The sequence below is a fragment of the Camellia sinensis genome, chromosome 1 (assembly GCF_055761805.1).
Source record: "Camellia sinensis isolate YWXY chromosome 1, ASM5576180v1, whole genome shotgun sequence".
Lineage (NCBI taxonomy): Eukaryota > Viridiplantae > Streptophyta > Magnoliopsida > Ericales > Theaceae > Camellia > Camellia sinensis.
Genome location: NC_138961.1, coordinates 107,310,030 through 107,382,118, shown reverse-complemented (window position 1 = coordinate 107,382,118; position 72,089 = coordinate 107,310,030). Strand labels below are relative to the sequence as shown.

The 72,089-nt window shown below is 39.6% G+C and overlaps 2 protein-coding genes across 2 annotated transcripts; one reads left to right on the top strand and one right to left on the bottom strand.

The window, feature by feature from the left end:
- Positions 1 to 33,972: 33,972 nt before the first annotated feature.
- On the top strand, positions 33,973 to 34,710 carry LOC114297878 (uncharacterized). The gene is made up of 2 exons (XM_082909551.1): positions 33,973 to 34,320; positions 34,363 to 34,710. The coding sequence occupies exons 1-2, from the start codon at positions 33,973 to 33,975 to the stop codon at positions 34,708 to 34,710; spliced, it is 696 nt and encodes a 231-aa protein (XP_082765677.1).
- Positions 34,711 to 35,366: 656 nt separating this feature from the next.
- Positions 35,367 to 43,790, bottom strand: LOC145813674 (uncharacterized). Its single transcript, XM_082909479.1, has 6 exons — positions 43,677 to 43,790; positions 36,410 to 36,628; positions 36,188 to 36,316; positions 35,864 to 36,082; positions 35,645 to 35,766; positions 35,367 to 35,556 (listed from the first exon to the last, which is right to left on the bottom strand). The coding sequence occupies exons 1-6, from the start codon at positions 43,788 to 43,790 to the stop codon at positions 35,367 to 35,369; spliced, it is 993 nt and encodes a 330-aa protein (XP_082765605.1).
- Positions 43,791 to 72,089: the final 28,299 nt, after the last annotated feature.

Genomic DNA, 72,089 nt, shown 5'->3' with positions numbered 1-72,089 from the left:
GAGAGGGTCATCCCCTCTCCTTATTGTCTTGAATGCCAGTATAAATGACTTATATTGGTAGCATGTTTGCGTGGCTTGTTTTAGCTTCATTTCAGTATGTATTAGGCTTTGTTTTGCCATGATATAACACTATTTTGACTTGGTTTGGACATACCATGTATGCTTCATGTACTTGCCTTGCAATCCTTTCATTTGCCTTAATATGCATCATGCTTTAAGCTATGTTTCTAGCATGATTTTGGCTCGACTCCATGAAGCTTTTAGCCTTGTTGTAACACGTTTAAGCTCTGATTTGAGTTGTTTTGACCATATATGCCATGCTTTGTATAGCCATAAGGCATTCTAGCTTGTTAGCCTTAAGCGTCCAAGTCACTAGCATGCTTTACTTGGACCATTTCAATGATTTGGCATCATTTGTTATACTATTTCAGTCCATGTTTCATGCTCAAACACTTGCACTTGTCACTCTTGTACTGCTTTAAAGAGTTGATGTTTTATGCCTCATGAGTGGGTCATTGTGTGTGCCATCATGTTTAGGTCTTTGGGATGCCATCTAAGTGGGTTTTTGGTCTTGTTTTACCATGCCATAACTCTGTTTTTCATTGCTTAAGTCATGCCATGTTTGGTTTTGATAGGTGTAGTGCAACACCTCTTTTGTAGCCTTGCATGCCTCATGCTTTCGGCCCTTTGTTCTAGCTTATTTTGGCTTTGGTCTTTGCATGTTTTAGGCTCATTTTGGCATGATCTAGGACTGTTTAGGATTATACCTGTCATTTGCTTCAGATTTTGCATAGCCTTGGTTTGAGCCCCTTGGCTAGTTTCAAGCTTTAAGCCTTTTTGCATGACTTGCTTGCTTAGTTTGGCTGGTTTGGCACCTTTCCTAACATGATTTCAGAGCTTACAATGTATGTCACATGTCCATATTTGTCCCCTTTTAAGTGTTCTTGAAAGTTGCTCTCCTATGCTTAGGTGATAGGCAATTGGCATGCATGTTTGTATGTACCTTTGTCTTCATTTCCATAGCATTTTGGCCACTGATTTTGGGCATGGCTAAGGCATGCCCACCTTTAGTTTAAGTCCATTTACCATGTTGTTCAAAGTTTCTACTTTACATCATGCTTTCATGCTTGTTGCATGCTTGTCATATTGCATGTTGTCACATGCTTGCTAATTGACATGTTGTTGCATGCTCATCCATCTTGCATACTTGTTAAGATTACATGTTGTCACATGCTTGTTGCTGGTATTGTTGTCACATACCTATGCCATGCATCTTTACATGTTTAGGTTGTATGCCTATTGCATATTAGATGCATTGCATGATCTTGTTGCATGTTGTTGCATGCTTGGGTTGTTTGCATGCTTGCTTGCATGCTTAGGTTGCATTGCATTGTGTGTGCATTGCCTTGCCTCTTGATCAAGCATGATAGAGATTGGGGCCCCCTTATGTGTTCTTTTGTGCATTTCATTTGATATTGAATTTCACACTTGGCTCCTTTGGCCATCATGCATTGAAATGCGTGATTGGTGGTCCGAGGGTCGAGAACTACACACCTTTGAGTTTTAAACATGATAAAGGATGTAGTTGTGCAGACATTGTCTTGTAAATGTATTGCCATGCTCTGTTTGTCCTTTGCTGCAGCAACAGGAGCTTTTCACAGGAAGAAATGGTCGATCGACCATATTCAGTGCCGATCAGCAACAGACACTTGGCAGAGAGCCTTATATTTGGTCGATGACCTCCTATCTTGGTCGATGGCATCATCTCTTGGTCGATGACCTCCCACAGTGTACACAAAATGGTTCAGAAGTGTCACAGAAGTTGGCACAATTTTCAGAGGTACAAAGCAGTGCAAACAGAGGCAACATGAAGCATGGCGATGGATTTCCGAGCGAAGCCGTCTGAGCATGCATTCATCCCTCGTCTTGAGGCCATTTTAGTGTTTTAATAACTTAGAATAGGCATTTATTTCGATTTGGTTGTGTAATTAATTAATTAGCTTGCTAGTTAGTTAATTAGATGATTTGTATTATTCTTTTGGTCCCTTCGTCGAGAGGGCGCAATTATATAATAAGCGTGCGTGCGTGTGTGCATGTCTTCCAACTCCCATTTCTTTTTCCCTTTTACTTACCTACTTTCAGTGGTTAGTTCTAAGGCATATTTCAATTAGCATCCTTATGCTATGCATATTTGCACCATTCATCAGTATTGCATGTACCGAGCTCGGCTCATCATACTAACTACATTGTATTTTAATTCCAAGTTGAATACATGTATCGAATTGTCGCATCTCATATGCCATTTTAGATTAGCCGAGCCTATTCTAGTTGCACTTTGCATGCGATGCATTAGCCATTTTAACATGAACTAGGATCATGCATGATTTCTAACTAGTTTCTTGTTTTGGCTCGGAGTGCGCTGTGAGTGTTTACGCTTTAGCATCTTGCATGTGTGTGAGTGTTAACATGACAGCATGTTTGCCATGAGGCTAATTGCTTATGTGATATAACTGCCGAAATGCCTGTGGGTGAAGGTTGGATTACTTGAATTGGGACAATTCATTGAAACCCGCATTTTATCCTACTCGCGAGTAGCAAACTTCAAACCATTTTCAAACAAATAAAAATGCAATGCTTTGTTCCAAATTAGGCGATCTAGTCTATACTTGTGTGTTGTGCGCATCACATAGTAAATTCTAGCTAATAGCCGGAATAAGAACGCATATGTTTTCAAAAACAAGTTATCATGCTTAGTACAGGCCGATCTTTGATCGGGCGAGCGGGGGTGCTCATTGCATGACCTTCCCCAATCGTACCCAAGTTCCCGAGTTGAGGCAACTTTGGTGATGACGGACACGTGGCCTTAGGCACGAGTCAGGGTTTCCTAAATTCCCCTAAAATAAAATATTTAGGTGGCGACTTTGTATCTGGCAAAGCAATCCATGTTTGACACTTCTTTCTTAAAAATCAGTTTTCCAAAACGATTTGCTGGATTTGGACTCTTTGGTGATTTATCAGTCTTGCATTTCACTTTGCGAGATCAGATTAAGAACCGTGACATTGAGTCCGAACTGTAGCATGAAGCCCAAGGGCGCGTCTACAACCAGTTTGCCACTCCACTGGGAGATCAAGTTCACCATTGACTTAGTGCCTGGAACGGTGCCAATTTCCATGGCGCCGTATAGATTTGTACCCGCGGAATTGCATGAGTTGAAGATTCAACCCCAAGAGCTTTTAGACAATGGCTTTATTCGCCCTAGCACGTCGCCTTGGGGAGTGTCGGCTCTCTCTATGAAGAAGAAGGATGGGTCGTTGCGGTTGTGTATTGATTACCGTAAGTTGAATCGGGTTACCGTCAAGAACAAGTATCCTTTACCCAGAATAGATGATTTGTTTGACCAACTTAGATGGTCTTATTGTTTTTCGAAGATAGATTTGAGGTCGTGGTACCATCAGTTGAGAGTCCGGGAAGAGGACATTCTGAAAACGGAATTTCGTACGCGTTATGGCCACTATGAGTTCCTTGTAATGCTATTTGGGTTGGCTAATGCACCGGCTTCCTTTATGGACTTGATGAACCAAATTTTTAGAGAATACTTGGATCATTTTGTGGTCATCTTTGTGGATGATATCTTAATTTACTCAACCTTCGAGGAGGAACACGAGGCTCACTTGAAGGTAGTACTTGACTTGCTTAGAGAGCACCAGTTGTATGCCAAATTTGAGAAATACGAGTTTTGGCTCACCAAGGTGAAGTTTTTGGGCCATGTAGTGTCAAGAGAGGGGGTAACTGTAGACTCTTCAAAAATAGACGCTGTTCAAGATTGGGAACAACCCAAAAATGTTTTTGAGATCTGGAGTTTCTTGGGATTGGTGGGGTACTATCGGCGTTTTGTGAGGGACTTCTCTAGACTAGCCCCTTTGACTAGATTGACTAGAAAGGGGGTTAAGTGTGTAGAGAGCGAGGCTTGTGAAAAGTCATTCCAAGAGCTTAAAACTAGGCTGTCTACCGCACCAGTGTTGATAATTCCAAAAAAAGGTTTGGGTTACACCGTCTATTGTGACGCGTCTCGGGATGGGCTTGGTTGTGTTTTGATGTAAGGGGGAAAAGTTGTAGCTTATGGTTCACGGCAATTGAAAATTCATGCGAAGAATTACCCTACCCACAACTTGGAATTAGCAGCAGTGGTGTTTGCCTTGAAAATTTGGAGGCATTATTTGTATGGCGAGAAGGTTGAGGTTTTCTCCGATCATAAGAGTCTAAAGTAATTTTCCCCCCCAAAAAGACGTGAATTTATGCCAACGGAAGTGGATGGAATTTTTGGAGGATTATGACTTTGAGTTACACTATCATCAGGGAAAGGCCAATGTAGTGGCCGACACCTTAAGTCGGAAATCCATGAGTGGGTTGGCAAGTGTAGCCATTCGGGAATGAGTTATGTTGGGTGACATCGGCAAGTTTGAATTACACTTGAGTGAGTCCGAAGATGGTGCGACTTTGTTTACTTTGAGTGCTCAACCTACCCTGATTAGTAAAGTGATAGAGGCACAACAAGGAAACCGTGAAGTAGAGTTGATTCGTGATAGAATCTCCAACGGGAAGGAAGATAAAGGTTTGAACATCGACTCGAATCAGAGTGTATGTTGCCTAGACCATTCGTTTGTACCTGAATCTTGTAGAGGGGAAATGCTTCGGGAGTTCCATCACTCACGCCTTGCGGTACATCCAGGAGGCACCAAAATGTATCGTGATCTTAGCTGCTAGTTTTGGTGGAGGGGTATGAAACGAGATGTCACATCCTTCGTGTCAACGTGCCTTACTTGTCAACAAGTGAAGGCCAAACACCAAAAACCAGTAGGTTTGTTATAGCCCTTACCGATAGCCAAGTGGAACTGGGAGCATGTTACCATGGATTTCGTAGTTGGACTTCCTAGAACACAACAGATAATGATGCCGTTTGGGTGATTGTTGATAGGTTGACTAAGTCTATGCATTTCATCCCGATGCGTACCGGCGACTCAGTTGAGCTCTTGGCAAAGTTGTACGTTAGAGAGATAGTTCGACTTCGTGGAGTTCTTGTGACCATTGTATCGGATAGGGATCCTCGCTTTACCGCCCGATTGTGGAAAAGCCTTCAAGAGTCATTGGGGACTAAGTTGACCTTTAGCACCGCTTACCACCCTCAAACTGATGGACAGTCGGAGCGTACTATTCAGATTTTGGAGGACATGCTTAGAGCTTGTGTCCTTGATTTCAAGGGGTCTTGGGAGAGGCACTTACTGTTGATTGAGTTTGCCTATAACAATAGTTACCAAGCTAGCATCGAGATGGCGTCATTTGAGGCCTTGTATGGCCGACCTTATAGATTGCTGGTTTGTTGGGCCGAGGTGGGGGGATGCACCATTGTTGGGAACGGAAATCATTAAAGAGACAACCGAAAAAGTGGCTCTCATTCGGAAGAGATTAGCTATGGCCCAAAGTCGAGAGAAAAGTTATGCCGATAAGAGAAGACAACCTTTGTCTTTTGAAGTGGGTGATCATGTATTCCTTAAGATCTCACCTAGGCGGGGTTTAATGAGGTTCGGTAAGAGTGGAAAGTTATCTCCAAGATTTATTAGGCCTTTCGAGATATTGGAGAGAATTGGGGAAGTGGCATACCGGTTAGCTTTACCGTCACAACTTTTGGGGGTTCACAATGTGTTTCATGTGTCCATGCTTAGAAAGTACGAACCCGACCCTTCTCATGTGCTAGATTGGGTTGATTTGGAGGTAGATGAGGATGCCTCTTACGAAGAGCAACCGGTTCAAATATTAGATACCTGAGAGTAAGTGCTATGGGGCAAAACCATACCGTTAGTAAAGGTGTTGTGGAGACACCACGGGGTTGAAGAAGCAACGTGGGAAATGGAGGCAGAAGTCCACTCCAAGTATCTAGATTTATTTGAAAATGCTAAGTTGCTTTTTTTGATTTGTAATGTTCCCTAGTGTTGAAGGGAAAAAGTGTTAAATTGTTAATCGCATGTTGTTTTCTGTATTGTTAATCTAAGCATGAGATTGTGAATGAATGATATTTTGTTGAAAATGCTTCATTTCAAATGTCTATTATAAGCAATTGTCGTTTTGATGAAATGATAATGATGATGAGAATGGTAAATGTTGGTTGAATATCGATGTTGCTATTTGAAATTTTGATAGTGTAGTTATAATTGCTAGAACCCTTTAGTTTGGTTGGTTTGTTTAAATTTCAGGAATGAAATTTCTTATGGTGGGGAGGTTGTGATGACCGGTTTCATTATACATCGCTTCACTTATTGTCTTCTTTGCATTTGTCGTGTTCGAAAGCTTTTTCTCTATTATCGGTCTTTGTTTGTTCCGGTGTTAAATTTCCCTTGGTTCCGGAGAGTGCGGGGTCAGGTCCGCAGTGCCTAGAATTGAGCTGAGAAAATTCTGGGCTGAGAGACTAGGGCTGCACGTTGTGGATAGGGCTGCACGTGCAGGGAAGTGGGTCTCATTTAGCATGCACATTGCCTAAAAGGCAAGTGCGGAGTGAGGAGCGGGGAGGAGCCACCGCGCGTGCGGAGATGAGGGCTGCACTTGCGGGAAGACGCTCCGCACGTGCGGGAATAGGCACCACACGTGCGGGCTTCTGGGCAACCTGAAATTTTCTGTTTTTCTTTCTTTTGGGGCTGAGTGTATCTTATTTTTTCCTATATCTCTCGCTAAAAACACATTGCTCTCCCTTCTCTCTACATTTCACACCAAAAACACTACAAGATATTTGATTCCTCCAAATCTATACACATTTTGACCCAAGTTCCTTCATCAAAGTTGGGGAGCAAAGCAAGAACTACATTGTGTGCGATGGAGATTGAGTTTTGGCACCTTTTGATTCTAGGGTTTCATCTCTTTTCCCTCCAAGAACTTGAGTTAGGGACTTCTTGAGTTATATATATATATATATATATATATGTTTTGCAAGTATTGATGTGGGTTTTGGGTTTGCTTTGGGGATATTATGAGGGTTTGATTTTGGCTCAAGAATGTAGGGTTTTCAACAATGGCTTTACCTCTTTCTTTTCTTGCCATACTAGAGAACTTGACTATATTATGGAAATGAGGACTTTTTTCAAAAGATTTCTTGTGAAAAAATGAACAAATTTTTGGTTTTGGGCAAAAACCTAGAAACTTGAGACTTTGTGAAAGATGTTGGAAATATGTTGGTATTTTGACATCATCATGTTTAAATAAAAGAATGATTGAAAAATTTCTTGCTTTTATTTGGCAAAGGGTAAATTCTTTTTGGAATATGACAATTGGGGATTTTGGGAGGTTATTGCCCACAATGTAATGTAGTTATAAAATGACTAAATTGTTGAGAATTGTACAAGATGAGGAAATGTTGCTACTTGTTGATAAATTTAATTGAACATGTAGTTATTTTGTGAAACAACATTGAAGAGAGGAAAATGGGAAATGTGATTGTTATGGTATTATTGTTGAGATACTTGAAAATGGAGAAATGTTATGAGGCCTTGATAATTGTTGCATTACATACTCATTCAATTGATTTTCATACATTTTGAATTGAGTTTGGAAACGTTTACATTGAGAAAAGTATATATTGAAATGAGAGCTATGGAAATGTTTATGGGGTAAATACGTTGGTAAGTCCGGATAGGAGGTGTAGATAAAATTGATAAGTTGTCCTGAGTGTCCGGGGTGAAAGACCAAAAACACACGCGGGGGAGGAACCACTTCCCTTCCGGTTAGCAACCGGTAAAGTGGGGTTTTTGGTAGTGCTAGTTGAGCCTACTTGTAGACACCAACATAGGGATTACCTGAGTCGTATTTACCGCCCCTATTGAATAAAATTGTAAGTTTCAGAATTGTTGAGATTTCAAACTGTTGTTGAACATGGTGACTTTTAAAAAGGACACGTAAATGAATTTCTCTTTAAATTGGTGAAGACGCGCCCGAACGTCCCCGGAGGGAATCCCCCTGCTTTGTTCATTGGGCTCACTACAGTTTACGACTCAATGTCATGGTCCTGTACTTAATCTCGCAGAGTGCAATGCAAGTCTGATGAATCATCAAAGAGTCCAAATCCGACAAATCGTTTTGAAAACAGATTTTTAGAAAGAAGTGTCAAACATGGACTGCTTTGCCAGATACAGAGTCGCTATCTAAATATTTTATTTTGGGAGGAATTTAGGAAACCCTGACTCGTTGCCTAAGGCCACGTGTCCATTATCACCAAAGTTGCCTCGGCTCGGGAACTTGGGTACGATTGGGGAAGGTCACTTCGTGAGCACCCCCGCTCGCCCGATCAAAGATTTACTAACCATGATATCGAGTTTTGAAAACATATGTGCTCTTATTCCGGTTTATTAGCCTAGAATTACTATGTGATGCGTACAGCATACAAGTATAGACTGGGTCGCCTGAATTGGAACAAAAATCTCATGTTTGTTTTTGAAAGTGATTTGCTACTCGCAAGTAGGCTAAAATGCGGATTTTTCCACCCTCAAGTGGGCTTAGAAAACATGATTTTGCCACTCTCAAGTGGGCTTAAAACTCGCATTCAATGCATTGTTCCAATTCAAATAACCCAATCTTCACCCATAGGCATTCAGGCAGCTATATCACATAAGCAGTTAGCTCCATGGTAAGCATGCTATCATGGCAGTCACTCACACACATGCGAGGATGCTAAGTATAAACACTTACCGAGTACTCCAAGCCAAAGAAAGAAGCTAATTAGAAATCATGCATGAATCCTAACTATGCTGAAATGCCTAATGCAACACATGCAAAAATGCAACTAGAATAGGCTCGGCTATTCTAAAATGGCATATGAAATGCAACAATTGATCATGTATTCAACTCGGAATTGAAATACAATGTAGTTAGCATGATGCGCCGAGCCTGGTGTATGCAAGACAGATGAATGAATACAAAAATGCAAAGCATAAGGATGCTAATTGAAACATGCCCTAAACTAACCATCATAAGCTGGTAAATAAAAGGGGAAAGACGTGGGGTTGGAAGACATACATCACACACACGCACACTTATTACAACATTGCCCTCTCGCAGAGGGTCCGAATAAATATTACACAACCAAATAAATAATTAACTACTCTAGCTAATTAAATATTACAAAATCCTAATTAATTAACAAATTAACTAAGAAACGAAATAAACTAGCATGCAAATCCATGGACCGCCTCAGCTCTGTTCCGAATGATGAAAGATGCATGCATGCTCGAGTTGCATTGTCAGGAAATTCCTCGCGATGCCCCGATTTGCCTCGGTTTGCAATTGATCCGGGAATATTGTACAAAGCTCTAGAAGGTTTCTGGTTTTTGGTTTGCTGCAACAGAGAGCAAGAAAGGGGCATGGCAAAGAATTTTCAACACATGTGCGCACGACCACTCTCCCCGTCGTTACACAAGATGTAGGGAGTATAGTCCTCGATCCTCGTGCCATCAATCACGCATCTCGATGCATGATGGCTGAGGAGTCGAATTGCACGACTCAATGTGAAATGAATACATATATATACACAAAAGGCCTAAACTCCATCATGGGTAATCCGGAGTGTCGGCGACCGAAAATTGAGACACGTTTCGTCACTTTGAGTACGAAACGCCCCTTGTTTCCCGTGTTTGGACTAACCCTACTCCAAACACAATGCAATGAGATGGCATACACAATGTGACTAACGTGCAACCCTAAATGCAATGCAACCTAATCATGCTAGCATGCGAGAGATGATATGCAGACATGCAACCTAGCATACGCAATGCTATGGACTAAAATGGCATACATAATGCACATGAGCTATATGGCATACGCAATGCACACATACGAAGATGGACATACACAAAGGCATAATCAAAGCATACACAATGCGATGGTCAAACATGCAACAACATGAACCAAATGGCATACACAATGCAAGGTGGACTTAAACCAATATGAGTGGACCTCAGCCACACTCAAATCAGTGGCCATTCATGGTGAAATTAAAGGCAAGAACACTCATGCAAATATGCCCAATGCAAGGGACCGATCCTAAAGCACCAAATGCAACTTTATCAAAGCATGGCAAAGGAAGAAATATGGCATACAACACACATTTTCCAGCTCTGAAACATGATGCACCATGGTCCCGAATCATGCAAATATGTCACCCAATGCATGCTAGATGGCCCGAATACCGAAACTAGTGAAGCAGATTACACTAGAGGTACACAAAGCAATGCACAAATGACAAAACTGACCCCAAATAGACCCTAGGAAGGTCCAAGAGAGTGGGAAAATGGCCTAAAATGATGGCTCAACATGCATAGAAATGAAGCTCACGCAATGGTCCGAAAACGAGGCATTTATGCACAACTCTCAAACGCATTTAAAGGGTGGAAAACATGGATATATGGCATACATATAAGCTCTGAAATATGGTATACAATGGCCCCAAAACATGAAAACACCTCAGTATATGCATGCGATGGACCTCAAAACTCAAAGTTAAGTATGGATATTGAACTACAGGCATGCAAAACAAGCATCATTCGACCATGAGACCTACAAACAAAGCTAAGGCAGTCCAAAACATGCACAAAATCAGTTTAAGGCAAGGTCAAAATATGCTAGGAAAGGCGGCCAAAACATCATGCAAAACAAGCTAGTGAACCATGACTTACACTACAACTATATGAAGCATGTGAAGGACTACCAAACCAGCCAAAAATAAAAACATGGCATGCCAAAATATGACCAAAAACCCACTAGAACTCAGTCAACACATGCTAGAATGAGGTGCTCATTTGAAAGGCTATGCAAGGGATTACTCTACACATGCAAGATAGACATCAAAAATGGAAAAACCACCTCTGGGCAGAGGTTATGAGGGCCCTAAAACTCATCAAAAAGGGCCTGAAAGGGGGCTAGGAAGCATTCAAGCGAAGGCTCTTTTGAAAGGCTATGAAGAGGGTTACTCTACACATGCAAGATGGACACTTTACATGGCAAAACCACCTCTGGAAAGAGGTCATACAGGCCATAAAACTCACAAATAATAGCCTGAAACATGGCTTGAAAACATGCAAATAGGGGCTCCTTTGTTAGGCCAAGAAAGCTAGTAAACAAGACAAGGGGTGAGAGAGTCACCCCTCTCTGATTTTGGGGCTCAAAACAGCATGTTAGCCACTGAAAATCCACTGGATTTTAGTGGCTAGAAGGCCAAACAAAGCTCACTTCAAAGGCCTAGATGCATGGCTCAAAACAAGATGAAAACAAGCATGCAAGGGGGTAGATGACCCCCAATAGAGAAATGACCTTAAACAAACTCTAAGAGGAGCTCAAAATAATTTTTTTTTCAGTTTATAATGAAGCCAAAAAGTGCTTGTAAATAGAGCGAAGATATGGAGCAAAATAATGTCAAAAAGAAGGAAAGAAGTGTTACCCTTGTAGAGAAGACCTCCAGCAGCTTCTGGACCAAAATAGCAAACCTTCAACCTCTGAAAACCAGCTCCAAGGTGCTTAGAGTGATGGTGGAGGTGTTAGGATAGGAGGTGGTGTGTAAGGGAGGGCAAGAACTTCACCATTTGAAGCTAAAATGGAGAGAAACAAAGGGAGGTATGGTGTATATGCTCAGCCAACTTCAGAACCCTTGCAAAGGAAGGGAGGCCCTTCCTTTATAGAGAAGAGAGGTCAAAGCTTCTCTTGGAAGCTTAAAACCAAGATTAAACATCCTCCATACACGTGTATGGAGAATGCAGCAAATGCCTCCCAGTTGGCACAGCTGGAACACACTCACTGAGACAAATCTGCAGAGAGCTGGCTGACCAGTTCAAGTGGTCGGCCGACCACTTGCCCTGGTCGGCTGACCAGGTCAAAAGGTTCAAGATGGTCGGCCACCCCATATGATGAAACCCCAGAAGTTAGATTTCCAATGGTGCCAGCCTTGCATTAAAATTCCAACTGTGCAAAAAGTTATGCTTGTTTTGGTAAAGTCGCGCAGATTCGGTCCAACCGGATTGATGCCCTACTTCAACCAACCATATCTCCCACGTCCGGACTTGGCTTTAGGAGATTCTTGAGTGTAAAATGAAGCTCCGGAAGTCTTCTTTCCAACGATGGTGGCCTCATAGCTAAAATCCAAGTGTATAGACAGATAGGCATGATTTAGCGAGGACCGCTCGGCTCTCTCTCTCTTAGCGATTCGTGTCCATTTCTCCTCCAACTAGGTTTTTTCCCTCTTCTTTTCTTTTCTTTTCTTCAACTCCAAACCCCTAAACAAGGTGTTTTGAAAGATTTTTCAAAGATTTCGTCTCTCTTTCATTCATTTCCACTTTGTCCTTGCTCGGTTTACCAGAAAGCGCGACATTTAACAAAATGCGAGTGTCGGAACATCGTAGAACTTTATTTTCAAAACATTTTGAAAGAGAGGGTTTCAAGTCTAAAATCTTTTGATCAAGATTGTTTTGGTCCAAAAAGGGGTTTGAAGTTGAGATTTGACTCTCTCCTTGCCGAAGAAACAGAACCTTTCCCCTGCACAACTTTCATCACCAAGCAAGCCATTAGCGACGCCCAAGTCTTAAGGGCGGTCAAAAATGGGATGTCTACAGTTGCCCCTCTTTGACAGAACTCGGAAGTCAAGAAGTGACGGGAGTGAATGTCAAAGCCCAGAGACGACCCATTTTTGACAAGGCCGAAGACTTGGACAAATAAACAAAATATAGATAAATAAATGGTTACGCCCGCAGGCTGCCTACGTATCCCTTTGCAAGGAATCAAACCAGCGTAGTTCAGGGCAAGATGCAAAAAGATATGCAGGAAGATTTTGATAATTGTACTTATACGCTATGCGAAGTTGGTTTGAAAATTGGACTTATACGCTTTCGCAAAGCCGGTTTGATAATTGGACTTATACGCTACGTGAAGCCGGTTTGATAATTGGACTTATATGCTAAGCGAAGCCGGTTTGAAAATTCAGGATTTATGCAATGCAATGTAATGAAACAATGCAAATGATATATAATGCATTCGGGATATTCAAACCATAAACAGTACAAAACCACACAAATATCATGAAGAGGATGGAGATGCAAAATCAAACTCCATCTACCATAGAAAAGGTGCCGAAACCCTCAAACTACAATCCCCTCAGTGGAATAGGCGCGTACACATGCAGGACTATGTGTGTGTAGACGGAACACAAGATACAAGTAATTGGGTGGCATGATATAAGTGAGGAATGATTTGCTGAGGAAAGATCGTGATCCTAAATGTTGGATGCAACACACTACACTACAATGTAATGAATGCAATGGATAAGGCGCGCGGCCAAACCGTATCTTGCCTAGACAAGGCATGGACACAAATAAACCATGTCTAACACGGAAATGGTGCCGTCACCCTCAAACCACAATTCCATCAGTGGAATAGGTGCGTACACAAAATCTCATAACCATGCTTCAACGTGAAAAGTATGGGCACATGCCAAACCAAGCTTAATATGGAAAGGCGTGAGCGACAGAATGGAGGTGATCCAACGGATATGCAGTAAATGCGTGCAATATATGCTATATACAATGCAATGTACATACTAGAATGCAGTGGATGCAATGAATGGAGTGAAAAAGGCATGCGGCCAAACCATACCTTGCCTAGAAAAGGCATGGACACAAACAAACCACGTCTAGCACAGAAATGGTGCCGTCACCCTCAAACCACAATTCCCTCAGTGGAATAGGCGCGTACACATAATCACATAACCATGCTTTGACGTGAAAAGTATGGGTACATGCCAGACCAGGCTTAACATGGAAAGGATGCATGTGATGGATGCTATATGCAATGCAATAAACATAATGTGATGCAATAGATAGGAAGTGAAGGTACCTTACAGGGGCAATTGGCAATGACCTACCTCGGCAATGTCTTACCTCATGCTGATGTGGGAATCTTCCCCTTCTTTTCGGTTGAACCACAGGTACTACTTTTCTCCCTGACTGTGGTCGCAGCTTTCCCTATTCTCCAACAGGGTGGCAGACTAGGTTGGTTCAGTATCCAGAATTGAGGTGCATACACATGCTATCTCAATCTATGGGGCTGCCATACAGATTTCAAGCCGAGGATATACCTCTGGGTATTTAAACCAGACTTTAGTCTCGGAAATCCCGAACCTTTTCGTTCTAGGGAAGAGCCATTTGAACTCTAGTTTCCATCGTCTCAGTTGGTCTCCTAGGAACTCACCGCGAACACAGGCAGGTGGCTATACCAGACCACCGGAAGTCGTTCGGGCACGACAAACACCAAAGGAATTGCACCTTTAGAGGATTTAAGGTCTCCTAGACTAGGTGAGTGCACAAGATAGAGTGATGAAGATACAGGATTTAAGGTCCCCTAGACCAGAGGATTTAAGGTCTCCCAGACCAGCGAAAGGTATACAAGACAATGCCAATGAAGATGCACTAACAAGTGCAAGGGAGGTGCGCAAAACAATGCGATGCACAAAATAGCACGATGAAATGTATACACAATGCAAGTAATGGTCACAGCACAAAACAGCGCGATGCGCAAAACAGCGCGAGTGCACAAGACAGTGCGATGCGCAAGAAAGCTCGAGTGTAAACTGCACAAAATAGTGCGATGCATAGTGAATGTATAAAACAGTGCCAAGAAGATGGGTGCGCAAGACAGCGTGATAAAATGCATGAACAATGCAAGTAAGGTGCATAACAATGCGAGAAAGATGTGCATAACGATGCATTTTGAATTTCTTGCACACTTTATGTTTTTGCTATGTATTATATCTGCTCGTTCTGGACACATTCACATACACAGTATTTCTGCTCATTCTGGCATACAGCTCACACGTAGCACAATACTGACTTGGCACGTAGCTTATTCATAACACAATGCTGACTTGGCACACAGCTCGCAACATAACACTTTGTTAATTTGGCACACAGCTCACTTGGGCACACAGTACATTTGGGCACACAGCTCATTTGGGGCACGTAGCTTATTTTGGGCACATAGCTCATTTTGGCACACAGCTCATTTCGGGCGCACAACTCATTTTCGGGCACGCAGCTCGTTTTCGGGCACACAGCTCATTCTTCGGGCACACAGCTCGTTTTCAGGCACACAACTCATTTTTCGGGCACACAGCTCACTTTTTGGGCGCACAACTCGTTCTTTGGGCACGCAGCTCATTCTTTGGGCACGCAGCTCATTTTTCGGGCACACGGCTTATTTTGGCACACAGTTCATTTCGGGCGCACAGCTTATTTTGGGCGCACGGCTCGTTTTCGGGCACACAGCTCATTTTCAGGCACACAGCTCATTTTTCGGGTACATAGCTCACTTTCAGGCACACGGCTCATTTTCGGGCACACGGCTCGTTTTCGGGCACACAGCTCACTTTTTGGGCACACAGCTCGTTCTTTGGGCACGCAGCTCATTCTTTGGGCACGTAGTTCATTTTTCGGGCACACGGCTTATTTCGGGCACACAGCTCGTTTTCGGGCACGCAGCTCGTTTTTGGGCACACGGCTCACTTTTTGGGCACACAGCTCGTTCTTTGGGCACGCATCTCATTCTTTGGGCACGCAGCTCATTCTTCGGGCACACGGTTTATTTCGGGCACACAGCTCATTTTCGGGCACACGGCTCGTTTTCGGGCACACAGCTCGTTCTCGGGCACACAGCTCGTTTTCAAGCACACGGCTTGTTCTTCAGGCACACAGCTCATAACACTGCTCAATCTGAACACTCAGTCCATAACACAGCATTCGGTTTGCATTTTGAACACACAGCTCAAGCACTCGAACGTCTGAACACGCAGCTCAAACTTTTGCCGTGAACACGCAACCCACATTTTTGAAATCTGAACACACAGCTCAAACTTTTGTCGTGAACACGCAGCCCACATTTTCTTGAAATCTGAACACACAGCTCAAACTCTTGCGGTGAACACGCGGCCCACACTTTCTTGAAATCTGAACACACAGCTCAAACTTGTTGTGAACATACAAGCCCACAGTTTTTGAAAGTTGAACACGCAACTCACAGTTTTTGAAAGTTGAACATGCAGCCCAAAGTTTTTGAAAGTTGAACACGCAGCCCAAACTCTTGATGGTGAACACACAGCCCACACTCTTCTAGTGAACACGCAGCCCACAGTTTTTGAAAGTTGAACACGCAGCTCACAGTTTTTGATTGTTGAACACGCAGCCCAAACTCTTGATGGTGAACACACAGCCTACACTCTTGTAGTGAACACACAGCCTACAGTTTTTGAAAGTTGAACACGCAGCCCAAACTCTTGATGGTGAACACACAGCCCACACTCTTGTAGTGAACACGCAGCCCACAGTTTTTGAAAGTTGAACACGCAGTTCACAGTTTTTGAAAGTTGAACACGCAGCCCAAACTCTTGAATTTCTGAACATGCAGCCCATTTTTGATTGTGAACATGCAACACACACTTGTTGAAAGTTGAACATGCAGTCCAAACTTTTGAATTTTTCCTGAACACGCAGCCCATTCATTTCATTTGCACACAGATCATTCTTAATTCTGAACATGCAGCTCATAAATTTTCATTTCTGAACACACAGCTCATTCACTTCACTTTGAACACGCAGCTCACACATTTCAATTTTGAACACGCAGCTCATACATTTTCATTTGCACACAGCTCATTCTTAATTCTGAACACACAGCTCATAAATTTTCATGTCTGAACACACAGCTCATTCACTTCACTTTGAACACGTAGCTCATACATTTTCATTTGCACGCAGCTCATTCTTAATTCTGAACACTTAACTCATAAATTTTCATGTCTGAACGCATAGCTCATTCACTTCATTTTGAACACGCAGCTCACACATTTCAATTCTGAACACGCAGCTCATAAATTTTTATGTCTGAACACACAGCTCATTCACTTCATTTTGAACACACAGCTCACACATTTCAATTCTGAATATGCAACTCATACATTTTCATTTGCACGCAGCATATTCTTAATTCTGAACACGCAGCTCATAAATTTTCATGTCTGAACACACAACTCATTCACTGCATTTTGAACACGCAGCTCACATATTTCAATTCTGAACACCCAGCTCATAAATTTTCATGTCTGAACACACAGCTCATTCACTTCATTTTGAACACGCAACTCACACATTTCAATTCTGAACACGCAGCTCATACATTTTTATTTGCACGCAGTTCATTCTTAATTCTGAACATGCAGCTCATAAATTTTCATGTCTAAACACACAGCTCATTCACTTCATTTTGAACACGCAGCTCACACATTTCAATTCTGAACACGCAGCTCATACATTTTCATTTGCACGCAGCTCATTCTTAATTCTGAACATGCAGCTCATAAATTTTCATGTCTAAACACACAGCTCATTCACTTCATTTTGAACACGCAGCTCACACATTTCAATTATGAACATACAACTCGTACATTTTTATTTTGAACACGCAGCTCACAACACAACACTGCTCGATTTGAACACACGGCTCATAACACATTAGTCTTTTAATTTTGAACACACAGCTCATAACAAAACTCTGCTCGATCTGAACACACGGCTCATAACCTAGTAGTCTTTTAATTTTGAACACATAGCTCATTCTGAACATACAGGATGCGACGACGGAACTTGCAGAAGTTGAAACCAACTCAGATGCCCGACATTTTTCCTTTTTTCTTTTGCTTTGAAGTCTAGAACCTATATAGCTTCAGATAGGTCCTGGTTTTACTGTTCCCGCATGACCTGGGTTGAACCCTGCAGTTTTATGAAAGAACAAATTTTGTTTTGCACAAATGTGGAGAATGGCATGGCACTCTGAGCACAAAACGATTTTTTGAAAGTGAAATGGGAAAAGGGTTCTCAACCGGGTATTGAGCCTATAACTGACCACAGCCAAAACGACTCAATAACGGGAAACAAAGGTAGAACAACCTAAACACAATACAACAAAGGAAAAACAAGGTAAAACAACCTAAACACATCTATAGGCACCCGAAACGACTCAAAACGAGAATCGAGACAAACAAAAGGACTGACACGACACACAGACGTGTTCTAATGGCAAGAGACCTCTCAGTGCACCAGGAGCCAGTTTCTCTGGGTATTGTTTCCCACCCTTTCCTATTTGTGATTCTCGCATCACTCAGCCCTCAGGCTCTGTTTTTCTGAAAAATCCCTTTTCCTCACTTTTTCTCTCAGCGCACATCTCTCTATTCTTCAATCTCTCACTTTTTGTCCCTCTCCTGGGTGGTTGATGGGTAAACAAGAAGTTGCAGGCTCGTGCCCCTAGCATTCTGCTAGATTCTCCTTCTTCTGCTCACAACAGTGAACTTCCCCACAGAGGGGTTGCGATGCAGCTAGATGTGCAGCAGATCTGCAATTGACATCGGCTGATGATGCTCTGTTGGGGAGTTTGGACGTGATCAGATCTGTCCAGATAAGGGAATGAAATATCTTGCTCCATTCCAGTTTGCGCTTCGCACTTGGCTTGATACCTCGCTGCTTGGAGGATGAGAGAGCTTTTTGGCCTTTTGTTGTTAGCTTCAATTGTGCCCTTTTCTGGCAAGTAGAGTGCCCTTTCTGGCAAGTATGTTGACAATGGGGAAAAGACAGAACACCTGACTTAACTGTGCCCTTAGTTCAATATTTTGACCATTTTTTTTGTTTTTGACGTTCTGTTAAAACAATTTTGACCAACATGAGAGTTAGATTAACACTCTTGTTCGATTTTCTGATTTGAAATCATGCAAGTCAGGTTATGAGCACTGAAAATTTTTCTTTTTTGGGTCCAAGAACTATTTTTGCAAATGGCCACTGCTCAACGAGCATGGAACCTACTCTTGAGATGCGCGACCTCAGATATGAAGGAAAATTGTCCCTTGCTTGAGGAAAGTTACATGGCAACGGAAAGTTGCCCCTTGTTTGAATGACACCGCAACGTTTTGTACGGCAATGGAAAGTTGCCCCTTGTTTGAATAGCGCCGCAGCACGTGGCCACCAGTCCTCACAGGACAATTACAACCAAATTCTCGGATCCAGAGAAGACAAAGATGACCAGAACCATCACATGGACATAGTCGAATTTGAAGTGTTTTACGGCTGGACTTCAGAATGAAGTTGCCTACGTATTCCAAAGATGGGAATCAAGCCTTACGTAGTTCGGGGTTAAGGTACACTCGGGTATTAACCTCTCATTTTGCGTTTTAACTTTTGTCAAGGCCGCCCTTTCTGGGTTTTTAACCTTGTGAGCTTTGTTCTTCTTTTCTTTTCAATTCTTTTCATTTTCTTCATTTTTCTCTTCTTTTTATTTTTTTTTCATTCTTTGCATTTTTCTTTTTTTTTGTTCTTTTTTCTTGCTCTAACTTTTGCTTGGGTCACCCTTTCAGGTTTTCGACCCAGCGAGCCTCTCAAGGGTAAAAGTGTAGCTTTGTCCATGTCAAATGGTTTTGAGATCCTGAAGTCATCTGAATCCAGGAGAATGGCTGCTGTTCGCTGACGATGTAGGAGTCCATCGAATGGGGGGCTGAATTTGCCCCTAGTGTTGTGGATAGGAACTCGGTTATCCTTCAGCAATGTTTTCTTCTTTCCTCCCTTCTGGGATTTGGCATTCTTGTCGATCTTTGTTGATTTGTGGAATGATCCATCTTCGGCTCTTTGAGCACAATCTGGCATCTTTTGCCCCCTAGTTCAAGGGGTGCTTCTGATCTAGCTTTGCAAGCTTCTTTTGAAGACATCTGATCTTCTTGATCTGACTTCTCTGCTCCTAGTTCGAGGGCTGCTTTTGATCTGGCCACACAGGCCTTACATGGTGGTTGACCGTTGAACATTCTGAATCTAAGTTCAAGGTTCGAAAGCAAGGGGTCGAGTCTCGAGGCTGAGAGCGATCCTAGGCTACACAATCTCAAGAGCGATTCCACACAGGTCTTAGCAGGACCGTGCAAAATATTTTTTGAAATTTTTTTAAGAAAGCGACAAATCGCTCGCGCTGAACATAGTGTAGAACCAATCTGGATCAAGCCAGGGTCCTTCTCAGTGCTCACATTAACAAACATGATTTCATTTATTAAGGGCTTAGCATGCCTCTCTTTCTCTCAATTGATCAATTTTTTTTGGAAATCTCGAGGAATTCCTTCATTTTTGTTTTCATCACAATGTTCAAAAGATTTTGAAAAACGTAGGTCTATGCAATGATTTCAAGGCACAGAAAAGACACAGTTTCTTAGTGAAATACTGCCATCTCATTCAGAACTCCTGACACAACTGGCGCAAGGCAGAAGCAGACTCAAGGGCATGAAAATTACTGCTGCTTCATTTAGATCTTTTGGCGTAACTGGCTCCATGGCGAAAACAGACTCAAAAGAAAGCAAAAAGACAAACACAAAACAAGATAGTGATGTCCGAGGTAACATCCCCGAAATCACCCGACCTTTGTACAACAGGACTGACTCGATACAACAAGACAAACCCTTAATCAAAAAGACTGACTCAAGACAATGAGACAGACTTAAAAATGAAACTACTGAATTGACTCAATACCCAAGTCAGAAACTACAAAACTAGCATTTGCAAATGCTCAAAACAGTGCGTTCCAAACGCCACATCCGGAGTAAGCCGAGCACCACCTGCAGGTGGTTCAACCCTTGATCACAAACTTGCGTTATCCCCCAAGTCCACCATCCCAGCACTGACAGACTTTGCTGAGCTTGGCGGGTGGATGACTTCATTGTCAATCAAACCTTGCACTTCGTGGCGAAGACGGAAGCAGTTGTCGGTGTTGTGACCGGTTTGTTGATGGTATGCACAGTACTGAGTTGCATCATGTTTAGCTGGAAGGGGATTCGAGAGAGGCCGTAGCTCGAGGGGTTTGAGATGCCCCTTTTTAACAAGGATTTGAAGCGCCTTAGACAAAGGCATGTAGAGGGCAAGGAAGACCCTGCGACCTCGGGGTAAGTACTTCGAGGTTTGCTGACTTTTGCCGGACGCACTAGCAAAAGGATTGGCAGGTGCTGCCTTGGCTTTCTGATCTTTTCCAGGTGCAGGGTTAGGATTGGAAGGAACTGTTCTGGCATGATGGTCCCTATCCTGATTTTCCCTCTGGCTTGAACTGCTCTCGGTCTGAGTGGGGAAGATGTCATCCACAGTCTTAGCCACAACTGCAAGTACTTGTTGCTTATTCAAACCCCCGGCTTTCAAAGCCTCAACAGCTTGCTGGAGTTGTTCATAGGGATTAGTGTCCACCTTCTCCTTGTTATTTCCACTAGCCATAGCTTGGTAGGAGGTTTGGGTTGCTTGATTAGTGCGAAGTCCAGCTGCTGTTGGCATGTCATTGCTGGAGCTTGAGACAACTTCAGGTTGGCTGAGCTCAATTACAATTCGCCCCAGTAGCGGGGGCTCCTGCGACATGAAGTTCCCTGCATACGATGTGGTTTGTGGCGGAGCCGGCATTCTGTAGGCTAGATCAACCACAGACCTTTGAAGGTCACCAATCATTCCCATCAACTCAAATGTGGTGGGCTCACAGGTTTGAAATAACTGGGGTTCCCAGATCGAATATGCAGCAAGTGACCTAGGTGGGTGTGGCACTTCAACGTCGGTATCACCCTGTATGATGATTCCTTGGTTTAATGCAGCTGTCATAACCACTATTTCCTCTGAGTTCTATGTCATCATAAGTCTATTGAACTAAACGGAGGTGACGTGACTGGTGATTGACGGATCGGATGAACCGGTGAGCCTTTTCCTGCCTTGCCTGAGCAAAGGAGCACACTGGTTGCTCTGAATTGAGTCTCTGAACTGAAAGAGAAAAACAGGCAACATCTCAGTCCAATTTCACCAGAACAGATACTAGTATAGCTGAATAATGGTATTCGGCTATTGATCACTGTTCCCCAAATTACTGCCCCAAATCTGAATCTGATACCAGCAGATATAACTGATTCCCAAAATACCAATACTGGTGCTTTCAGGCCTGATACCCAAACTTGTAAACTAATACATGCATTCCTGTAGAGACGCACTCAAAAAGCACATAGCAAATAAGTGAGAGCCAAAACACCCCTATGTTGGGGTAGGGTTTCCCTGTCCTATTTTGTCAGGAACTAGGGTTTCACTACGCACACAGCGGTTTCAAACAACCAATAATCGGGTAAGCAACCTGTCCTAGCTTTGGAATGGTCACTATGGATTTCGAATATGCACTAGGTCGAATGGTCAAAAAGGGTGCCCTGGTAAAATCGGGGTTTGTGTTCCCGTCGTGGCAGAGCCCGCAACCGGTCAGCCTTATGGCACACTTCTCGAAGCAAGCCTCCGGTAAACCGTTCAGGAATAGCATACGGAAAACACGGTGTCCTAAGCATACCAATGCACATGCAATGCAAAGAAGCACATAAGTGTAGCCAAAACAAGATATCATGAGTTTGAGTCAAGTTCTCTAACTCCCCAGCAGAGTTGCCAGAAACTGTAGACGCGCCTGAACGCCCCGAGAGGGAATCCCCCTGTTTTGTTCATTGGGCTCAGTACAGTTTAGGACTCAATGTCACGGTCCTGTATCTAATCTCACAGAGTGCAATGCAAGATCGATGAATCATCAAAGAGTCCAAATCCGACAAATCATTTTGAAAATAGATTTTTAGAAAGAAGGGCCAAACATGGACTGCTTTGCCAGATACAGAGTTGCCACCTAAATATTTTATTTTGGGGGGAATTTAGGAAACCCAGACTCGTTGCCTAAGGCCATGTGTCTGTCATCACCAAAGTTGCCTTGGCTCGGGAACTTTGGTTCGATTGGGGAAGGTCACTTCGTGAGCACCCCCGATCACCCGATCAAAGATCGGCCTCTACTAACTATGATATCGAGTTTTGAAAACATATGTGCTCTTATTCGGGTTTATTAGCCTAGAATTACTATATGCTGCGCACAGCATACAAGTATAGACTGGGTCGCCTGAATTGGAATAAAACATCTCATGTTTGTTTTTGAAAGTGATTTGCTACTCGCAAGTAGGTTAAAATGTGAATTTTTCCACCTTCAAGTGGGCTTAGAAAACATGATTTTGCCACTCTCGAGTGGGCTTAAAACTCGCATTCAATGCATTGTTCCAATTCAAATAACCCAATCTCCACCCACAGGCAATTAGGCAGTTACATCACATAAGCAGTTAGCCCTATGGTAAGCATGCTATCATGGCAGCCACTCACACGCATGCAAGGATGCTAAAGCATAAATACTTACCGAGTACTCCAAGCCAAAGAAAGAAGCTAATTAGAAATCATGCATGAATCCTAACTATGCTGAAATGCTTAATGCAACACATGCAAAAATGCAACTAGAATAAGCTCGGCTATTCTAAAATGGCATATGAAATGCAACAATTGATCATGTATTCAACTCGGAATTGAAATACAATGCAGTTAGCATGATGCGCCGAGCCCGGTGTATGCAAGACAAATGAATGAATACAAAAATGCAAAGCATAAGGATGCTAATTGAAACATGCCCTAAACTAACCATCATAAGCTGGTAAATAAAAGGAGAAAGACGTGGGGTTGGAAGACATACATCATACACACGCACATTTATTACAATATTGCCTTCTCGCAGAGGGTCCGAATAAATATTACACAACCAAATAAATAATTAACTACTCTAGCTAATTAAATATTACAAAATCCTAATTAATTAACAAATTAACTAAGAAACGAAATAAACTAGCATGCAAATCCATGGACCGCCTTAGCTCTGTTCCGAATGATGAAAGATGCATTCATGCTCGAGTCGCCTTGTCAGGAAATTCCTCACGATGCCCCAATTTGCCTCGGTTTGTAATTGATCCTGGAATATTGTACAAAGCTCTAGAAGGCTGCTAGTTTCTGGTTTGCTGCAACAGAGAGCAAGAAAGGGGCATGGCAAAGAATTTTCAACACATGTGCGCACGACCACTCTCCCCGTCATTACAAGTGCTCTAGGGAGTATAGTCCTCGATCCTCGTGCCATCAATCACGCATCTCGATGCATGATGGCTGAGGAGTCGAATTGCACGACTCAATGTGAAATGAATGCATATATAAATATAACAAGGCCTAAACTCCATCATGGGTAATCCGGAGTGTCGGCGATCAAAAATTGAGACACGTTTCGTCACTTTGAGTACGAAACGCCCCTCGTTTCCCATGTTTGGACTAACCCTACTCCAAACACAATGCAATGAGATGGCTTACACAATGCGACTAACGTGCAACCCTAAATGTAATGCAACCTAATCAAGCTAGCATGCGAGGGATGACATGCACACATGCAACCTGGCATACGCAATGCTATGGACTAAAATGGCATACATAATGCACATGAGCTATATGGCATACACAATGCACACATATGAAGATGGACATACACAAAGGCATAATCAAAGCATACACAATGCAATGGTCAAACATGCAACAACATGAACCAAATGGCGTACACAATGCAAGGTGGACTTAAACCAATATGAGTGGACCTCAACCACACTCAAATCAGTTGCCATTCATGGTGAAATTAAAGGCAAGAACACTCATGCAAATATGCCCAATGCAAGGGACCGATCTTAAAGCACCAAATGCAACTTTATCAAAGCATGGCAAAGGATGAAATATAGCATACAAACACGCATTTTCCAGCTCTGAAACATGATGCACCATGGTCCCGAATCATGCAAATATGTCACCCAATGTATGCTAGATGGCCCGAATATCGAAACTAGTGAAGCGGATTACACTAGAGGTACACAAAGCAATGCACAAATGACAAAACTGACCCCAAACAGACCCTAGGCAAGTCCAAGAGAGTGGGAAAATGACCTAAAATGATTGCTCAACATGCATAGAAATGAAGCTCACGCAATGGTCCAAAAACGAGGAATTTATGCACAACTCTCAAACGCATTTAAAGAGTGGAAAACATGGATATATGGCATACATATAAGCTCTGAAATATGGTATACAATGGCCCCAAAACATGGAAACACCTCAGTATATGCATGCGATGGACCTCAAAACTCAAAGTTAAGCATAGATATTGAACTACAGGCATGCAAAACAAGCATCATTCGTCCATGAGACCCAACAACAGAGCTAAAGCAGTCCAAAACATGCACAAAATCAGTTTAAGGCAATGCCAAAATATGCTAGGAAAGGCGGCCAAAACATCATGCAAAACAAGCTAATGAACCATGACTTACACTACAACTATATGAAGCATGTGAAGGACTACCAAACCAGCCAAAAATAAAAACATGGCATGCCAAAATATGACCAAAAACCCACTAGAACTCAGTCAACACATGCTAGAATGAGGTGCTCCTTTGAAAGGCTATGCAAGGGATTACTCTACACATGCAAGATAGACATCAAAAATGGAAAACCACCTCTGGGCAGAGGTTATGAGGGCCCTAAAACTCATCAAAAAGGGCCTAAAAGGGGGCTAGGAAGCATTCAAGCGAAGGCTCCTTTGAAAGGATATGAAGAGGGTTACTCTACACATGCAAGATGGACATTTAACATGGAAAAACCACCTCTGGAAAGAGGTCATGCAAGTCATAAAACTCACAAATAATAGCCTGAAACATGGCTTGAAAACATGCAAATAGGGGCTCCTTTGTTAGGCCAAGAAAGCTAGTAAACAAGACAAGGGGTGAGAGAGTCACCCCTCTTTGATTTTGGGGCTCAAAACAGCATGTTAGCCACTGAAAATCCACTGGATTTCAGTGTCTGGAAGGCCAAACAAAGCTCACTTCAAAGGCCTAGATGCATGGCTCAAAACAAGATGAAAACAAGCGTGCAAGGGGGTAGATGACCCCCAACAGAAAAATGACCTTAAACAAACTTCAAGAGGAGCTCAAAATAAGACTTTTTTCAATTTATGACAAAGCCAAAAAGTGCTTGCAAATAGAGCTAAGATATGGAGCAAAATAATGTCAAAAAGAGGGAAAGAAGTGTTACCCTTGTAGAGAAGACCTCCAGTAGCTTCTGGATCAAAATAGCAAACTTTTAACCTCTGAAAACCAGCTCCAAGGTGCTTAGAGTGATGGTGGAGGTGTTAGGATAGGAGGTGGTGTGTAAGGGAGGGCAAGAACTTCACCCTTTGAAGCTAAAATGGAGAGAAACAAAGGGAGATATGGTGTATATGCTCAGCCAACTTTAGAACCCTTCCAAAAGAAAGGAGGCCCTTCCTTTATAGAGAAGAGAGGCCAAAGCTTCTCTTGGAAGCTTAAAACCAAGATTAAATGTCCTCCATACACGTGTATGGAGGATGTAGCAAATGCCTCCCAGCTGGCACAGTTGGAACACACTCACTGAGACAAATCTGCAGAGAGCTGGCCGACCAGTTCAAGTGGTCGGCCGACCACTTGACCTGGTCGGCTGACCAGGTCAAAAGGTTCAAGGTGGTCGGCCACCCCCTATGATGAAGCCCCAGAAGTTAGCTTTCCAATGGCGCCAGCCTTGCATTAAAATTCCAACTGTGCAAAAAGTTATGCTTGTTTTGGTAAAGCCGCGCAGATTCAGTCCAACCGGATTGATGCCCTACTTCAACCAACCATATCTCCCACGTCCGGACTTGGCTTTAGGAGATTCTTGAGTTTAAAATGAAGCCCCGGAAGTCTTCTTTCCAACGGTGGTGGCCTCATAGCTAAAATCCAAGTGTATAGACAGATAGGCGTGATTTAGCGTGGACCGCTCAACTCTCTCTCTCTCTTAGTGATTCGTGTCCATTTCTCTCCTAGCTGGGTTTCTTCCCTCTTCTCTTCTTTTCTTCAACTCCAAACCCCTAAACAAGGTGTTTTGAAAGCTTTTTCAAAGATTTTATCTCTCTTTCATTCATTTCCACTTTGTCCTTGCTCGATTTATCGGAAAGCATGACATTTAACAAAATGTGAGCGTCGGAACATCGTAGAACTTTATTTTCAAAACATTTTGAAAGAGAGGGTTTCAAGTCTAAAATATTTTGATCAAGATTGTTTTGGTCCAAAAAGGGGTATGAAGTTGAGATTTGACTATGTTCTTGCCGAAGAAACTGAACCTTTCCCCTGCACAACTTTCATCACCAAGCAAGCCATTAGCGATGCCCAAGTCTTAAGGGCGGTCAAAAATGGGGTGTCTACAATTGGCATTGCATGGCATTTGCATTTAATATTGGAAATCTTGCATCACTGTATATACTTTGTAAGGATTCTCTATTGGGCTTTAAGCTCACCCCTATGGGTTTTTGGTGCAGGAAAAGATGTGGTGATCTCGCCGAGTTGAGGACGTGGACATATTTTTGTGAAGAGTAAATGACTCTATTTTTGCTGTGAACTATTTGCTAGCCAAGGGCTCTAAATGTATGAGTTCGTGAAACCATTTTTCTGTAACCAAGCTCAAGCCTTGGAATATGTAAGCCCTTAAGGGCATTTTATTTATTTTGGGATTTGATGTTGTACATGCTATAGATTCATGTATTTTCATACCGTTGAATGTATAATTCGCATGTAGAGCTTTTGTGCAAACTTTATTGATTAATGATGTAAAGGTTGGAGATCTATCTTTATTCCTTATTGGATGTTGGTTAATGTACCTAATTTGTGTTAGGTTATTTCGGGGTGTTACAGATTGTTTGGAAGGAGAAAAGGGATGGACTCCATTATAATTAAGTTGGCCAGAGTGTTTTGGGTGAAAATTCTAAAATTATACATGGGTGCCTAGCCCATGGACGAAATATCTACAAAATGGCAATAGTAGCACTTGTATAGCCTATGTTTACATTGGTCCTATTTGACGGCAGCCCGCGGACGAAATATCCATGAAATGGAAGTTTGAAGTGTTTATGTGTATGCGTTGTATGATTTGAAAACCATTGAGTTGTAGCCTCAGTTGCGTGTCTAAAATGTAATGAATTGACTTATGAATTGAGATGAAATAAATTAACTTGAAATCAATTGTCATGAAATGAAGTAAGACTAAAATGGCATGAGGTGTATCTTTGACCTGGGATTTCGTTATTTAAAGGTGTGTCCTTGATTTACCGTGCTTAAGACAGGTAGAGTAGAACTTATTTATCATTATTGTCTCAGTGTATCTAAGTATATTATGGGTTATGATGGTTATGGTTCTGGAAGGCCGAGTTGTGTCATTCGTTGAGTAAATAGTTGTTGGTTGCTTGTTGTTTTCCTTTGTACTGAATGTATATATATGTACAGATATGAGAATGTTAGAAACAGACGTAAACACTGTATTCAGATTGTGAATAATGTGAAGGACATTGAATACAATGAACATGTTTCAAAAAGATAGATCAGGAACTTGTTATTGTCATATGAATTTTGGGAAAAAGGTAACAAGAAGAAAGAAAAGTAAATTACTTATGTTGTTGAACGAAATGAATGATTTTGAGAAAAGTTCCTTTATAAGTATATTTCTGTATAAACCGTCACATTATGTATATGATATGATTTAAAGCATTCATGATCATAGCTATCTATATGTTGTTATTGTTTAGGATCATATTGGGATCCCTACTAGACTTTATGTTCATCCCATGTTACTAATCCTTTTTCAGCTAAATGTCGAGAAGTGTTTCAAGATCGAGGATCTTCTTTATATGTTGGCCATGAGGCTTTTTATTTGTGGGCGGAATGCCATTGATGTAAAAGGGTTAAACCCTTTCTTTTAATTTAAAAGATGTAAGCCTATGGAAAATTTATTTATTTATTTATTTTTTTAACTCATGGTGCTTTCATTTCATATTCGAATAAGAGAACCTTTAATAATTGTACTCGTTATTGTATTAAATTTCAGCGCATGATCTCTGAAATTGTGTTATAAATGAAGAATTTGGTAATGATATCCGTTGATATAAAAAGTGGGGCGTGACATACATTGTCTATCTGTAATGCTATATTATTATCAGATACTCTAATTTTCTAACATATATCGCTTTAGTAATATAATTATATTTGTTAGAAAAAAACTGTAGGATTGTGTATTGTTCTTCTATCAAATTATATTTAATACATATATATCATATAAACAAGTATCCACAACAGATACTTTCAATAACAAACTAAGACTTTGCAAAATACCTCCATCACGACAATAATTGAATTTTTTTTCTCTTACAGAAAAAATCACATTATTGAGGAAAACGAATTTTGAAATTCATGACAATATGATATTGCCTCACACTTTTACTCATCAAAATATTTTTATTACAATGAATTATAATGGTGAGCAAGAAGAAAAACAAGACGGTAAAACAAAAACTACAAAAGATCTATTGCAACATGCTCTCTAAACAAAGTTAGATAAGTTGAAGCAGGGATTGTCCTATTTGTTGTGAAGTTCAAAAAAAAAAAAAAAAAACAATGTACCTCATGCACACATTTTAGTCAAATTACGAGGGAAAAAAAAGTCAAATAATGTCCAAATATTCTTGTAACAACTCAATGATGCAAAAAGTAAGCACATCAAATAAAAAGTTTCAATCAATTTTTGTTATATGGTGATTACTTGCAGATGTCACAATAAATTATATAATTTGACAGTTTCATGAAAGTGACCCTTATGGATCTATAACTATCATTAAACAATTATGAAATTCTTATATCAATCGGAATATTAAGTTACAATATCATTCCATTTAAAAAAAAAAAAGTATTTCATATTTTCTACATAAATGAAAATATACTAATGACTAATATTATATTTTTCATTATGCAAGATATTCGTGGCACAGGAAACGAGACTCAACAACTCTTGATGTATAAAAATATATTGCATATTGATATTAATACATTCTTACATCAGTAGTATGCAAATAATAGGCAATAGTGGGTTCAATGAATTTGTATTATGAGATGAAATATTAAAAAAAATTGTGTAATTATGTAATTAATTTCATACCTTCAATTGTATTACAAGTATGGATTATGGAAAATTTAAGTAGGAAGTTGATAAAAAAATATTTGTGTAATACTATATATTTAAAGGGCCTACTTATTATTTATTATTTAAGATAAGATTATGATATCAACAATCTAACTATAAATTAATGTTTATAGTTATAAAATTTCGCATTTATCATTTAAATTTTTCAACCAAGCATGTATTCATTTCTCACTTAGTTGTATCGTGAATACAGATCAATTTACCCATACAAGTTTTTATATTTTGGATACATATCACATACTAATTTAAGAGACATACATAGTTAACAGTTGATGAAAAATTACGTATTACGTGTAACGCACATGCCCAATCACTAATTTATTAAAAAGTTTGAAGTAATTGTCTATTGTTTATAGAAATGTATAATAATTTTAAATTTTATTGACAACTTTTTTTAAACACTTGCTAACAGAGTTAAAAATATATATATATATATATATATATAGAACATGTTATATTAATATTATTAAAATGAGGCCTTCCCCAAATTGGGAGCCAGTCAATGGCGTAAATGGCATTGCACTAGGGCCGTTGACTCTCATTTTTGATTGTGTAAGGTACATAGTATGCCATTTATTTGTATATTTTTGTGACTTAAGTTATGTATTTTTGTGAAAATTTACAGTAGGTTTTATGGGGTTAATTTATGCGATTTTGTGAGATGACGTACGTATGTTTGTGAGAACTTATGTCAAGTTATGATTTATTAAATTTTTATGAATTAACTTATGTGAATTTGGTTTAAATTATGCGATTTTATAAAGTAACTTTTGTACATATGTAAAAGTTTACGCAAATTGCATAAACACATCCCAAAATGAGAATGCATTGGCTGTTTGATCAACTATTAAAAGTCATAAACATATGTTGGTAATTTTTCATAATAATTAAAAAATAAATTAGATAAAATAAAATAGAGATGATAAAACAATCTTGTTTTAATTCGTAAAAGAGATACAAAACTTGAAAATAAATTACAACATGGAATATAGGTTAAAGATGAATTCCAGATTAAACAAAATTACAAGAACATATTATGAATTCCAAATAAAACAAAACACTAGAACAAAATAGTAAAACATGAACATGTGAAATTAACATACAAGAAATAGATTGAATCTGAAAGCTTAAAGAACAAAAGATAAGAGATGCAAACCGAGACTCATGTTTCACATGGTGTCCTTAAAAAAAATTTGCCACCTCACCAATAGTGTTCGAGATCTGTAGGCGTCTGTCTCACATAATACAACGATTGAATGTTCGCTATAGTAGTAGTCACTGGAGCAGCTCTGGCAAACTTGAACATTGACAGTACTCTCTCTATCTCTCTAATAGAATCAAAGAAGAAGACTAGCAAAAAGAACAAAAAATTCTAAAATTTTAAATCTCACAAAATACATCTTCATTTTTTATCTCAAAAAACCTCTAACCAACCCAACAGAAGATAGCCTCTATTTATATAAGTAGGAGAGTTCCTAACCATTAAGGCCAACATTAATAGAGTCATCAATCCTATTGTAACTAATGCAATAACTCAAAGTTACAATGATTCACACATGTTGAAAAGATGTGCTAAAATCGAAGAGCCACATTTCTAGGTCACAAAATGGATGGGGATGATGGGCCACCAACCTAGTCCAAACCCAATCCAACAAAGCACATACACATGCACAAGCTTAGGCCTAACCCATACGAAGAATAAATTTGGGAAAATTACCATGTAGTCCTATGTAGGGGATCTATTTCCCTTTTAATCCCAATTTATTTTTAATAGATCAATAGGTCCACAGTTTTTTAAGTTTTATACCCAGAGGTCCCGTTTTTTATTTTCGTATTTTTAAATGATTGTATTACCCTTTGTTTTGAGATCTATATATAAGTGAAAAATCAAATTTTTGCTCCGTTTAAAAAAAGGAAATCAAATCTTCGTTTCCGCGATCTCGATTTCTCTTCGTTGTGGTGATCTCATTGTACTGTGTGGTCGATCTCATTGTGCTGTGAGGTGGATCTGGTTGTGCGATTTGAATCTCTGTGTACAGGCGATATCTGCGTACGTTGTCTCTCTCTCTCTCTCTCTCTCTCTCTCTCTCTCTCTCTGGTGATAGATATATGTATGTGTATGTGGTTTGTATTTGTCGATATATATGTATGTATATATAGATAAGCAAATTTGCGTGATATGTGGTTTGTGTTTGGCGAATTTTGTTTGTTTGATTTTGATTTTGTTGATTTTGTTTGTCGTATAGTGTAATGTGTTTTGAAGTTGTATTTTGGAATTGTGAATTCTGGTGTTTTGATACTGATATGTTGTAAGTGTATAATTTTTCAATTTGGAATTGTAAATTGTGCACTGTTGGTATTGATATGTTGTAACTGTATAATTTTGCAGTTTGGAATCTGTGAACAATTGTTTGTTGGTTTGTGATTTTGTAGTATGGAGCGGTGTTTCATGTTAATGTGCAAATACAGTAATTGTTGTGTTGCTATTAAGATTAGTGAGGGATGTAGTTATGATGAAGTTGTTGAGAAAATATGTGCGAAGTTCAAGGAGTTGAGTGTTGGTAACTTTTGTTTGTTTTTCTCTGTTCCTGGATATTCTAATTGTATTGTTGAATGTGATGATGATTTGGGGAATATACTGTCAATGGTAGGTGGTAGTGGTTGTCATGTTGTTGATGTTATTGTGGGGGATAAGAGAGTTATGGAGGTTGATGATGGTAATTCTTATAGGATTGATTCTGTAACTTGTGAGAGTTCTTTTGTGAATGATTGTGATGATGTTGGTGGTTTGTTGCGTAGTTTTTATCCAGAACCAGAGAGAGTTTTGTTGTCTGCTAGTTGGAAGGGGATTATACATAGTGTTGGTCAAGAATTTGAAGGTGGAGTGCCGGGGTTCCGCATTGCATTGGCTAAGTATGCAGTTGAGTGTGGTTTTGCAGTGAATTATTTGAAGAACGATGCAACAAGAGTAACCGCTGAATGTATGATGAAGTCGTCTACGGGTTGTAAATGGTTTGTGCATGGAAGGGTGTTGATGGATTCTGGTGTTTTTTTTATAATGAAGTTGGATAATGTGCATACTTGTGGGGTTGTTGCTCGTAGATCTTGTAGCAAAATGGTTGGTTCTAGACTTGTGTCTGATATTGTGCAAAATGATATTAGTGATAATCCGTTGACTCGTCCTATTGAAGTTAAAAAAAAGTTGAAGAAGCAATATGGTATAGATGTTTCTTATCGGGTTGCATGGTTAGGAGTTGATAAGGCAAGAGGAGGGTTGTTTGGTGATTTTGCAACTTCTTTTGACAAGCTTCGATGGTACCTTGAGATGGCTATGAGAACGAATCCGGGAAGTGTGTTTGAATTAGATGTGGATGAAAGTAGTGGGTGTTTTCGGAGGTTGTTTGTGGCATTTCATGGATGTTTGTATGGCTTTCAATTTTGTTGTCTGTTGTTGTTTGTTGATGGTACATTTTTGAAGGGGCGTTACAAGGGGCATTTGCTTGCAACAACATCAAAGGATGGTAATCAAGGTGTGTATTTATTTGCAGTTAGTATTGGTTTAGTTTTTCAGCGTGTTATTGTATTGTGAGTCTGCTAATTTTTGCAATTTCATGTGGTTTTGTTTGCAGGTTTGTTTCCTTTGGCTTTTGCGATTGTTGACGCTGAAAATCAAGATAATTGGATGTGGTTTTAAGTCAGTTGTTGAAGGCTGTTGGTTCAGGCCGGAGATTGACTTTTGTGTCGGACCGTCAACATGGATTGCTAGACGCTCTTTCAGTGGTTTTCCCCAATGCACATCATGCTTATTGCTTGAATCATTTGAAGAGAAATTTGATTGACAAATTGATGGGACTTCGTACTAACTATAAGCTGTGTTTGATGAAAATATTAGTTAAATGTGCTTATGCGCCAACAGTTGCTTCTTTCCAACATTATATGGAGAAATTGAGGCGTATTGCTGGGAATGGTAGAGTTGATAGTATGTTGGATGGTTTGCAAAATGATAAGTGGGCCAATGCATTTTTTAGAGGAAAACAATATGGTGAGATGTCATCTAATGCTGCCGAGTCTTACAATAATTGGATTGGTGGGGCCCGTGAGTTGCCTGTTACTTGTATGGTTGATATGATTAGGGTTCAAATCATGACTCAATTGTCGGATAGAAGAGCTGAATCTAGAAGATGGACTACGAAATTGTGTCCAGTTATGGAAAAGAAGTTGGTGGACTCTTTGGAGCTAGCTAAGTCTTGGGATGTGATTGTTGCTAGTGATACTGTGCTTGAGGTTCATTCTTCTATTTCTTTTTATGTTGATATTGGTAGACAGACTTGTTCTTGCCATGAATGGCAATTGAATGGTTTTCCTTGTTGTCATGCTGTGCATGCTTTGCGTAGTAGTGGTAGAGATGTGTATGGTTTCATTGATCCTTTTTTTCATGTAGATTGTTTTAGAGAGTCATACAAGGAATCTGTTTATCCAGTGCCTTCAAGTGAGAGATTTGACTTTGATGGTGCCAGTAGTTCGGTTATCAAACCTCCTATAACGAAGAAGCAGCCCGGGCGGAACAAGAAGAAGAGGATATCTTCTAGGGGTGAGAATGTGAAGCAAATCAAGTGTGGGAGGTGCTTGAAATATGGGAATCACAATAAGAAGACGTGCAAGGCTGCTATTTGAGGCCACAATCTATTCTTTTGGATTTGTATTTGAATTTGAGGAATTATGATAATAAAAAATGTGATACTTGGTATTATGGAAGTAATGAATAAAGTTGGTTGAATTGTTTTTTGTTTGTTGATGTGTTCTTTACTTATTGAAGTTGTTTTGTAACAGTCTGGTTTTGTTTTTTATTTTTATGGAATGCAGAGAAGGTTGTTGAAAATTTCTTATTGAAACAGTATAATATGGAAATGCAGTTCCTATTTCATAGCGAGAAAACTGTATAATTTTGCAGTTTTAAGAATTATTAGAAACAACCTAATGAAACCGCATAATTTTGTAGTTTTAAAAATTATTAGAAACAAGATGATGAAACTGCAAAATTTTGCAGTTTGAAGAATTATTAGAAACAACCTTTACTGTATGAAAATATATGCAACCACAAACAAGTAGACAAACAATCAGAAGAAGAACCACAATAATAATAACAAGAAGAAGAGCAATAACAACATCAATCATTTTCACCATAATCATAATAACCAGAAAAAGATCATTCCCAAAAGTATATAAAGTACTTGTCACATGTTAAAAAAGAAAAATAAAAAAAAATAAAAAAAGGTACAAAGATATGTTTCCTTGAATATTTGTATTGTCAAGAAGTTTGTTCATTGTTTCTATGGTTTGGTATGTTTTGTCAACATTTGGTAGTGCTCGAGTTTCCAGGATCGGTTCTCATCATTGAGGAATTGATTGATGATTTGTGCTCGAAATTTGACCCACTCAGTTGGACGAAGTTTTTTCTGCACAGGTTGCCAGTTGAGATATTGGTTGATAACATTGCAGACGGGGATTGCACAATCATTCCTGCAGTGTTTGAGATGAAGTTAATTAGTTAGGTGAAACTGTAAAATTTAGCATATTGGAAGATTAGTTTATGGATTTTGTATCTTACGAGTGTAGGGTTTGTTGTGGGCATTCCTCAATTGATGCAATTTCTGTCTCGCACTCTTGAGATGATAACATGTTTCCCTGTTTGCTGAGTAATGCTTTATTCCATCTCAGTTGATGTTGTTGCTACAAAATAGTTAGTGGGTGTTTTTGTTAGTTATAGTGATGAGTTGAGATGTTTGTAAAGGAATGGAACTAAGTATGAAATTTTATTTTAACTTACAATTTGCTTTGCAATTTCAAAGTGCTTGTTGTGGCAATCTTTTGCTGGTCTCAAAGAGTCATAGTGTCTCCATATTCCATCAGCATTGTCAAAGACCACAATTGTCCAATGGTTGTCGTGGTTGATTGGGAAATGGATATATCTGTTTTTCATTGCTTCTGGAAAATGGCTGTCCATCAGTTTTTCTCTCAGTGCTTGATCTTGGTTTTGTAGTGGAGTCTGTAAGTTATATATATGTTTGAAATATGTTATAAAACTATGTAGTAATACATGTTGAGAAAGTAGAAAATTTTACAGTTGTAAGGTATGTTAAATTTTGCTTACATTGATGAGTGTTGAGAAAACGTAAGATCTTCCTGCATATGGATTGCTTGCAAAGACTAGATCGTTTTTCTCAAATTCTTCAATGGTTGGTTGGAGTGCCAATTGCTTTTCTGAGAAGGCATCAATGACCTGAAACATGTTATATATGAGAATGTGTTAGGTTTGTGGAATAGGTTATTGAATATGTACAGAAACTGTAAAATTGTGCAGTTGGAGACCTACATTCCCATATAAGGGTTCCCTGTTGGTCAATCTGCATATATCTGAAAAGTATACGCAGTTTTCATCTTCGCTGCCAGACCAGACACAAGCACTTGATTGTGTGTTGTTGATGAGTTGAATTTGGTTTTGGTCTTTTTTGGATAGGCTATGCCAAACCTTGTTTGTTTTGCGGCTCTTGATTTTTGTTTGATTCTCTTGACCATGGATCTTTGTTGGGGACTGCCAGTTTTTTTAGTGGACATTTCCTTCAATTGATCTTCTTTTTTACGCAATTCAGCCATGAATTTTTGTTCCATTTCTTGCATTTGTGCTCTCATGGCTGATATGAGCTTGTCCTTGTCGTCCTCTTTGGTTGGTGTTTGTGGTTGGTCATGACCTATAAAAATGTTGGATTGTGTTTTGGTTAGTTTAATGAAATTTTGCAGTATGCTTTAGTATTAGACAATAGTTTACCTTGTGCATGAAATATGTCAGATTTCTCTTGCTATTCTTCTTGTTGGTTTGTCAGTTCTTGTTCATTGACTTCTTCTTGTTGGTTTGTTTGTTGTTCTTCTTGTTCTTGTGTTTGGTCTTCTTCTTCATCAAGGTCTTCTTGTTGATCACCTTTTGTTTGTTGTCTTTCTTCTGCTTTGTCATTGTCTTGGTGTTCATTAGGTTCTTCTTCTTTTTCTTGTTGTTGTTGTTGTTGTTGTTGTTGTTGTTGTTGTTGTTGTTCTTCTTCTTCTTCTTCTTCTTCTTCTTTAGTTTCTTCTTCATCAGTTTTTTCTTCATCAGTCACTTGATTTTTTTCATCATCACTCTTTTCTTCTTGTTCATCACTTTCTGGTTCTTCTTGTGGTTTTTGCTTTCTTTTTTTTTTTGTTGTTCTTCTTGTTCTGATTGTGATTCTGATTCTGAATGATGTTCTTCTTCGAGAAAGTCATCCTCATCACTATCTAGAAGTCTTCTTTTTTTTTTGGTTGCTTTTGTTTTCTTTTTTTGCTTATTGTCCTTTTTGTGATCTTGTTTCTTTGCTGAAGAGTCTGTTGATGTGCTTTGATTGATATGCAATAACTGTATTTCTTGTTCAGTTGGGGTTAAAACACTTTGGTTAACCTGCATTGGAACAATGTGGCATATATCAGTAATACTGTAAATTTGGTCAGTTTCATAAGATGAGTTGTACTGTGAGTAATGTGGGTTAAGTGTCGAAATATGTTTTTTGAAACTGAAAAATGTTACAGTTTCATAACATGAGTGATGTTAAAGAAGTGTGTGCTTTGAAATTGAAAATTTTCACAGTTTCATAATATGATTTGTACTACAATGAATATGAAAGGAGTGTTGAATAGATTTGTACTATGATAGTATAGAAGAGTTTGAATACCTTTTCAAAGTGAGCAAGGCTGATGTGTTTCCACTTGGAGTACATTTTGCCAAGGTTCCATTTCATAAACCTTGGGAAGCCTTCTTTGTTGGATAGTCGGAGGAGTTTACTGTGCTCACAGTACCAGTATTGTAAAAAAAAAAAAAGTTGAAATATGTTAGATAGTTAGAAATAGGTGGATGCCTGATATTTTTGTGGGAAGTAGTTGAGTAATGTGTTTACCAAGAGTAATATGACGCATCCAGTGACATGCCTTGGGTTGTTGTTTGCATTTGCCATTGAATTCATCAGTGTGTCTTTTATTGCCTCAACCCAATTGTACTTCTTGATGTTGTTGAGATTGTCAACATAGTTGAGGAAACTCCAACTGAGTGTATGGCCTGTTGTGGGCATGAGAAGTTTCAAGCACAAGTAAAGGGTGATTACCCTTGCAAGATCTTGACGATCATTGGTTGATTTTTCCTTTTTTTGTTTGTTGAAACATTTTGGTCAAAGACTTGCCATCCAATCTCTTGACTGATTTGCATCTTCGTTTGTAAAATGGAAGCTCAAAATCCTTTGGTCTTGCATAGGATTTGGTGGTGATGCTGTCTTCTCCACAGTCGATACCAAAAATGAGCTTGACATCACTGCTTCTGAGTTTCATTTCCTTTTTTCCAAGTACAAATGATCTTTTTCTTTTGTTGTAGAGTGTTGTCATTTCTGCTACAATGGAATTGTAGCATCTGCACCAAGAGGCCTTCAGTTGTGTTGAGGAGAGAGCATTTATAAGGGGCCAAAAAGGTGTTTTTTGCAGCTCTGTCTGTTGGGCTTTTGTAAATTTGACCCTCTTCAACAGTTTGATTACCGTTACGATGTTGGAACGATAATTAAATTGTTGGACTCTCTTTACAGGGACTGCTGCTTTTTTTTTCTTTTGATGCCTTGGTTTTTGTTTTGGGAGTTGATTGGCTTTCTTGGAGCTTTCTTTTTTTGGTTGGAGGAGCTTCTTGGTTTTTTGTTGGCTTTCTTTTGTTTGTTTTTGTTGTGGTTGGAGGTGTGGTTGGTGTTTGTTGGGTGGGTGGGGTCTGTGGTGTAGTTCTTGGGCTTTTTCTTGTAGGTGGTGTGGTTGTTTTGTGGGTTTTTTGGTGGGGTCTGTTGGGTTTGGTTGTTTTTGGGTGTGGTGGTTTGGTTTTTTGTGGATGGGGAGATGGTGGTGGCATTTTAGTAGATACAGGAGATGGACTTTCAAAAGGGGAGATGGTTAAATCCCTGATTGGATTTGTGGGCATATGGGTTTGTTTCTTCCAATATCTTCCAACAGCTATTTTTGAAAAAATGAAAGTGACAGCAGGGTATGAGTAATATAGTGACAAAACTGTATAATTTTGAAATTTTATATGCAGTTTAATATGAAGTTATATGTATTTTGTTGGTAACAGTTACGAAACTGTATAATTTGACAGTTTGATTTGCACTTTATAATAAGTTAGCTATTTGTTTTGAGTAGTGGTTAAACTGTGTAATTTTGCAGTTTCATTTGCAGTTTGAATAAATTTAGATATGTTACTTGTATAGTGATGAAATGAAACACTATGATATTGCAGTTTTTATAAGGAAACAGTATGAACAATAGGAACAGCCCATTGTATTTTGTAAAAAGCAACAATAACAACAAGAAGATTAAAAATTCAAAAATAAGAATAAGAGAAGCCAATATTGAACAATAAGAATAAGAATACGGAGTTGAATGTGTAAAAACAGGGATTTATGTGTAAAAACAGTGTTTAGAATGTTGAAAAACAGGGGACTATATATAAAAGAGGGTTTATACATTTGGAAGTATGTAAAATGTGTATATACGAAATATGAAAGAATGATGTACAAATGTGAATGAAAAATAATGAATAGGTGAAGAGAGATGCTACTTTTTTTCCCCATTTTTGTGAATCGGAAGTCAGGAACTATGAAATCTCTTTAGAGTGGTGACGGTTCTGCGTGTTGTTGAGAGTCGCTGATTGGAGAATATGAACGGCTTGGTGTTGTGTTGAAGATGAACGGTTTGGTTTTGTGGTTAGGGTAGGGTTTCAGAGGGAATGGAGTCGAACTGAGGAGAGATGGAGGATTGAGAATGCGATTTCGAGCGGCGGAGATGTAACAGTGTACTGATCAGACTGAGATGATTGTGGGTGATGAAGATGAACGGTTACGTTTTCTAGTTAGGGTTAGGGTTTCAGAGGGGATGGAGTTGAACGGAAGAGAGATGGAGGACTGAGGAGTCGATTTCGAGCGGCGGAGACGTGACAGTGTATTGATCGGATTGAGATGATGGGGACGTGGGAGATGGTTGCGCGCGTGTAAATTGGATGATATATTGTGGGTATTTTCGTCTTATTGTTAATTTGAGGACTTAATGGAGTATTAAATTTGTTTTGGGTCTAAATGGGGTATGATATGTTGGGCTTGGACCTTTGGGTCAGACGCCCCCCAAATCCAACACATGCACATGTGCATGCACAAGTTTAGGCCCAACCCAAACCAAGACTAAGACTAAGACTAAGCCTAAGTCCAAGTCTAAGCCCAAGCTTTAAGCTCCACTTTATGAGACCCACTTTATGAGACAATTTCTCATTCAATTCTTAATGGTTTCATCTCATTCATTTTGTATTATAACCTTCTCGCTTAAGATAATACAAAACTAACTCCAAGTCCAAGTCTAAGTCCAAGTCTAAACTAAAGCCCAAGCCTAAGCCCAAGCTTTAAGCTCCACTTTATGAGACCCACTTTATAAGACAATTTCTCATTCAATTCTTAATGATTTCGTCTCATTCTTTTTGTATTATAATCTTCTCACTTAAGATAATACAAACTCACTTAGATTCACTTCAAGTGACGGTTGAATCCCATTTTAATTTTGCATTAAAGTTGACGAAAAAATTCATTATTTTCCAACAACATACGCAATGCCCTCAAATTACTGCAGCTTTCATATGTAGAAAATTAAATTACTCCTTAGATATATATAAAAGGAAAATGTTTGAAACTTTAAAAAAATTGTCATAATTTAATCCGCCATGACGTGGTACAGTTCAACTCTCTTGTCATATCATTATTAATAAATTTTTGAATCTAAAATTCGAAGTGTCCAGTATTTCTCCATATACAATGCTAACAACCACCCAAATAGACGCTATATATGTGTAAATATATATATATATATATATATAAATTGTATAAAAATATATAAAAAGTGTATTGAGATTCTAACTATTTTTTCATTATCTCTGTGTTAACGAACGTTCATTGGGCTTTTCTTTTTAGTTTCAAATCACCCTAATCTATGAATCACTTTAGGTCATATTTTTTTATTTGGTTTGTGTAAAATTATTGGAGATATAATGCATTGCTTGTGTAGTCATCAAGCTTGATTAAAGTCATCAAGTTTGATCATGTATTTTAGATGTTTCTTTACTCATTACTAATGTTAATTTAGATATTTTTTTCATATTCTAACATGATATCATAATGGGGAAATTTCACATCAGTGTATAATTTTTAAAAATAATTATAAATTAATGATAAATTTTATTAATATTAATAATTAAAATTATAAAAAATTTAATACATATATAATAATTTTTTTCAAATTATCACTGAGAGATAATTTCTCTTACCATAATTGGATGATGGGTGATGCGTGATCTCTGTAGTCATGTACACATTAAAAAGAAGGAAAATGTTTGAGAGCCACAATTTTTGTGGCTCAAATGACTCAAAATTGTCAAAACGACGTCGTTTTGGCAATTTTGAAGTTGTTTTGTACTCAAAACGACGTCGTTTCAGCAATTTCGAGCCATTTGAGCCACAAAAATTGTGGCCCTCAATCATTGCTGTAAAAAGAATAGCTGTATCTCATTTATTTTTTTCATAGTTTTGTATCACCAAAATATGTGACAAGATATTATTAGTTTTTATTAATTTCTTAATAACTATTTTCAAACAAGAAAATCAATTATGATTATTCAGATAGGGAAAATTTATTAGGAAATCCTCACTTCTATCCCAATTAGTTTATAACATATTCTTGTATTCTAATAAGTACTATTACTTGGATATTTGATCTAACAAATCCTAATTATCATATTTAAAATATTTTTATAAACAATTGTACCTTTATAAATATTTTTTGAACCCTTAGCAATTTGATGATATTGACATTTATATTCGATAGTGTGAATATTCACATCGACAGTGTGAATGTTCACATCACAGAATATTCACATTGTCAATGTAAATATTAATGCGCACTTCATCCTATTATTATGGATATTTTGATAATTATGTCACTTATATGATTTATTATAATATAAAAAATAATTTAGTCTAAATAAAATATAAATAGGTATAGAGGAATTTCAAAGAAATGCCCTAGACAATAATACAAAATGTTAATAAAAAAAATAATAATATAAAACATTTTCTATTTTTAAAACATACAAAACTCTAATAAGCACGTGACAAGTCATATTCTTAGGTGTCATTTCTCCAACTCGATATGCCAAGCATTTCAACTAAAAAGAATCTTTTAAACAATTGTTTTGGCTTTTTTTTAAACAACTTTTTGGACTTGGGATTACCTATTAGTAAAATTCCATTTAAGCCCCTCAATTATTTTAATAACCACCAACCTTAAGTTGAAACCATATTATTTTTCTTCAACTACATGTGATCCACGTGAGAGGGAGAATTATGATACCTCTCATGCATTGGGTCCACACGAAAAAGAATCATATGCTACAAATCAATCACAAAATCAGGGCGGAGCTAGGATTGCAGAAGTGGGGAAGCCAAACGAAAATGAATAAGGTAGATTATGTTATATAGAAAATCTAATCAGGGTTTTAATAAAATTTTGAATTATTCAAATAAAAAAAATTAAAAATTACTTAAATTTTATTACTTATTTTATAATTTGTGTGTATATAAATTAATATTGTATAAATTTATAAAGATACTGAACAAATGAAGCATTACAATTTTTTAAAAATTGTTTGATTATTTCATTGTGTTAAAAAAAATTCAACCTGTCAACTAGCTTTTGACAATGGTCCAAATAAAAAATTATCGTTTCAAACTTAAATATATACTTTCTAAGTGGGTAAATTTTAAAAATAAAATTCAAAAAGTCCAAATTTAGAGTTAATATTTTATTAATCTAATTAAAATGGGTCTAGTTAACTCAAAGAAAATTTTTTAAAAAAAATTATATATTTCTTAATTATACCCATTTTATTGAGAATATACATTTCTTACACCTTTAACATGTACTCTTTGATTTATGAATTTAGATAGGGAAAGAAAAAAAGTAAACGAAACGTGAATGAAATAGAACTATATTTCACTTCTATTTCATACATATTTTTCTTTTTTCTTTTCAAATCTCTATTCAAATTCATGGATGAAACACAGTCTAAGTGATAGATTAACAAAATCCATTAAAAATTACTCCCTTCGTCCCAAAATAATGGTCCCTTTTGGGGAATCTAACTTTTTTTGATAGTACAATTATTGCATTTGAAAAAAGTTGATTTTTCAAAATTACCCTTTTGATAGTACATTTTTTGGGAATATCAATGTAATAATTGTACTTTTCATATTATTTATTAATTTAAAAGAAGAGCAAAATAGGAAATTTATATTATTTTTGTACTTGATTTTTGAAGAGGGACTAATATTTTGAGACAATAAAAAATGAAATAAGAGACTAATATTTTGGAACGGGGTGAGTACTAGTAAATATTGCTTCTTTGCCGTACTTTTTGGGCTCATATCTTCTATGGTAGAGATGTGTATTGTAAGGGTCAAAGAATTTTTGCAAGTGCCAAATATCAACAAACAGCTGCACATCACTATATCACATACACGTATACATAGAGTTTCTACAATTCTTGCAGGGGCCACAACCCCCCTGACACTGTCACTCAGCTCCTGCACAAAACAATCAATTATAAGATTTTCAAGTCCAGAAGTAGCCATTTGTGACACATGTAAGATGTTATGCAAAATTTGATATTCAAATTTGATGACCTTAACTTATTGTTTATGAATAAGGATTTGAAAATATGTGATTTTTTTTTTTATATGAAATTATTGCGGTGTAGAGAGGATTGGAATCACATCAATTATTAAAAATGAATAAAAACCCCGAACCACAATAAAATAATAAGCAAAATAAAATAAAATTCGAAAACCTTTCTAAAAAATCTAAAAGATTTGAGATATTGATTCTTAATTATATTTCAATTTAAAATAATAAATAGCAATTCCAATCATACAATCAAGATAAATTAACAACACAACGATTTAATGTGGAAAAAATCACAATTGGAGAGCCACCAATTATGATAAAAAAACCATGGCCAAAGCCACAAAATAATCCACTAAGAAGACAAAAACATGAATTACACAATAGTACTCTCAATCACCTTGCGAATCCACACCTAAATTGAACCAACCCAATATGCCTCTTCCACCATTGTCATCACTTTGAAATTTTCTTGCCCAACATTGAATCCACAATGCTGATGTCGACTCCACGACAATTAGTCACTCCGGAATCCACCAAAACTTCAGGCCCAAGTTCTCCAGAATCTACCAAAGAACACCTCTCTCTTTTGTGTACGCAATAGAAAAAACAACACCTTGATGAATTCAATATGAAAAACCAACATGATTCGTGATTTGAAGTAGATTTAATTGCATCAATCCCTAAATAAACAAGACTAACAATCTAAATCATCTAGTACGTACGAAAGTGATTTAGATTATTATTTCACAATTAATATATCAACACAAACGATTTTTACATGGAACAAACTACAGTTGGAGTACCAACAATTGTGATTAAAAAACCATAGCCAAAAAGCCACTAATCAATCCACTATGAAGAATGAAAATACACAAGATTATCAAACAATTTACCCAACACTCTGTAAAATTGTCTTCACCAATTTGTGCCTCTTTCACCAAAGATTTCGTCTCAGAATTGATTATTTTGATGTTGAATCCACTACACCCACGTTGAATCCACGACAACGAGCTGCTTCGAACTCCTTCAAAGCCTTCACACTAGAATCTTCATAATCCACCGATCAAAAACTATTTGATTTGAATGATCAAACAACCCTTTGATGTAAACAACTCAAATCATGAGATAAACTCACAAAGACATCAAAGGAAATAAGTAAAGAACCTCTAGAGAAAAACCCTAACCCTTAAGAATAAGATTTAGAAACTGCAACCCTAAATTCTGTCTTTGATGTTGCTTTATACTGAACTGGGTCGCAGAGACCTGTAGACATTGTGTAAATGGCTAACTGAACAGGGGTAACCACTCGTAAGACTTAGGCGCTTGATTCCAAACACTCGATGATGAAGGTTACATTGTGTAAATGGTTTGAATTCTCAACAAAGAAATCCGATTTCAAGCTTTAAACAATCCCAACTTGTTATATCCACTGTATTTCTACTCTAGAAACTCAATTTTGAACATTGTACCAACCTGCATTGAACCCGAAAGTATAGAACAGTGAAAATACACAGAGGCCTGGCCGTGCCTCAGTGATGGCTGACTGTAGGTATCAATGCCGGGCCGAGCCTCTTGACTTTTCAAAGCAGATTATGTAAATATCTGCCAACTATCTATTTCTGCAGATATTTTGATCTGCAGCTCATTCTTATAAATACGAAGCTGCTGGATTGCATTGAAGAGGTTGAAGGGGTGGTGAGGTTGGAAGGTTGATATATATATCAAGGTTTAGAGATATCAAATTATAGAAGCATAATCCTTCTTTTGTAAGTCATCTTCCTACTTTCATAATCTTATATCATCCATCCATACCACATCAACATAGAGCTTGGACTTGGAACTTGATTGAGATTTGCAAACCATAACTCAAACTTGAGAGTGTTAGAATCAAGTGTGTTAACTAAGAGTTTACCTCTCTTTCAAAGGTATAATTTTGCAATTTCTTCTTTCATCTTCTTATACTCTTTTCCTCTATTTTTCTTGCCTTTATATACTGATTTCAGAGTTGAATTGAGGCCCAAAAACATGATTTGAGGTCTTGAAATTGGAGGGGTTAGCGACCCCTCTTTAGGCTTTGTTCCATAGCTTTTTCTCTACTATTTTTACTTACTTTCTCTTGCTTTTAGCTACTGTTTTTCACCCATTAGGAGCTATTTTAGGGCTATTTTAATTTATTTAAATAGCCTATGCTTTGATTAGTTTGCTTGTATAGTTTGTTTCATGCTGTTCTAGGTTTTCTTCAATTCGTTTAATAATCTCATTTTAATAATCAAGTTAATAATCAAGTTGCCACTCCTTTATTTCATTTGAGAGTTGTTTCAAATGGTTGATGTTATTCAACACATGAAGTAGAGTTTTGCACTTAATGGCTTAATCTCTATAGAGATTCATTGTCAACGGTGTAATCTTTCTTTCATGTTGAGAATTACTTCCCGTTTGACGCTTCTCTCCTTTTAGAGGACTTAATCATCATTTCGGACAAATGGACTAAAGAATGGAAATGACTAAAAAAATAATTGGTTTAAAATTGGATTAACGCACATAAAGAAAATGACTTAATCTGGTTAAGCTTGGCTGGATGTTATGCCAAGTTAATCAAGACAAGAATGATCATACACTAATTCATGGCATTTTGATGATTCTTGAAGTGTCTCTACCACCCTCTTAGAGTTCACTTCATGACAAGAGGGAAGGTGGTCATGTTCATTTCATTTATCGATTCTTGTCCAAATTGTATCCGAAATCATTAAGCAATCAATTTGTCCATTGATGGATTTGGAAACAACTCTACTCTTCTCTCAAGGCTTTCCCATGACAGAGAAGTGTGAGATGGACAAACAGAGTCCAGAACACTCTGTTTGCACTGTTTTCACTTTAGAGCACCAAATGGAGTTACATGAAACAGAGCCATGGCCGGCTTTCCTTAGGCCCAGCCGGGTGTCAGTAAGGGCCGGCTAGGCATCAATGAATGGCAAGGTGGTGTGTTGTGCAGAAATAGAAGGCAATGGCTGAAGGTGAAATAGAATAATTTGGGCAAACAGAGCAGCTTCTAGATGCTGCGCATGCGAGCATTGTGCATCTTCAGATTTGTAGATTATTATTTAGTTACTTATTAATTCATTTGGTTTTGTAATCATTAGTTTAATTTGGACTATCGGACATTGATTCAGACCCTCCTGCATATGGATAAATGTTGTAATAATGTGTATGTCTTCCAACCCCACGTCTTTCTCCATTTTATTTACTAGTTTATGATGGTTAGTTTAGGGCATCACGTTTCGTTTAGCATACTTCATGTTTGCATCCACTTGTATTGCATGCATCGAGGCTCGGTTCATCATCCTAACTCGCATTGTTATTGTTTATACTTCTTTGAATACGTGTTTAGACCGCATACTATCAAATTAATCCATATGCCATATTAGTAACCGAGCCTAGTAATTGCATATCGCATGTGTTGCATTAGTCATGTTGCATAGGAATCATGCATTTTTCTAACTAGTTTCTCTTTTTGGCTTGGAGTACGAGGTAAGCTTTATTTGTTTTACCACGTTGCATGAGTGTGATTATTTCCATGTCTAGCATGCTTGCCATGAGGCTAAATGCTTAATTGATAAACTGCTTGAATGCCTATGGATGAAGGCTATTTGCTTGAATTGGAATGATTTGAATAATGTTCATATGCGATCACTTTTTCAAGTGGTACATTTTCAAAACAAACATAAATAAAGTATTTCAATGTTTGCAAAATTAGTCTATACTTGTATGCATCACATAGTAAAGTTAACCTAATAATTGGAACAAGAGCATATAATGTAAATAAAAATCACATCATGATTAGTAGAGGCCGATCTTTGATCGGGCGAGTAAGGTATTCAGTTCATGGCCTTCCCCTCTCATACCTAAGTTCCTGAGCCGAGACACTTTGGTGATGATGGACTAATGGCCTTTGGCACGAGTCACGGGTTTTCTAAATTTTTCAAAACAAAATATTGAGGTGGCGACTCTGTAAATCTGGAAAAGTAGTCCATTTTTGGCATTTGATTCAAAACATCGATTTTTCAAAAGAATTATCGGATTTGGACTCTTTTGCGTTTCTCATTGTTTTACATTGCACTTGTGAAATCAAATTCAGAACCACGAGAGTCTGACACTGTAGAACAGATTCGCCTTCCGAAAGGAGTGCGAAAAAGTAGAGCTACAAGACAGCTCAAGCCAAGGAATGATCACTCGAGCGGTGTGCCTCATACACATGAAATCCATAAGTGCCTTTGCTAGAGTTACCAAAATGTTCGCTTGAGCAACCATTGAACTCTCCCAGTACTTTTGCAGACAAATCAAACTTTTGAGAATAGAGACTCTTCGCTCAAGCAACCAATCCTTCGCTCAAGCGGTCCATGAAGAAACATACCACTAATTACAACTGAGAAAAGTGTTTGCTCACGGAATTGACAACACAAGGGACCTAACAATCTCCTCCTTTGTCAATTCCTGGACAAAACAAGTGTAACAATTGAATCCTAATAAACTCATGCCCTAGACACAAAACAAACCAGACAAACTAAAAAAACCAAAGCCATTCTAAAACATCACCTTCTAACCACCATGAATAAACCACCTGCAAAGAAAACAACATCGCACAAACACTAGAGATAGATAAACAACTTATTAGCATGATTAGCAGTGATCAATAAATCACGTTAACCATCCAAAATCCAAAACCAATATAATCCCAGCCAAAGAAACATAATAATCCCAACCAATACTCCTTTTTTTTGTCCAGGAGAGACAAGGATACATGCATTGAGCCAAAACAGGATTACCAACATACTATCAAAATAAGAAGGAAAAAAAATGCCCATCAAGAAAAAAATTAGAAAATTGTCCAAAGTAAATAAACACCATAACAACCATCATGGATATGGCGGTGGCGGTGGCGAAGGGTACTACTACATCTGAAGAATGAAAAGAATCCAGGCAAGCTGGAGAGAGGACTGGTCCACGGCATGCTCAATCCTCCTAGGGGAAGCCTTCAAAGCGGTGAGACGTGTCAGTGGATGTCTCGAAATTAGTGATACAAGCATCGTACACATCCATCCGACCATCTAACCGATCAAAACGTGTGCTCATTGCCTGCTCCATCTAGAGGAGCTGTCCCCAAATAGGCCAAGCACAAGCAGGTCGCTCCCCCTCACCAGCTGCTGTAGCATCAAACTCTGCATTCTTATTTATTTGATGATCGACTGCACCTGATACACCGACCCTGAACGACTCTCCCTTAATATGGGCTTGACTTTAGGAAATAGTCTTTTTGGTGACAGGTTTGATAAGACAAGAAAATTCATCATCAGCAGAGGATGGGACACCAAGAGGGGTAAGAAGCCAGTTTAGAAGACACCCTATAGAGAAGACCCAAGGACTTCTGACCCTTAAACACAAAGATCATTTTGGAAGCCATCATCTCAGGGAGTTTAATGGGAAGACAGCTGTCATGACCCGAACCCGCCCCTATGGGTTAAGGACATAACCGGCCAGTAATCCTGAGATTACCTACGGCCTCAAACCAAAACAGACATAACTCATCAGAGTAAAGGGGCCAAACGGAAGCAAAGATTTAAAACTTTGTCCATAGAGCCGTGTTTATATGCACATCAAACAAACTATACACATATATGTTAATAACCCATGACAAAATACAGCACCATAAAATCCTTTACAGGCAGGATCATCCAAACTGAGTCAACCCATATCAAAACTATATACAGATATCCATAAAGTCCTAGCCAACAAGACAAAATATAAATACATAGCAAAATGGCAAGGATGGGTCTCGTGCGTGAGACACAAGGCTGACTCTCCAAAACTCATGTCGTTCCTGCCAGACTTCACTGGGGCTGGGTTTGGACTTCTCTTGGCTCACCTACAAACACATGAATGAGCGTGAGCAACAGCCCAGTGAATAATATCAAATACAGAAATTACATAACAATGTAGAACAACATGTTCCAAATGGCCTTGGGCCCAATTCACATTTCAACTTAACATATATATATAGCTATACAAAATTTAGATCAAGTGACTGTAGTTCCAACATACTGGCCTTTGGCCCATTTAGGTTTCCATTCTTGTCAAAACGGCCTTCGGCCCACTCATTTATGTCAAAACGGCCTTCGGCCGATTCATTTCTGTCAAAATGGCCTTTGGCCCATTCATTCCTGTCAAAATGGCCTTTGGCCCATTCATTTACGTCAAAACGGTCTTTGGCCCATACATTCGTGTCAAAACGGCCTTCGGCCTGCTCATTTATGTCAGAACGACCTTTGGTCCATTCATATAGGTCAAAACGACCTTCGGTCCGTTCATTTATATCAAAACGACCTTCGGTCCATTCATTTACATTAAAACGACCTTCGGTCCATTCATTCATTCATGTCAGGCTTTTGTCCACAATCCCAATTAACAATTCATAAAGTTTATAAGGGAATAAACAATTGGACATTGACAAGCTTTCAAATATTGATATTACTCACTATGATCGGCTTGTGGATTTACCTGGAGCTTGACCCTACACATTTCGTGAACACAAAAAGGTCACTAACAATTCAATCCGTTCCTTAATTCACATATTCCTCTTTAGGCTTTGTTCTTATCTCATTAACTCATTTACAATGCTTAACATATGCCTGAGAGTGCTTACAAGTGAAAGAGAACGGAAAACGAATCACATAATTCATGAACAAAATTTCAGAAAACAGGGTCCCTGCTCGAGCGTGGACTTACCCGCTCGAGCGGACCCTTGGGGCCTGCAAAAGTATTGGATATGGGAAATTTACGCTCGAGCGTTCAATCTGACGCTCGAGCATAAGGCCTCTTTACATGGCTCCCCGCTCGAGCATGAAATTGCCCGCTTGAGCGTAAGTCATGTCTGCAAAAAGTTCTGGATGTGTCATTTTTACGCTCGAGTGTGACCTCGGACGCTCGAGCGGAAGTTCATCCTACATAGCTCCCTGCTTGAGCGTGGACTTACCCGCTTGAGCGGACATCAAGGTCTGCAGAAAAATATTGGGAGCACGTATTTCCCGCTCGAGCGGCTATTACCCCGCTCGAGCGGACTTCAAAATTTTGGAAAACCCAGAATGTGTTCTTGAGCTCCAATCCGGTTTTCAGGCCACAATACTTGCTCGCAATGGCTCAAATCTCAGTATAATCATATCAACATGGTACTAATGCAAGATTATAACATTATAGAGCTCAATTTCTTGATTTATCTACATTCACGTCCCAAAATATGTCAAACTCAACACCAACATAACAAACTCATGCATTCAAGCTCATATCTTCTCAAATTGTACATGCATGTGATGAATTAGCCACACTTTCAACTTAGGTAACACAAATGGTGATCAAGACATGAGTTTCCTTTAACATTTCACATGGATTATACACATTTGTGCTCAAACATGCAATATCAAGGTGATTTCCTACATGCATGCACATATTAAGCTTCAATTCAACAAATACAACCCAATTTCATTTTAACCTTACTCTTGATCACCAAATTAGCTTGAACACACAAAATAACAAACTATACTCCAAGAATTACTCACCTAGAAGCTTTGATCTCCTAAGCTCTAGTCAATTCTTGAGCTAAATCTCCAAGATTCCCAAGCTTTAGGCCAAATTTGCACAATTCTCTCCTCTCTCAGTCTAACAGCCGGCCTTGCCTCTCTCTAGAGAGTTGATCAGCCCAAATGAAGTTAAAGGAAGGGAATTGAGTGTAACATGCCTTTACATAAATCCCCACTCACAAGATAATAATAATAATAAAGCAATTTGGCATTATTCATCAATTTAATCGATTTAATCTAACTCGAATCAATTTCTAATTAAATTTCACCGTAGGCTCTAAAAATTATGCCAATCACGATGGCGTAATCAATTTCGGGTTCTGTGGCCGATAAGGCCCTCAATTTAATTTCCAAAGCTGATTATTCAAATAGATATTCCTACGGTGAACAGATAAAACTTCAAAATCACATATATTCACATAATGGCACATAAAATCATGGTAAACACATAATCATACTCAATTTAAGGACCAATTAGCATACTACGGAACAAGGGTATCACAATAGCGATCATTGTAGTAAAGAATATAACCATGATATTATGAGATGTTTGAGCTATGTGTGGTGACATGGATGTTGGCATGAACAATGATGTTAAGAAGGTGAAAATGGAAAAGAAGCTCATTTTGCCTAATGAGAGTCTCGACGATCCAAGTCTAAGGAGTGCCACACAATTCAGTGGCAACCATGTCAAAATTGGTATTGCGAGTTGCAAGAAAAGGAAAGTGACAATGTTGGACTTCAGGAATGCCAAGAAAAAAGTGAATAATCGCCTGATCAATGAAAACTTCCTTAGAACTAACCTAAGATTTGAAAGAAGGAACAATATAATTGATTGAGTGGATGTTACAATAAAATTCCTGGACCCAACTGAGATTCTGTTGGCTGGAGAAGAGAAGAACACGGTCACTACCCAAGGAATAAAAGACAGAACAAATAGGGATGGACTAAAAAATAGAGGGTTGGACATGACGTTCTAGGTGGGAAATCCTAGACACGTAGAAATCTTTATACATGTTGGATTTTTCTTTCGAAGAAATTTTTTACGTGTTTTAAGTGGGATGAGAAAAACTGAATTAAACTAAGCATGATAATAATATGGAAAATAACTCCCAATATGGCTTAGTCACACAATTTAATCAAAGAAAAGTGGAAAACCCTAGAAATAAAACACAAAAGAAACAAAATAGCAACCCTAGATGGCAGACTAAATGCAGAAATTTAAAACTAGAAAGAAAGAAAACAACAAGCTCAAGATGCACAAAATACATGAGAAACCCTATGCAAGGAACACACACTAGTTATGGGGAGAGAAGATAAGAGAGGGGGAAAAATACTTAAAGGAAAGCAAACAAAAATTACCTAAGTGTGATGGAGATCACTTTTAGAAACACACGAACACTCGAAACCGAGAAAATCACGGTCGCATAAGGTAAGATAGGTGAAATCGTCCTAGGAGAGAGAGAGAGAGAGAGAGAGAGAGAGAGAGAGAGAGAGAGCGCAATGGGTTTGGGGTAAAAAATGACCAGAAAGAACGGATTTAGGAATATAAACAAGCGGAGACTGCTCAAGTGACCAATTGTTCGCTTGAGTGAAGACAATAACACGGGCTGTCTCTCAAGCCAATATTCCTTCACTCAAGCTTACAGCACATGGATGCAAGACTCCAAAGACAACATGAGAGCTCACATAGTTAGTGTGTATGTGCAATCCTTGAGTGTCCCTAATTGCTAGTGTTAATTCTAGTAGTGATCGGATGGCTAGACCTCCAAGAAGAGAATCTAAACACTACTGAGGAAAGTCAAACCACTAGGAATCAAGGAATTTTTGTTAAGTAAAAGAGGAGGCTCCCCCTCAATCATTGAATCATTTTTATTGATTTTTCTTGCTTGTTTTTCTTTTGGGCACTCACTACTGATTTTCATGCTCAAGAGTATGGAAACCAAATGTCACGACCCCATCCCGCCCCAAATAGGATAGTGGTAATGACCGGCCAGTAGCATTCAACTACCGAAGGCCGGACAAAACAAGACAAGACTGGGCTATAACTTTGAGTCTTAAGCAACGGAATAACTTGTTCATTATACTAATTGATATCCACTTAGAGCAAGTGCATAAGTAGGATGAGAATAAAACAAGGATATATTTTATTTATTTACTTTGTTATTTACATGCCTACATAGTAAAAAAGAAAGATACAACCATAAAAGTCACTCTTACAAAGACCAAACCACAAAGGTAAAACTCTAGTCCCAAAACTACAACTTCATCAAAAGAAAAAAATAAGGAAAAAGGTTCTAGTGCAACTCCTCCTAGTGTCTTTGATCTTCATGTTCACCTAAATACATATAAGGGAGAGGGGTGAGCTATTGCCCAGTAAATAGTAATACAGTAAAACGGTAAATGAATGAACATTGAAAGTTTTGAAACATCCTTTCAAAATAACATAATTACTCGTACAAGACAGAGCATAGCTAAACTTGCAGACAAGTACATAGTGATGAGCATTCAATGAGAACAGGGGTTTAACCAGCCTGGGTACTAGCTAAACAAAACAGGGTGAGCTCGGCCATCTTACATGATTAGATATACCCCCAATTGTGGGTCAGGGTCCAAGAATGCCATCTAGGTAGATGATAGAAAAGTATAGAATGTTCATTCAATGTAAAACACGATAAACTTGCAAACATAATTAAGTTTGGTATTGAAAACATAATTTGTCAACATAGCGTTACTAAATTACTACTCACAATGAGCTCCATGAACAAGGGTGTAACCTCCCCAAGCTTGACCTATACAAAACAAGAACAAGACATTGAAACATCTAAACAATCCTTAACTTCCTACATTAACTTATCATGCCATTAGTCTTTAATCCTCTTTTCTATTTAACTATGTCTCAAGTGGGTTTCTAATTATATTATCATTGTGTTTAGATGTCAAAACATACCTAAAAGTGTCCAAGGGAATCAAATGGAACAAGATGCAAAGATTGTGATGAATAGGGCCAGTCCGCTCAAGCAGTCTCTTCACCGCTCGGCGATGAATTAACCTTCCTAGAATCTCAAGTCTGCAAAACTCTGCTTGAGCCATCCTTTAATTAGTCAAGCGATTAACTAACTTAGCCAAGTTTGAGGGCAGTTTAGACACCCTATTTTTGACCGTCCTCAGACTTGGTTGTGCTTGCAGGTACATCCAGCCATAAGTTCGATTGCTCGTCGAGTACTCGACCTTCGCAGTGGAACGTCACAGGTTTGAGCTTTTCAAACCCTGTATCCTTTCTGCCCCATTTTTGGACCATGTGTTGGCCCTTTCTACTTGCTTCTTATGAGGCAATGCCGACCACCTTTTGGCCCTGCCGGTCATGTTTTTGCCCCTGCCTGCTATTGATGAAGCCGGCCGGCCATCAATGAGGCACTGCCGGCCACAACTGATGGCCGACAGAACACTTTGTCTCAGCAGATTTCAAACTAGATCTTTTTAGCCAGCTGGTTTTCACTCATCCCTCCATACATGTGTATAGAGAGATGAAGCCCTTTTCAAGCTTTTTTAACAAGCTTTGCATTGCCTTTCTTCTATATAAGGAGACGCACTTCCTTCATTTCAGAGGTTTAGAAAAATGGGCTGAGAGTTATAGATATAGCTTTGCATCTATATCTCTCTTTGTTCTTGTTTTGCGCTTCAAAAAAGTGTAGTTTTGTCTTAGTTTAACTCACAAACACACACTCAAACACCTTGCTTGTGTTGCTGAGGCTTCTTGAAGTTTTTTTTGGTGTTCTTGGGTTGATTTGAGCTTGAAAAGCTTGCTGGGGCTACAGTTTTAAAGAAGGTCTTCAAGAGTGAGTTCCTATCCCTTAAAACCCCCATTCTTGCTTAAGCTTTTAGCTCTTCTTGCATGCTGTTTTAAGCTTAGCTTTCTATTGGAAAAAGTACTATTTTTTTAGGCTTAAAAAGTTTGTTTAAGGTCACTTTTTCGTTTAGGGTGATCTACCCACCTCTTAGGCCTTGTTAGGTCTTGTTTTGAGCCATCCCATTAGGCTCTTGTTGCAACCTTTGCATGACCTTTCTACCACTAAAATCTAGAGGATTTTCGGTATTGGAAAGGTGGTTTTGGAGTCTTAAATAGGAGAGGGTCATCCCCCCCCTTGTGTCATGTCTACTTGCTTTGAATGCCTCATGTGTGAGCATGGTTGTTAAGTTTATGTTGGCCATATCTTAGGATGCATTTGTGGTTATTTTGCTGTGGCATGCCACTGTTTTTGTTTGGTTTTGTCACTCCATGCATGCCTAATGCACTTGTAGTGTAAATCACCAAAACTAGTCTTGTGTGCTTCATCAAGTAGCATGTCATTCTAGCTTGGTTTGAGTACATTTCAGCATGTTCTTGGTGTTGTTTTACCATGTCATACCTCTGATAGGGTTTGGTTTAATAGCTCCTTGCATGCTCCATGCACTTGTAGTGCATTTTCATGAAATAGCCTAACATGCATCATGCTTTGACATGTCATTTTAGCATGCTTTTGGCATAGCTTTGAGAGGACTTTGTTCATGTTTTAGCATGCTTAAGGTCTGATTTATGTTGTCTTGGTCTTGTATGACTTGCTTTGTATAGCCTTGGTTCAATCTAGCTTGTTAGCTTTGTGTATTGAGTCTTCTAGCATGCATTACTTGGACTATTTTAATGATTTGGCATCGTTCATAATGTGATTTTAGTTCATGTTTCATGTCCACGTATTCACATTTGTCACTCATTCAATGCGTTGGAGGGTTGGCCCCTTTATGCCTTAACATGAACCATTGTGTATGCCTTCATGCCTTAGCTTGCGAGCCATCATTTCAGTGCTTATTTGGGGTTATTTTGCCATGATATAACTCTGATTTTTATTGGTTAAGTCATCCCATGCTTGGTCTTAATATGTGTAGTGTAATCCACCTTATTTGCCTTGTATGCATCATGTCTTATGCCCTTCACGTTAGCATGTTTTGGCTCACTTCCATGCATGTTTTGGACTCACTTTGACATGTTCTAGGACTGTTTTGGTTGCCTTAGCCATATGCTTCATGTTTTGCATACTCGTAGTACAAGTGCTTATGATTGCTTCAAGTTTTGAGCGCCATAACATGCTTCATTTGTGTTGTGTACATGATTTGGCATCATCTAACATGACATTTTAGAGCTTATAGCAATTCCATGTTCCCACTTCATTCATGCTTTAAGTGCCTTTGAGTGTTGTGCATTGTTGCCTAGTTTTTGGCTTAGCTTGTATGCTTGCATGCCTAGGTCTTTGGGCCTCCACCTTAGCATGTTTCGGTCATTGTCTTGACCTATCTCAGCTCTGTCCATGGTTGGTTCATGCATGCTTGCCATGTATTGCATGCCTCCTTTGCAGTGCTCTTTATTAGCTTTCATGCTTTAGGACCTTTGCATGCTATACTTATGATTGATTGAATGGTTTGGCACCATGTAGTACCTTGTTTCAGTGCACTTAGGCCTCATTTGGCAAGAGGCTATTTTAGCCAAAAAGTCAAAAAGTTACTAAAAAAGTCAAAAAGCCAACAACTCATACCAAAAAGTCAAAGATTCCCTTTTCTCTCTACTTTTTGCACATCTTTTCGTAAAAAGCCAAAAAGTCATCCCAAACATACTAGTTTTTTTTACATCACATTTTAACCAAATAGCCAAAAAGTTACTAAATTAGCCTGTTCCCAAACGAGGCCTTAGTGTTGTTACACTTCCACATTGGTCACTTTTTGAGCGCTCTTGAGAGTTGTGCTCTTAGGCCTCTTTGATGGGCCATTGCATGTGCATGCTTATATATGCTTCTGGTGCCTTCACTTTTGTGTCATGGCTACTGATTTGGGGCATCACTGAGGTCTACCCTTTTGGTTTAAGTCCATTGAGTATGCTATGTATATTGCATTGAGTATGCCATATTGTTCATTGCATGTAGTATGCCATCCTACATTGCATTGCGCATGCCACGTGGTTATTTGCATTGGGTATGCCAAGTTGTTTTTCCTTGCATTGAGTATGCTTGTCCCTAACATTGCTAATTTGTCCTTGTAGCATTGCATTGTGCATGCATGCATTAGCATTGTTCACATATCATTAGCTTTGTTAAGTTAATCACATCACATTGCATTGAGTATGCCATGTAGTTGCATGTTTGCATGCTTAAGTCATATTGCATGTTTGTCGTGCTTATGTTGCATTGTTGTTTGGATTAAGTATTAATCCATTGGTGCACTCCCCAGCACTGTTTTGGTAAGTTTCAGCAACAAGCACTGGAAGACACCCTGCAAACAGAGCCTGTTGAGAGCAACCAGAGAGCTTTTCAGGACGACAACCGAGCATGCATCCTCTTCTCCTTCAACCAGTGCTGGAACATCATTGTTTATTGCTTACTTGTTAGCTAGCATTTGGATTTGTAATTCAATTAATTAATTTGTTAATTAATTAAGTTTTGTAATAATTAGTTGTAGCTAGTTATTCATTCGGTTATGTAATAATTAATTAGCTTGTTAGTTAGTTAATTAGTCAGTTTGTATTATTCGGACCCTCCATCGAGAGGGCGAATTTTGTAATAAGCGTGTGTGTGTGAATGTCTTCCAACCCCACGTCTTTCTCCCTTTTACTTAACCGCTTACGATGGTTAGTTTTAGGGCATGTTTCAATTAGCATCTTTATGTTTGCATGTATGCATCCATTCATCTATCTTACATGCACCGGGCTTGGCGCATCATACTAACTGCATTGTATTTCAATTTCAAGTTGAATACATGTACTAAGTTGCATTTCACATGCCATTCTAGAATAGCCGAGCCTATTTTAGTTACATTCTCACATGCGTTGCATTAGCCATCTTAACATGAACTAGGGTCATGTATGACTTCTAACTAGTTCTTTGTTTTGGCTCAGAGTACACTGTGAGTGTTTACGCTTTAGCATACTGCATATGTCTTATTGATTACCATGATAGCATGCTTGCCATGAGGCTATTTGCTTAAATGATATAACTGCCTGAATGCCTGTGGGTGAAGGTTGGATTACTTGAATTGGAACAATTAATCAAATCCCTGATTTAACCTACTTGCAAGTAGCAAACTTCAAACCATTTTCAAACAAATATGTTTTGTTCCAACTTAGGTGGTCTAGTCTATACTTGTATGCTGTGCACATCATGTAGTAAAGATTAGCTAATTAACCAGAATAAGAGCATATGTGTTTTCAAAAATGAAATATCATGCTTAGTACTGGCTGATCTTTGATCGGGCGAGCGGGGGTGCTCATTGCATGACCTTCCCCTCTCGTACCCAAGTTCCTGAGCCGAGGCAACTTTGGTGATGACGGACATGTGGCCTTAGGCACGAGTCAGGGTTTCCTAAATTCCCCCAAAACAAAATATTTAGGTGGTGACTCTGTATCTGGCAAAGCAGTCCATGTTTGGCACTTCTTTATAAAAATCAGTTTTCTAAAACGATTTGCCAGATTTGGACTCTTTGGTGATTTATCGGTCTTGCATTGCACTTTGCGAGATTAGATTCAAAACCGTGACATTTGAGTCCGAACTATAGTAGCAGCTCAATGAACAAAACCGATTTCCGCTCCAATTTCACGCGCATGGTGGCCGTGTCGTTCGGGCACGTCTACAGTTTCTGGCAACTCTGCTGGGGAATTAGATAACTTGACTCGAACTCATGATATCTTGTTTTGTCCACACTTATGTGTTTCTTTGCATTGCATTTGCATTGGTGCGCCTAGGACACCGTGTTTGCCGTATACTATTCCTGAACAGTTTGCCGGAGGCTCGCTTCGAGAAGCATGCCATACGGTTGACCGGCTGCGGGCTCTGCCACGATGGGAACACAAACCTCGATTTTTACTGGGGCACACTTTTTGACCATTCGACCTAGTGCATATCGGAAACTGTAGTGACCATTCCAAGCTAGGATAGGTTGCTTACCCGATTATAGATTGTTTGAAACCGCTGTGTGCGTAGTGAAACCCTAGTTCTTAACGAAAATAGGACAGGGAAACCCTACCCCACCGTAGGGGTGTTTTGGCTCTCATTTCCTTGCAATGTGCTTTTAGAGTGTGCCTTTACAAGGAATGCATGTATCAGTTTGCAAGTCTGGGTATCAGGCCTGAGGGCATCCGTATTTTGGGGGAATCAGTTTTACTTAAGGGTATCAATTTAAAGGCAGAATTTTGGGCAGAATTCAGTAATGAGTACAGTCATTCAGCTATGTTCATGTCTGTATTGGTGAAATTGGGCTGAGATGCTGTCGGTTTTCTCTTTTGCAAGGTAGTCTTGGAATCATAGCTTTATAAGGCTCCAATATCCCCTGAGGTTCATTAGATTTGTGCTGATAGACTTTGTCAGGTCAGAGATTCTGTTCAAGAGTAGTCGGTATTTTCCTTCGCTGAGGCAAGGCAGAGGAAGGCCAATCAAGGCTCACTGGTTCATCTGATCCGTTAGTCACCAGTCACATCACCTCTCTTTAGTTCAGCAGACTCGTGACGACGCAAAATTCAGAAGAAATTGTGGTCACGGTAGCAACATTAAACCAGGGAATCGCCATGCAGGGTGAGACCGATGTTGAAATGCAATGCTCGCCCAGGTCGCCTGCCGCACATCCAATCTGGGAACCCCAATTATTCCAAACCTGTAAGCCCACCACTTTTGAGCTGATGGGAATGATCGGCGATCTTCAGAGGTCTGTGGCTGATCTAGCCTTTGGAATGTCAGCTCCGCCATCGATCATATCACATGCCGGGAACTTCATGCCGGAAGAGCCTCCGCTATTGGGGCGAATTGTAATTGAACTCAGTCAACTCGAAACCATCCCAAGTTCCGACAATGACATGTCGACAACAACAAGACTTCGCACTGATGTAGTAACCCAAACCTTTGACCAAGCTGAGGCGAGTGGTAAGAACAAGGTGGAGGTGGACATTGATCCCTATGAACAACTTCTGCAGGCTGTTGAGGCTTTAAAAGCCGGGGGACTGAACAAACAGCAAGTGCTCGCAGTTGCTACAAAAACTGTGGATGACACTTTCATTACTTAGAACGAGGGCAGTTCGAGCCAAGGGAAAAATTGGGAGATGGGCCATTGTACCAGAACTGTTCATTCCAACCCTAATTTTACACCCGGGAAAGATCAGCAAACCAAGCCAGCACCTGCTGACCCCTTTGCTAGTGCATCCGGCAAAAATCCACAAACCTCGAAGTATTTACCCTGAGGTCGGAGGGTTTTCCATGCCCTCTATATGCCTTTGTCCAAGGCTCTTCAAATCCTTGCTGAAAAGGGGCATCTTAAACCCCTCGAGCCTTGGCCTCTCCCTAGTCATCTTCCACCTAGTCATGACGCTACCTAGTACTATGCGTACCATCAACAAACTGGCCATAACACCGACAATTGCTTCCGTCTTCGCCACGAAGTACGGGATTTATTTGACAACGGGGTCGTCCTGCCACCAAGCTCAACAAAGTCTATCGTCACTGGATCAGTGAACCTGGAGGATAATGTGATGTGATCAGGGAACGAACCACTTGCGGGCGGCGCTCAGTTTACTTCATATGTGGTGTATGGCACGCACTATTTTGAGCATTTGCAAATGCTAGTTTTTATACTTTCTAACTTGGGTATTCAGTCAGTTTTGTTGTCTTGTATATAGTCAGTCTTTTTGTACTATGTCAGTCAGGTCTGCCTTGTTGTATTGGGCCAGTCCTGTTTGAGTCGGGTGATTTCGGGGATGTTACCTCGGACATCACTATTTTGTTTTGTGTTTGTCTTTTTGCTTTCTTTTTAGACTGTTTCTGCCTTGGAGCAAGTTGTGCCAACAAATCTGAATGAAACAACAGTAATTTTTGCACTCTTGTGTTTGCTTCGGCCTTGCTCCAGTTGTGCCAGAAGTTTGAATGAGATGGCAGCGCTTTTCACCTGTTTTTTTGTGCCTTTAAATCATTGCATTGACCAAAGGTTTTTTTCAAAACTTTTTGAACACTGTGATGAAAACAAAGAGGAAGGAATTCCTCGGGATTTGCAAAAACTTGATCAATTGCGAGAAAGAGAGGCGTGCTAAGCCCTTAATGATTGAGATCATGCTTGTTAATGTGAGTACTGAGAAGGATCCTAGCTTGATCCAGATTGGTTCTACTTTGTCTTCAGCACAAGTGACCAGTCGCTTTCTTAAAAGATTTCAAAAAATGTTTTGCGTGGTCCCGCGAAGACCTGTGTGGATTCGCTCTTGAGATTGTGCAGCCTTGTATCGCTCTCAGCCTTGAGACTTGACCCCTTACTTTTAAACCTTAAACTTGGATTCAGAATGTTCAATGGTCAACCACGATGTGAGGCTTGCATGGCCAGATTTGAAGCAACCCTTGAACTAGGGGCAAGAAAAGTCAGATCAAGAAGATCCGATGTCATCAAAAGAAGCTTGCAAAGCTAGATAATAAGTAGCCCTTGAACTAGGGGCAAAAATGTCAGATGCGCTCGAAGAATAAAAAATTGGGACATTTCTCAAGCCAACAAAGATCGACAAGAATGCCAAATCCCAGAAGGGAGGAAAGAAGAAAGTATTGTTGAAGGACAACCGAGTTCCTATCCACAACACTGGGGTAATTTAGACCCTATTGGATGGACTCCTACATCATCAGCGAACAAAAGCCATTCTCCTAGATTCAGATGGCTTTGAGATCATAAAAAACCATTTGACATGGACAAAGCTACATTTTTACCCTTGAGAGGCTCGCTGGGCCAAAAACCCGGAAGGGCGACCCAGACAAAAGTTAGAGCAAGAAAAAAAAATGAAGAAAAAAGAAATGAAAAATTCTGAAAAGAAATGAACAAAGAAAAGAAGAAATAAAAAGAATTGAAAAGAAAAGAAAAACAAAGTTCGCAAGGTTGAAAACCCGAAGGGCGGCCTTGGCAAAAGTTAGAGCGTAAAAGAGAGGTTAATACCTGAGTGTACCTTAACCCCCGGAACTACGTCAGGCTTGATTCCTATATTTGGGATACGTAGGCAATATCATTCTGAAGTCCAGCCATAAACACTTCCAATTTGATTATGTCCATGTAATGGTTCTGATCATCTTTGCCTTCTCTGTATCTGAGAGTTCGGTTGTAATCGTTACTTTGAGGACTGATTACAGTGTGTTGCGGTGCTATTCAGACTAGGGGCAACTTTCCGTTGCCGTGCAGTGCTGCAGTACTATTCAAACAAGGCGCAACTTTCCGTTTCCATTTAGTGTGCTGCGGTGCTATTCAAACAAGGGGCAATTTTCCATTGTTTTGGGTCCGAGGTTGTGCATCTCAAGAGTAAATTCTATGTTGGTCAAGCAGTGGCCGTTAGCAAAAATAGTTTTTGAGAATTTTTACTGAGGTTGATTAATTCTCTCAAAAATTATTTCATCTTTCCAAAACTGGACCATTTCTTCGACCAAAAAAGGAAAATTTTTAGTGCTCATAGCCTGACTTGCATGATTTTGAATCAGAAAATCAAACAAGCATGTTAATCTAACTTTCATTTTGGTTAAAATTGTTTTAGCAGAAGCATAAACAAAAAAATGGTGAAAATAATGAACTAGGGGCACAGTTGAGTCAGGTGTTCTGTCTTTTCCCCATTGTCAACATACTTGCCAGAAAGGGCACTTTACTTGCCAGAAAAGGCACAACTGAAGCTCACAGTAAAGGGCCAAAAGCTCTCAACATCCTCCAAGCAACGAGGTATCAAGCCAAGTGCGGAGCACGAACTGGAATGAATCTAGATATTCCACTCCCTCATCTAGACACATCTGATCATGTCCAAACTCCCCAGCAGAGCATCGTCAACCGATGCCAGCTGCAAATGTGCTACACACCCAGTTGTAGCGCAACTCCACTGTGGGAGGAACTCACTAACTGTGCGCAGAAGAAAAAGAATCAAGCATAATGCTACGGGCAAGAGCTTGCAACTTCTTGTTTATCCATCAACCACCCAGGGGAGGGATAAAAGGAAAAAATGATGAGAGATTGAAGAATAGAGAGATGTGCGCTGAGAGAAAAAGTGAGAAAAAGGGCTTTTTTAGAAAAACAGAACTTGAGGGTCGAGTGATGTGAGAATCACAAATAAGAAAGGGTGGGAAACAATACCAAAGAAATTGGCTCCTCGAGAACAGAGAGGTCTCTCGTCTTTGTAATGCGTCTGAGTGTCGTGTCTTTTGTTTTGTCTCGATTCTTGTTTTGAGTCGTTTCGAGTGTTTCTCGATGTGTGTAGGTTGTCTATCTTTTGTTTTTCTTTGTTGAGTCGTGGTGCGCTGTGTTCAGTCGTAGGCTCAATACTCGGTCAAGAACGCATCTCTCAATTTCAAAAATAAATCGCTTTGTGCTCGGAGTGCTGTGCCGTTCTCCACATTTGTGCAAAACAGGATTTGTTCTTTCATAAAACCGCAAGGTTCAACCCAGGTCACATCAGAACAGTGGAACCAGGACCTATCTAAAGCTATGCAGGTTCCGGGCTGTGAAGCAAAAGAAAAGAGGGAAAATTTGGAGCATCCGAGTTTGTTTCAACTTTTGCATGTTCTGTTTTCGCAACCTGTCTGGTCAGATTGAACTGTTTGTTCAGAATTCACCGTGTGCAGAATAAACTGAGTACTGTGTTATAAGCCGTGTGTTCAGAATGAGTAGTGTGTTCAGAATTCACCGTGTGCAGAATAAATTGAGTACTGTGTTATGAGTTGTGTGTTCGGAATGAGCAATATGCTGTACGAGCTGTGTGTTCAAAGTCAACCGAATACTGTGTTGACTATTTCAATGCCAGAATGGAAATCAGAAGTGCTCTCCCTGAGTACCGTTCTCCACCAGGGTTACCTTGGCTGTGTTTGCAATGAGTTCCTAGGAGATTAACTGCGACGGTAGAAACTAGAGTTCGAATGGCTGATGCCTAGAACACAAAGGTTTGGAATTTCGGAGACTAAAGTCTGGTTTGAATACCCGAGGGTGTATCCCCAGCTTGAAATCTGTATGGAAGCCGCATAGGTTAAGGTAGCGGGTTTGCACCTCGATTCTGGATACTGAGCCAACCTAGTCTGTCACCCCGTTGGAGAATAGGGAAAGTTGTGAGTATGATCAGGAAGAAAAGCAGCATCCGTGGCTTCCCCAGCAGACGTTGCTCCTTGTCAGCATTTCGTGACCTTTGTACTGGAAGTTGAAGGTAAGAGTTCGAAGAACACAAGGGGAGATCTCCGTCAGAGTAGAGCGGTTCACCGCCTCTCACCCCATGAGATGCTTTCTAAAGCGCCGCTTTGTTCGTTTATTGCATTCCTTTAGTATCATCCATTGTTTTGCATTGTGCCTATCTAGTTTCTTTCTCATTCATGCACAGTATTGTGTGTACTGTTCATTCAGAGAAGTTCTGGTTCAGTTTGACTGATACCTTTCCTCTTTTGTGTATGATACGCTGAGAGATTTTCCCTTTCCTCTCTTGCGTGTGATACGCTGAGAGATGCTTTCTTTCCTCTTTTGCGTGTGATATGCTGAGAGGTGCTTTCTTTCCTCTCTTGCGTGTGATACGCTGAGAGCTGCTTTCTTTCCTCTTTTGCGTGTGATACGCTGAGAGGTGCTTTCTTTCCTCTTTTGCATGTGATACGCTGAGAGGTGCTTTCTTTCCTCTCTTGCGTGTGATACGCTAAGAGATGCTTTCTTTCCTCTCTTGCGTGTGATACGCTGAGAGGTGCTTCATTTCTTCTATTGCGTGTGATACGCTGAGAAATTTACCTTTCCTCTCTTGCGTGTGATGCACTGAGAGGTGTGCCTTTCCTCTTGTTGCATTGCCATGCGCACTCTTCCTTTTTCCCGAAACAGTGGGATATGTCCCTATGTTTCTCCTTTTCTGGTTTAGAGCATTTGGAATACGTTCCAATGCTCATACCATTCCGAAACACGGGGATATGTCCCTATGTTTCTCATTTTTTCCGAAACACTGGGTTATGTCCCTATGTTTCTCCTTTTCTGGTTTAGAGCATTTGGAATACGTTCCAATGCTTGTACCGTTCCAAAACAGCGGGGATATGTCCCCATGTTTCTTCCTCCCCCTTTCCTCATACGATTTCAGCGTGTTTGGAATTTATCTCAGGTTGCATCGTGTACGTGCCTAGGCGAGTTGTTTTTGGACCTCCTCTCACGATTTCAGCGTGGTTTGAGTGTCTGATTCCTCACACGAGTTTGGCATGTTTGGAATTTATCTCAGGTTGCGTCGTGCACGCTCCTGATTGTTTGTTTTTGGACCTCCTCTCACGATGTCAACGTGGTTTGAGTGTCCCATTCCTTACACAAGTTCGGTGTGTTTGGAATTTATCTCAGGTTGTGTCGTGCACGCTCCTGATTGTTTGTTTTTGGATCTCCTCTCACGATTTTAGCATGGTTTGAGTGTCCCATTCCTCACACGATTTCAGCGTGTTTCGAATTTATCTCAGGTTGTGTCGTGCACGCTCTTGATTGTTTGTTTTTGGACCTGCTCTCACGGTTTCAGCGTGGTTTGAGTGTCCCATTCCTCACACAATTTCAGTGTGTTTGGAATTTATCTCAGGTTGCGTCGTGCACGCTCCTGATTGTTTGTTTTTGGACCTCCTCTCACGATTTCAGCGTGGTTTGAGTGTTCTATTCCTTACACGATTTCAGCGTGTTTGGAATTTATCTCAATTTGCGTCGTGCACGCTTCTGATTGTTTGTTTTTGGACCTCCTCTCACGATTTCAGCGTGGTTTGAGTGTCCTATTCCTCACACGATTTCAGCATGTTTGGAATTTATCTCAGGTTGCGTTGTACATGCGCCTGATTGTTTGTTTTGGACCTCCTCTCACGATTTCAGCGTGGTTTGAGTGCCCTATTCCTCACACGATTTCAGCGTGTTTGGAATTTATCTCAGGTTGCGTTGTACATGCGCCTGATTGTTTGTTTTGGACCTCCTCTCACGATTTCAGCGTGGTTTGAGTGCCCTTTTCCTCACACGATTTCAACGTGTTTGGAATTTATCTCAGGATGTGTCATGTACGCTCCTGATTGGTTGTTCTGTTTTTCCCCCTCTCATGATTTTAGCATGGTTGGAGTATGCCCCCATTTACATCTACTGTATTATCTGTTTTATCGCGCTATCTTGCGCACCTTATCTGCACTTGTTAGTGCATTGCATCTCACTCACGCTATTTTGCGCATCGCACTGTTTTGTGCATTGCATCATTCACGCTATTTTGCGCATCGCGCTTTCTTGCGCACCTTACCTGTACTTGTTAGTGTATTGATCGCGCTTTTTTACGTACCTTACCTATACCTGTTAGTGCATTGCTCGCGCTTTCTTGCGCATCTCACCTATACTTGTTAGTGCATTGCTCGTGGTTTCTTGCACACCTTATCTATACTTGTTAGTGCATTGCTCGCGCTTTCTTGCGCATGTTACCTGTACTTGTTAGTGCATTGATCACGCTATCTTGCGCACCTTATCTGCACTTGTCATTCGCGCTATCTTGCGCATCGCATCATTCGTGCTATCTTGCGCATCGCATCATTCGCACTATTTTGCACATCGCGCTTTCTTGCGCACCTTACCTGTACTTGTTAGTGCATTGATTGTGCTTTCTTGCCCACCTTTCTGTACTTGTTAGTGCATTGCTCTTGCGCACCTTACCTGTACTTGTTAGTGCATTGCATCGCACTATTTTGTGCATTTAATCCACATCGCGCTATCTTGCATATCGCACTGTTTTGGGCATTGCATTTCACTCGCACTATTTTGCGCATCGCACTGTTTTGTGCATTGCATTTTGTCATGCTATTTTGCGCATCGCGCTATCTTGCGCACCTCATCTGCACTTGTCAGTGCATTGCATTTCACTCGAGCTATTTTGTGCATTGCACTATTTTGTGCATTGCATTTTGTTGCGCTATTTTGCGCATCGCACTATCTTGCGCACCTCATCTGCACTTGTCAGTGCATTGCAATTCATTCGCGCTATATTGCGCATCTTTTTTGCACTTGTTAGTGCACCGCATCGTTATGTGGCACCCTTAGGTTGCATTGTCTTGCACCCTTCCACCCGCGTTGTCTCGCACCCTTAGGTTGCATTGTCATGCACCCCTCCATTTGCGTTGTCACGCACTTTTCACTTGTATTGCTATGCATGTTTCTAACGATATTGTACCTGTTGAGTTTCTTTCTTTAGCAGGCACGATATTGTATGTACGGTTCATTTGAAGCTGGCGCGACCAGACGAACCGGACGGTATTCTATGTACTCCGTGCGAGACGTAGCGAGAATTGTATAATTCTCTTACATCCTTTCTGCATGTAATGTAGTTTGGTTTGAATTCGCTGGTTTAAACTGTTGCATTTATTTTGCATAAATGCTTCATTACAGCTTTCTTTGCATAATCATAAGTTATGCTCTTGCATTGTGCATGTCATTTACATTTTGCCCCAGCCCGCGGGCGCATCTCAGTATGGTTATATTGATTGTTTGCCTGAGTTTTCGGCCATGTCAAAAATGGGTTGTCTCTAGGTTTTGACATTCACTCCCGTCACTTTGTGACTTTCGAGTTCTGTCAAAGAGGGACAACTGTAGACACCCAATTTTTGACCGTCCTCAAGACTTGGTTGTGCTTGCAGGTACATCCAGCCACAAGTTCGATTGCTCATCGAGTAATCGACCTTCGCAGCGGAACGTCACAGGTTTGAGCTTTTCAAACCCTGTATCCTTTCTGCCCCATTTTTAGACCATGCGTTAGCCCTTTCTGCTTGCTTCTTGTGAGGCAATGCCGACCACCTTTTGGCCCTACCGACCATGTTTTTGCCCCTGCTTGCTATTGATGAAGCAAGCCGACCATCAATGAGGCACTGCCGGCCACAACTGATGGCCGGCAGAACACTTTGTCTCAGCAGATTTCACTCCAGATCTTTTGAGCCAGCTGGTTTTCACTCATCCCTCCTCCATACACGTGTATGGAGGGATGAAGCCATTTCCAAGCTTGTTTAACAAGCTTTGCATTGCCTTTCTTCTATATAAGGAGAGGCTCCTCTTTCATTTCAGAGGTTCAGAAAAATGGGCTGAGAGTTATAGATATAGCTTTGTATCTATATCTCTCTTTGTTCTTGTTTTGTGCTTAAAAAAAGTGTAGTTTTGTCTTAGTTTACCACACAAACACACACTCAAACACCTTGCTTGTGTTGCTGAGGCATCTTGAAGTTGTTTTTGGTGTTCTTAGGTTGGTTTGAGCTTGAAAAGCTTGTTGGAGCTGCAATTTTAAAGGTCTTTAAGGGTGAGTTTCTATCCCTTAAAACCCCCATTCTTGTTTAAGCTTTTAGCCCTTCTTGTATGCTATTTTAAGCTTAGCTTTCTACTAGAAAAAGTTCTATTTTTTCATGCTTAAAAAGTTTGATTAAGGTCACTTTTTTCGTTTAGGGTGATCTACCCCCCTCTTAGGCCTTGTTAGGCCTTGTTTTGAGCCATCCCTTTAGGCTCTTGTTGCAACCTTTGCATGACCTTTCTACCATTGAAATCCAGAGGATTTTTAGTAGTGGAAAGGTGGTTTTGGAGTCTTAAATAGGAGAGGGTCATCCCCTCCCCTTGTGTCTTGTTTACTTGCTTTGAATGCCTCATGTGTGAGCATGTTTGTTAAGTTTATCTTGGCCATATCTTAGGATGCATTTGTGGTTATTTTGCTGTGGCATGCCACTATTTTTGTTTGGTTTTGTCACTCCATGCATGCCTAATGCACTTGTAGTGTAAATCACACAAACTAGTCTTGTGTGCTTCATGAACTAGCATATCATTCTAGCTTGATTTGAGTCCATTTCAGCATGTTCTTGGTGTTGTTTTACCATGTCATACCTCTGATAGGGTTTGGTTTAATAGCTCCTTGCATGCTCCATGCACTTGTAGTGCATTTCCATGAAATAGCCTAACATGCATCATGCTTTGACATGTCATTTTAGCATGCTTTTGGCTTAGCTCTGAGAGGACTTTGTTCATGTTTTAGCATGTTTAAGGTCTGATTTATGTTGTCTTGGTCATGCATGACTTGGTTTGTATAGCCTTGGTTCAATCTAGCTCGTTAGCTTTGTGTATTGAGTCTTCTAGCATGCATTACTTGGACTATTTTAATGATTTGGCATCGTTCATAATGTGATTTTAGTTCATGTTTCATTTCCATGTATTCACATTTGTCACTAATTCAATGCGTTGGAGGGTTGACCCCTTTATGCTTTAACATGAACCATTGTGTATGCCTTCATGCCTTAGCTTGCGAGCCATCATTTCAGTGCTTATTTGGGGTTATTTTGCCATGATATAACTTTGATTTTTATTAGTTAAGTCATCCCATGCTTGGTCTTAATATGTGTAGTGTAATCCACCTTATTTGCCTTGTACGTATCATGTCTTATGCCCTTCACGTTAGCATGTTTTGGCTTACTTCCATGCATGTTTTGGACTCACTTTGACATGTTCTAGGACTATTTTGGGTTGCCTTAGCCATATGCTTCATGTTTTGCATACTCGTAGTACAAGTGCTTATGATTGCTTCAAGTTTTGAGCACCATAACATGCTTCATTTGTGTTGAGTACATGATTTGGCATCATCTAACATGACATTTCAGAGCTTATAGCAATGCCATGTTCCCATATCATTCATGCTTTAAGTGCCTTTGAGTCCTGTGCATTGTTGCCTAGTTTTTGGCTTAGCTTGTATGCTTGCATGCCTAGGTCTTTGAGCCACCACCTTAGCATGTTTCGGTCATTGTCTTGACCTATCTCAGCTCTGTCCATGGTTGGTTCATGCATGCTTGCCATGTATTGCATGCCTCCTTTGCAGTCCTCTTTATTAGCTTTCAAGCTTTAGGACCTTTGCATGCTATACTCATGATTGATTGAATGGTTTGACACCATTTAGTACCTTGTTTCAGTGCACTTAGTGTTGTTACACTTCCACATTGGTCACTCTTTGAGCACTCTTGAGAGTTGTGCTCTTAGGCCTCTTTGATGGGCCATTGCATGTGCATGCTTATATATGCTTCTTGTGCCTTCACTTTTGTGTCATGGCCACTGATTTAGGGAATGACTGAGGTCTACCCTTTTGGTTTAAGTCTATTGAGTATGCTATGTATATTGCATTGAGTATGCCATATTGTTCATTGCATGTAATATGCCATCGTACATTGCATTGTGCATGCCACGTGGTTATTTGTATTGTGTATGCCAAGTTATTTTGCCTTGGATTGATTATGCATGTCCCTAACATTGCTAATTTGTCCTTGTAGCACTGCATCGTGCATGCATGCATTAGCATTGTTCGCATATCATTAGCTTTGTTAAGTTAATCATATCACATTGCATTGAGTATGCCATGTAGTCGCATGTTTGCATGCTTAAGTCATATTGCATGTTTGCCATGCTTGTGTTGCATTGTTGTTTGGATTAAGTATTAATCCGAGCACGAGAAACGAGCGACGTTTCATACTTCAAGTGATGAAACGTGTCTCAATTCTCGGTCGCTGATGCTCATGATGATGATAGAGTTTTAGGTTTTATATGTTTATTTGTGCATTCATTTTACATTGAAATTTGCACATGTTGGATCTTTGGCCATCATGCATCGAGATGCGTGATCGATGGTCTTGGATTCGATTATGCCTCTCCCTTGATGGTTTGAGGTGATATGGAGTGGCATAGTGCGTACATATCCTTGGGAGACCCTCTATTTTCTCTATTTTGTGCTCTGCTGCAGCTTGGTGTCACAGCACACCAGTGGCCGGCACCCTCTTGTTGTTGGCCGGCAGTCCTTCATTATTGGCCGGCAGTACCTGCTCTTGGTCGGCAGGGAGGTCGGCAGAAGCTCCTCATGGCCGGCAGGCCACTGGTGCACTCCCCAGCACTGTTTTGATAAGTTTCAGCAGCAAGCACTGGAAGACACCCTGCAAACAGAGCCTCTTGAGAGCAACCAGAGAGCTTTTCGGGACAGCAACCGAACATGCATCCTCTTCTCCTTCGACCAGTGCTGGAACAGCATTGTTTATTGCTTACTTGTTAGCTAGCATTTGGATTTGTAATTCAATTAGTTAATTTGTTAATTAATTAAGTTTTGTAATAATTAGTTGTAGCTAGTTATTCATTCGGTTATGTAATAATTAATTAGCTTGTTAGTTAGTTAATTAGTCAGTTTGTATTATTCGGACCCTCCGTCGAGAGGGCGAATTTTGTAATAAGCGTGTGTGTGTGAATGTCTTCCAACCCCACGTCTTTCTCCCTTTTACTTAACCGCTTACGATGGTTAGTTTTAGGGCATGTTTCAATTAGCATCTTTATGTTTGCATGTATGCATCCATTCATCTGTCTTGCATGCACTGGACTCGGCGCATCATACTAACTGCATTGTATTTCAATTCCAAGTTGAATACATGTACTAAGTTTCATTTCACATGCCATTCTAGAATAGCCGAGCCTATTTTAGTTACATTCTCGCATGCTTTGCATTAGCCATCTTAACATGAACTAGGGTCATGCTTGACTTCTAACTAGTTCTTTGTTTTGGCTCGGAGTACATTGTGAGTGTTTACGCTTTAGCATACTGCATGTGTGTTATTGATT

Coding starts and splice junctions, on each gene's coding strand:
- LOC114297878 (XM_082909551.1), top strand. CDS start 33,973: ATGGAGAAATTGAGGCGTATTGCTGGGAATGGTAGAGTTGATAGTATG. Junction 34,321..34,362: donor CTAGTGATACTGTGCTTGAG/GTTCATTCTTCT, acceptor ATTGGTAGACAG/ACTTGTTCTTGCCATGAATG.
- LOC145813674 (XM_082909479.1), bottom strand. CDS start 43,790: ATGGCTACTTCTGGACTTGAAAATCTTATAATTGATTGTTTTGTGCAG. Junction 36,083..36,187: donor TTTTCTCAACACTCATCAAT/GTAAGCAAAATT, acceptor TATAACTTACAG/ACTCCACTACAAAACCAAGA. Junction 35,767..35,863: donor TTGAAATTGCAAAGCAAATT/GTAAGTTAAAAT, acceptor ACTATTTTGTAG/CAACAACATCAACTGAGATG.